At 56.8% G+C, this 68581-nt stretch overlaps 2 protein-coding genes across 3 annotated transcripts in view; one reads left to right on the top strand and one right to left on the bottom strand.

Moving 5' to 3' along the window:
- The first annotated feature begins 10760 nt into the window (after nucleotides 1-10760).
- TAF4 (TATA-box binding protein associated factor 4) lies at nucleotides 10761-41391 on the top strand. Of its 2 annotated transcripts, none has more exons than XM_032387679.1 (14): nucleotides 10761-11205; nucleotides 12384-12503; nucleotides 14943-15062; nucleotides 15794-15916; nucleotides 17741-17830; nucleotides 18408-18653; nucleotides 20686-20833; nucleotides 21185-21299; nucleotides 23851-24020; nucleotides 24316-24446; nucleotides 25173-25298; nucleotides 25755-25811; nucleotides 26289-26408; nucleotides 39913-41391. In XM_032387679.1, exons 1-14 carry the CDS (start codon nucleotides 11041-11043, stop codon nucleotides 40078-40080), a joined length of 1899 nt encoding a protein of 632 aa, XP_032243570.1. In that variant the 5' UTR covers nucleotides 10761-11040; the 3' UTR covers nucleotides 40081-41391. The 2 variants fall into 2 exon arrangements, with proteins under 2 accessions (XP_032243570.1, XP_032243571.1); XM_032387680.1 differs by having other exon boundaries at nucleotides 18408-18617.
- An 11636-nt stretch (nucleotides 41392-53027) lies between these two features.
- Nucleotides 53028-68581, bottom strand: part of CDH4 (cadherin 4) — a 541856-nt gene continuing 526302 nt past the window's right edge. The window contains exons 10-16 of the mRNA XM_032387709.1: nucleotides 63212-63465; nucleotides 62513-62655; nucleotides 59953-60186; nucleotides 58866-59099; nucleotides 58639-58778; nucleotides 58011-58175; nucleotides 53028-56828 (exon numbers count right to left, since the gene is read on the bottom strand). Of these exons, the coding sequence (XP_032243600.1) occupies nucleotides 56622-56828; nucleotides 58011-58175; nucleotides 58639-58778; nucleotides 58866-59099; nucleotides 59953-60186; nucleotides 62513-62655; nucleotides 63212-63465 (1377 nt within the window). The 3' untranslated portion in view covers nucleotides 53028-56621. The remainder of the gene's footprint in view (nucleotides 56829-58010; nucleotides 58176-58638; nucleotides 58779-58865; nucleotides 59100-59952; nucleotides 60187-62512; nucleotides 62656-63211; nucleotides 63466-68581) is intronic.

Consider the following 68581-nt stretch of genomic DNA (forward strand, 5'->3'; position numbering starts at 1 on the left):
TAACATCTTTCAGTCAAGTGTCATCTAGGTCTTGCACATGTTTTGTTAGATTCATTCCAGGGTGCTGTAAATAGTAGTTTTTAAGAAGTGCATTTTTAGGGCGCCTGGGTGGCTCAGTCGGTTGAACATCCGACTCTTGATCTCCTCTCAGGTCCCGATCTCAGGGTCGTGACTTCAAGCCCTGAGTGGGGCTCTGTGCTGGCACACTGGGCGTGGAGCCTGCTTAAAAAAAGCAAAAGAAGAGTTACATTTTCTAATTTTTGTTGATGATATGTTGAATTGTAGTTGAATTTTGGATGTTGATTGATGTCTAGCAATCTTATTAAATGCTTTCATTAAAAGACGTGTGTGTAATATATTTAGGTATTACACATGGAGAGTCCTATTCCATACAATTTTTTTTTTTAAAGATTTCATTTATTTATTTGACACACATAGCAAGAGAAGGAACACAAGCAGGGGGAGTGAGAGAGGGAGAAGCAGGCTTCCCGCTGAGCAGGGAGCCCGAGGCGGGGCTTGATCCCAGGACCCTGGGATCATGACCTGAGCAGAAGGCAGACGCCTAACGACTGAGCCACCCAGGCACCCCCTTTTCTGTACAATTAATGACAGGTTTATTTCATTCAAATTCTTATGCTCCTAACTCCCTGGCCTGTCCTCTGGGCTGTGGGCTTGCTGGGGTCTTGGGTAGAAGGGGTGATGACCGGAATCTGTGAATTATTCCTGATTTCAAAGGGAATGCTTCTAAAGATTTGCCATTGGAGATGATAGTTTGTAGATTCCCTTCATCAAGTTAAGGAAGCTCCTTCCCATTGCTAATTTTCCGAGGTTGTTTGCTTTTTTTGGCGGGGATATTTATTCTGTAGTCATGAGTGGATGTCGAGTTTATCAGAGGCTTTTTCTGCAAACTGGGATTTGCCTTCATGTTACTTAAAACTGAACAGTGTTGCTTCTCAGCACCTTCTCCCTCCCATCTGGGCTCTCCTTCCTTGTCCTCTGGCTTTTCCAGCCGTACCCCCACACTTCCTGGAGAGTACCGAAGCCATCAGCTGGGAGCCCCCAGCTTCTCCTTCCCAACTGCTCCTGGCCCCTGGCCCCTCCTGCCTGGGGCCTTGGGGCCTTACTCTCCTGCTCGTGGATCTCAGCCCTCTGGGTCCCCTTTCTGTGCTGTTCCCCACTGACCCCTCACTGTACCCTTGCCCATGTTGCTGGGACAGGTGCGTTCTCCCTCCCCCTCCTGGTGGCTAGGCCTCACTCCTTCCCGGGTTGCTACGGTGCTGCTTCCTCCGTGAAACCTGTTAGGCCCCTCAGATTAGGTCCAGAAGGTTCCCCAGGTTGTGTGCTCTTACAGTGCTGAGCAGCTCTCCTCCATAGCATCGACTGACCGTAGCATTGAGCAGATACGGTGGGGTTCTTGACTAATGCCTGCCTTCCCCACCATGAAGGAAGCTACAGGAGTGAGTCCCGTGGCTGTGTTTCTGGTGCATCCTGGCACATAGTGGGTCCTCAGTGGGTATTTGCTGGCTGACGGAGCGAATGGGTGTAGTTAGGCTGCTCAGAGCCCCTTGTTTGCTTCTTCCTCTTCAGAGGTCTAAGGTTGCCAGGGGGCTTGAGTTCTGGAGAGTTGAAGTTTTGCTGTAAATCATGTAAAGTGCATAGCATCTGCCTCCTGAGACCTCAGTTTCCTTGAAATTGTGCAGTGTTAGCACTGTCTACGGCTTTTTCACAACAAGCAGGGCGCTCTGAGTAGTTTAGCTGCTGCAGACCCAGGCCCTGGGTGGATCTCCAGCGTGGCCCCCCGAGCCTTGTTCTGTGGCGCGGACAGCTCTGTCTGGCCCAGCGAGCTGCTCGTCTCACCACACCTTTGACACTTCCTGATTAGCCCCTCTTCTCCAGCCTCTCTGGCTCCTGCCGGCTCACTAGCCATCCAAACACATGAGAGAGTACAGATGCTTGTCTCGGTGCGGATGGGCCTGTGGATTTGAGATTCCAGAAGATGATACTGACCGTCCGAGGAAGCAGACGTTGCTGAGTAGAATGCCATTGTGGATAACCCTGAAAGGGAGGGCTCGTTTCTCTTTGCTTACTGATCTTGACAAGGATCCAGAATGTTCTTCCAAAGTGTCCTGTGCATTCTCCGCCTTGGTGTTCGTGCAGAGCCGCCTGTCCTATTTGCAGAGCTCCGGGGAGAGAGGCGGGTTCTTCAGGCACCTGCCTCCCGGTAGCTCCGCTCTCCTGCTTTGTGACTGCATTCCTGAGGTTTTGCTGGGAGCATTTACTTGTTTATTCTTCATTTATTTACACATGTTTCACACTAGAAAGAACTTAGGGTGACTAACAAAAGTACCCCTACTAGGAGAAGAGAAGGTCAAGAGAGTGGCAGGGGCAGGGAAGTGAAGGAAAGGCAGGGTGCACTGGGGGTGAGGGCAGACATGACCCTGGGCTGCTGTGGGTGGGGTAGGGGGCACAGACTGGGAGCAGAGCCTCCTCCGGTCCGGCTGAAGGGCACGCAGTAGTGCCTGCACCTGCGGATGAGGGAGAGTGCAGGGACGCGCGTGCGGGGCAAGGTTCTCAGTCATTGCAGGGCCTTTAGGATTTCAGACTGAAGAAGAGGCGTTAAATGTGCTCAGTCTTGATCCTAAGAGTTTGGGAAGGTTGGGGGAGGTTTCCCTGGGCTCCCGGAGTGGGAATGCAGGGAAGGCCCCGAGGCCTCCGGATTTCAGGGGTTTTGAGGAAGTGGGAAGATGAGAAGGTGGCGCTGGCGGACTAGCGGGGGCAGAAGGGGCGCCACAAGGAAGGCCCGCTGGTGCTCACGACCCCTTTCCCGCCTGCTGCACTCTTGCGGGCAGGGATGAGGGTGTTAGGCGAAGCGTGCTGGGCAGATGTGAGCGTACCAGGAAGGATGGGGCCGCCGGCTCTGTGGGAGTGGGGAGAGCTGAGGCTGTGATGCTGGAGGCGCTCGGTTAGGGAGGCGGCGTCACCACCTGCCGTGTTTCTGGAGAGCCAGCTGTGTCTATTCTGGGGTCAGGGTTTTCCCTACACCTTCCAGAAGAGCAGTGACATGTGCGATGCGGCTAGAGCCCCAGGGCGGGGCCACTTAGACCCTTTGAGTCTTCGGTGTTCAGTAAGTGTCCATGAGGTGCAAGGCCCCGGCCATCCCAGGACACAAGAGGCAGAACGGAGTGTCCAGGACTTGGGGTGGGCAGATGTCTGCAGGAGAGGACGCCTTGGCTCAGAGGGTCTGTGATGGGGCCAGAGGGATGGGGACCGTGCGTGGGCCACGGGGCGGTGCTGGAAACCCTGTGTGGTGGACCTTGGGGAGGAGGGAGGTAGAGGTGGCCCCAGAGGGCTGAGGGGACCCCAACCCTCCTGGCAGCTGGTCACCCAGCACTTGTTGGCACTATTTTTCTGTTTTGTGGTTTTAAGTGACAGTGATTCTAATGCTGATGTGGAGAACTGTGGACAGTGGAGTGCTGGGGTGCATGTTGAGCAGTGTTTTCCTCATACGGACAGAGCTAAACACGCCCACGGGCGGTCCCAGAAGTCAGCCCCATGCGTTGCTCTGCAGTTGTCCCTTCATGCTGCGTATCAAGGACACGCATCCCCGCCAGCGCACAGTTGGAACGCATTCCTCTAGATGGTGCGTGGTGTCTCGGTGTGGACATGGCCAGTCGGCTGCACCTGTCCCCTCTGTCCCCTGCTGGGCGAGTGTCTCGCTGTGCAGAGACCCATGACTGCAGTCTGTGGGTCAGGGGACACGCGTTACAGTATTGGAAGGCCCGCCTCTACCGTCAGAAGAGACCCTCGCCCAGAATTGTATGCCCTGCACCCACCCTGCGCCATAATGGATGTAGGTGAAGAGAGTTATCTTGTAATTTGCCCATCTTTGCTTGTTAGTGAGGCTGAGCATCTTTGCTGTTTGGTCCTTTGTGTTCCTTTTGGGAATCACTTGATAAATTTTTTGGGCTGCTTTTTATTTATTAAAAAAAATTTTTTTTGAGATTTTATCATTAAGTAACCTCCACACCCAAGGTAGGCTTGAACTCATGACCCTAAGTCAAGAGCTGCATGCTCCACCGATGGAGCCAGCCAGGTGCCCCTTGGCCACTCTTTAAAGTAGATAAGATAAGTGTGGTTATAGGTAACTCAGTCAACTTTTTGGAAAAATTTTGTTCATTACAAAAGTTTAACCGGTATGGACGTGTTTGCTGTGGGGAGGACCCCGCGCCATCCCCCCTCCGTGGTCCCCTCCAGCGGCCCGGCCCAGGGCAGACAGCCGTGCGGGGCTGCACATGTGCACACGTGTGCGCATCTGGGTGGGGTCTGTAAACGCAGCATCGGGGGGCTCTGGGGGACACACCGCTTTAAACCGTTGCTGGCCTCAGCTTCATCAGCGCGACAGGGACACGTAAACGTGATGTGTCGTGGAGTCCTGACTGAGCCTCAGTCTGTGGTCCGCGTGGACCCCCGGTGGCCTGCCTGCCCTGGGGCTATTTTGTTTCTCTGCTTTCACACAGTCTGTCACGCTGTGCTCACCCCAGGTTTGGTTTTTTGTTTTAATCAAACGTTTCAGATATTTTCTCTAACCTTTAGTATTTGAAAGCATTGACAGCACAGAAAACCAGTTCTTTATGTGTGCGTCAACCAGAGAGAACACTAGCCACTGATTTTATTTTTCTTGGCCGACGGCCTTTACCCTGGCGAGGCTTGTTTGCAGCTGGCCTGTGGAGTGCGGCTGGAAGCCATTTTCTCCTCCCTGCCTCCTCGTGCAGACGTCGGAAGGCGGCCTGTGTGGGGTCGGTCCTGCCCCCAGGGAGCTTACACTGAGGGGACACAGCCTCTGGGAGCCACAGACACTGGGGCCGAGCCTGGGAGAGCTGGCTCGCCTGAGGAGGTCTGGGTGGGTTCTGAACATGCGGGCCTTGAGCTGACTCGAGAGGCAGCGGGGAAGAAGGAATGTTCTAGAAGGAGGACCTGTGGTAGGCAGGGGCTCTGTGGCTGGCGTCTTCGAGGTGAGGCTGCAGAGGGAGCCTGCCATGGGAGGGCCACCTTATCCCAAGAACTGTGGGAAGCCACCGAAAGCTGTTTGACAGGAGGGTTCTGAACCATCACTCAGCTGTGAGGGAGGCTGAGCTTGCTGCTGTGTATCGTAGCTCATCACTTGTTATCTGTACTTTTCCATTTTATGGATGAGCAAGAATTCCTTGTCCTTTTATCTGCCGGGATACTTTTGGGTTGTTCCCAGTGTTTGGCTCTTACGTATAAAGCTGCTGCGAACAACTGTGTGTAAGTCTCTGTAAGGGTGGCTCTTCCTTTTCTCGGGTGAACACCCTAAGGTGGAAGGGATGGGTCCTGTGGCAGGGTGTGTGGGACTTCGCGGGAGCTGCAGGGTGCACGCATCCACCCCAGCGGCGTCTGGGAACTCTGGGTGGGCTCCACACCCGCGTGGGCACGTGGGACGGTCAGTGTCCTGCTTCTGGCCGTGTGGTGGGTGTGTCGAGGCGTCACACTGGAGGGTCCACATTTTGCCTTCGGCGAAATGTCTCTTTGAGTCTGCTGCCCACTTTTTGGAGAATTCCATGTTGTGGATGCAAGCCTTTTCTTGGACGTGCGCCTCACAAGGACTTCCTCTCATCCTGTGGTCTTTCATTCTCTTAGTGTTTTCTCAAGGGCAGAAGAGTTTAATTTAGATAAAGTCCACTTTACCAATTTGTTCTTTTTATAGGTTGTGTTTCTGGTGTTGTATCCAGAATATCTTTGCCTAATTCAAGGTCATAAAGATTTTTTTTCCCTATGTTTTCTTCTAGAAATTTAGAGTTCTAGGGCTTTTTACATTTAGGTCTGGGATCTGTTTTGAGTCGCTCTCGAGAGATGGTGTGAGGCAGGGATCCAAGTCCATGCTTTTTGCATCTGGATGTTCACCTGTTTCCCATTTATCAAAAGACTGTCCTTTTCCCATTGAATTGCCTTTGTACCTTTGCCAAAAATAATCAGTTGTCCGAGTTTGTGAGGGCCTGTTTCTGGACTCCGTTCTGCTCCACTGAGCTGTTCCAGCTTTGCACCAGCACTGTCCTGCCTCGATCACTGCAGCTTTCTAGCACATCTTGGAAACGGGCCGTGTGAGCCTCAACTTCATTCTTTGTTGTGGTGGTTTGGTTACTGTAGGACCTTGTGTATGTATAGGAATTTTAGTATCAGCTTATCCGTTCCCACACAAAGAGCTGCTGGGATTTTGGTGGATTGCATTACATCTGCAGGTGTGTTTGGAAGAGTTGGCATCTTAACCGCTGGCTTCCCCAACCTGTGAGCAAGGCCTGGTAAAGCTCTTTGCTTTGCGTCTCCCTTCGCATTTCTCAGCCGTGCTTGTAGTCTTCAGTATTTGCTAGGATGAGTTGAAGTTCATGATAACAGCGTTTGTGTTGTGCAGACAGCTGCATGTGCTAGAACATGAATTGGGTCAGAAGCTTCATCTTTAGCTAACTGTTTAGAAATGCAATAATGTCACTGCCCCTCACCCTTGAGCAACAGCATTTCCTCCTGTGCTGTTCTTGCTTTGAGCCTTGAATTGCCCCCTGTACACATGAACGTGAAAACATTGAGCTTTACAACAGTAAACAGGTTTTGAAAGAACGATGCCCTGTGAGCACAGGTGGCCCCTTAAGGAGACAGGGTGAGCCTTCCAGGAGAGCGGAGCCCCTGATCCGAGGTCGTGCCCCAGCACGCTGGGGGGTCCTGCACCACTGTGGCACTGCAGGGGCCCAGGGGCAGTTTTCCAGAACTGATGGTCAGCTTTGTGCAGTTTGTGGACAAGTGCGGGGAGCAGAGCCGCCGAAGCGTGGTGAGGCTGTGACACTGAGTGGCTGCTCTTGAAGGACTGGCCCCTGGGACCACGTGTGGACCCTTTGGAGCCAGAACCCCCGCAGCACGGTTGGGTGCAGCTGGTGCGAGCTGTCCCCTCCACACGTAGACCGGGGAGGTGGGGTGCCGTGACAGCACACAGGGGCCCTGCCCCCGCACCCCCCCTTCTGGAGTCACAGTTCCCCCGTGGCTTTAAAAGGGAGAGAGCCACAAGAGGAAAAGGAACACTTGGGCCGTCATTCACATCAGCTTCACCGTGTCTCCATTAGCTGCGGTGTGGCTGGAGGGCCTGGTGCCGTTAACCCTGGGCTTCTGGGCCTCAGGGGACGTTCCTCCTCCTCTTCTGGCCACAGCCCGGGGCCGGCAGGTCCCTGGCCCTCCTCACCCTCTCCAGGCTCTTCCTTGTGGTTCCAGATTGCAATGTGGCGCGCAGCCCTCAGAAATGAAGTTTCCAGCTGTGTTTCAGACTGAGCTTTGTCCCCTTTCTCGGCTCCTGTCCTCGGATTCTGCTTTCGGGGGACAGTTTCATTTTGCACATGGTTAATTTTGGAGGGCTTTGCCTTTTGAGTCTTTGTGGACTCCCCTCATGGTCTGACAGGTGACTGCACTGGAGACCCTTGAGGCGGTGAGGGTGAGGGAAGAGGTCTGGTCCCCCTGACCTGGGCGACCATTCCCTGCTCTTGTCATCACAGCTCCGGCCATTGCCCCGAGGGAGGTGCCCTCCCAGGCCCATGTGTGGAGGGCTGTGCCTGCCAGGTTGGGGGGACAGCGTGGAGCCCACAGCTCCCAGTCCCCAGCTCCCGAAGGTTGTGCAGAGGAGCATTCCCCTGAAGTGATGTCTTCCAGGTGGAGGTTCCCAGGCGAGTCCAAAAATGCCTGTGTAATTTGTAGTGTAGCTTTGGCTGACCTACATTTTGGTTAAAAATACAGTAAAAAAGTGTTGGTATGAAAGGGATCATGGAAACTGTAACACTGGGTAAAAACCTTGAGTTTATCTTAAACTTTGTGCTTGAGGAAGGATAGGATTCATTCTGAAGAGCTGCGGTCTGCTTGGTGCTGAGTGGTGGGGACGGCGCGCGTGGGGTGCCCCGGCCTCCCACACCCGCGGTGCCAGGGTCTCGTGCGGCTGAGTGCGGGAGGCCCGGGGCTCTGCCGGACAGCGGCCTTTGGAACTGCCGGCAGGGCGTTCATGCTGCACATGGTAATTTTAAAATCTGAGCTTTCACAGCAACGAAACCCAGAAAATAGTCCAATAGCCTAAGCAATAAAGAAATTGTACATTTGTCTTGGATGAAGTATTATGTAGCTACTGAAAACTGTGCTTTTGAAGAATGTTCAATAACACGGAAATGACTCGCGATACAAGCAGTGAGAGGAAGGAAATGCCACGGCCTGTGTTCTCGTCACCGCTGTCCAAACACATGTCCTCCACGTGCACAGTGACTGGAGGGCACTTACTGGGCAAATTTCTGTTGTCCTTGGACGTCTCCGAATTTTCAAGTCTGCTACACAGACCCGCTATTCTCAGCAAGGTGTTACAATGATTAAGACAGAACAGCTGAGTTCTTTCCTGTCTGCTTGATCGGGGTGGTTAGGGTTAGGGTAACGGCCTCAGGCCCTCCTGCCACACTGCAGCCAAGGTGGACACTGGCGGCTTGTGCGGACAGGCAGGGTTTGGCTCCTGTGTGTCCTGAACAGAGGGGAGGCCCATCCGTGGCTCCTGACCCTGCCCGTGAACTGCCTTCGGGGATTGGCCACCTTGGCTGGACAGGTTCTGAAGGGTCGTTTGAAACGGAAGGCGTGTTTTTGGTGTCCGGGGTCTGACGAGGAAGCCTGCCATGTGCAGTCCTGCTCTTGGCTGCCGGGGTGTGTGTGTGCGGAGTGTGCTTTGGATGCGTCTATGAAGGAGGACACTGGTGTGTCAGGTGGCCCATCTGTAAGGGGGAGTGGGCCACACCCGTGGGAGCCCTTCCCTGAGCCCATCTTGCACCTGCAGAGGGCTGGGGAGGGGGTGGCCTCCCGGTGCCGACTTTGAGACGAAGTTCTGTTTCTTGGCCTTTGCAAGAAAAGACACTGCACAGCAGCTTCTGTGTGTGAAATGAGTGGTTATAATGGGAGTTTACAAGATCCGGGACTGTGATAATGTCATTAAATGTGGCGTTTGACGCCCTGTGATGCAGCTGTCAGTGTAGCGACTAGGGTCGGGCTGTCGTGCTTTCCGCCTGATCAGTGGCTGCAGCGCAGCGTAGCCGGGGAGACCGGGGAGCCCATCCCCACGCGCACACGGCCTTCCCTCGGCCTGCGGCGCTGCCCCCGGGCTCTCGGGCAGTGGGGGCGCGGCAGGTGGCTTTGCGGCCGTTCCAGAGCAGCTGCGTCCCTGTCTCCCCGTTGTGTCCGTCACTCTCACCTGTCCACTCACATGCCCACTCGGACATACGTTGAGTGCCGACCTGAAGTGAAGTTACCTGCTTGGGGTCTCAGGGTCACTTCCTTCTCAGATGTCGGTTGTCGCCGCGGGCACGCTGCACGGCGGGCGGCACGCAGCCTCAGCTTCATTCGCGTTAGCCATGCTGCTATTTCATGAGTGTTTATTTAAATCTTCCGTTAAGTTTCTGTGGAAGGAATGCTTTCAGCAGAAAAGCGCCTGACCGTTGAAGCACGTTCATCTGCTGCCGTATTAGCCAGCTTGAAGCTTGCTGTCCTCCTCGCTCCTCCGTGGCATCAGCGACTGGCTTCCCGGAGTCCTCACGGGGAAGGAGCGGGGTCTCCGTGTGGAAGGGTGCCTGGTGACGACGAGGGAGTGGTGGGCTTGAGAGATGGGCATCAGGAGGCGTTGGCCCGGTGTGCTCTTTTGGGGTCCTCAGTGTGCTCACAGGCTACCAGGTCTGGGAGATTTTAGCAGAGTGAGTTATTTGCAGCAGCTGGTTTTTGTTTTGTTTTGTTTTTAAATTTCAGCGTGGTTTATTGTAAAAGGGACGTTTTGGAGAGAAGCTTCCTTACTGGGCATAAATGTGGTTCCTTTGAATCAGGGCTTGTAGCTGTAAGCCCAGGGAGAGGCTGTTCTGTTCCCATGTCCTGCTGGCTGTTGAAGGAGCCAGGACCCTGAGGTTCAGGGGCTCCTCGTGGACTTCCTGGGGTGGCTCAAGCTCCTGTTTGGTCCAGGAGGGAAAACCCTGGTGCTGCTTTGGTGTGAGGCTCACGGGGGGTTCTCGGCCGGCCCTCCCTGCGTGGAGAGAACCGCCTTCAGTCCAGTCCGTGGGAGGCCGGTCCGCGCGGGGGAGAGGCCTCCTTTCCCACTGGAGCGTCGCAGCCCTGGGCTTCTGCTGGGGCCTTGCGTGAGCGTGAGCATGCTGTCTGTTACTCACTTTGTCCGGGGAAATGTGAGAGTTAGACACTAAAATAGATTATTTCTAGTGGAATCTACGATGTAATTGGTTGCCGGTTCTTCAAGCTAAAATTAATGCCAACTCTGACTGACTGGACTTACTTTCCAGCGATTTAGCCCCAGCACTGCGAGGTGTGGTGGGGGTCCCTGTGTCTGTGTAGTGGGTGTCCCAGGTTAGCCGCAGCACAGTGCTGCCCCCGCACCCGAGAGGGGACTCATGTTCCCAGGAGGGCTGCTGGCTTCGGGCTTCACAAGACTCCAGCCCGTAGGCACGCTGTGTCTCCCATGTCCCAGTCCAGCCCGCTGGGCAGGAGAAGAGGTGGGGTGGAGAGGCCAGGCTGCCCACCTCCAGGGACGAGGAGTGGGGCCGGGGGCCGAGTGACACCTGCCGCCCTAGGAACCTGGCCACGGCCGGGAGTGGTGGTGGGGACAGTGCCTGGCCGTGGGGCCCTGTGCCTGGCTTCCTCCCCGGAGGGGTGCGTGGCCCTCCCTGCAGGCCAGTGCAGGTGGCCGTGGGGCAGGTGCTGTGGCCTGCAGAAGCTCTGCTGCCCGGCTGACTTCTGAAAGGGAGACTCACCTGCTGCTTGAATCCCGTGGAGAAAACCTTGTGTGCTTTCCCGTCTTGGATGCCGTCTTCATTGGCAAGTGTGTTTCGAGTTCAGAGACTCAGCATGTCTTACAGCTTTTCCTTCCTTCTCAGACGTCAGGCTCCCCAGCGGTAGGCTCAGCGCCTTCACCGGCCGTGTGTGTGTGGGGGGGGCACGTCTCCTGATGCCAGGTCTCCTTTGTCCCCAGGTATGGTCCTCGTGCGGAGCGAGAACGGGCAGTTGTTAATGATTCCTCAGCAGGCCTTGGCCCAGATGCAGGCCCAGGCTCACGTGCAGACCCCGCCTCAGAGCACCATGGCGCCCCGCCCTGCAACCCCCACAAGTGCCCCTCCTGTCCACATCTCTGCCGTACAGGTGAGTGCACGCGTGCTGGGCAGTGGCGGCCCGTGGGTGTCCGGCAGGTGTCCTGTGAGGGCAGAGAGGGGCGGCCACGTGCCGCCCACCATCGGGAGGCTCTGGGGAGCTAGCTCTGCGTCCATGCTCAGCGAAGCTCTGGCTTGGTTGTCTGGACTCCGTCCTGTCTCTTCCCTCTTCTCCCATGACTCCACCTCCTGTGCCTCAGTCTCCTCTTCTGCAAAGTGGACCCTGCGTACATTAGCTGTTCCTGTTGGGGAGGCGCGTGGGAGCATCAGGAGATTGTGTGAACATGTGGTTAGGCCTTTGGGGCTTAGCTCAGGGATCTCTCCCCAGAGATCAGGGCGTGGGGACGGCCCCCTCGTGCTGGCGTGTCTTGTCCACATCCCAGCTTCTGCTACCCGCACCTCCTCTGTCTCCCGGTGCCTTTCTGCCTGGTGCCATAAGTCTGTTGTCCTGACTGGTTGGCCAGCTAGTCACTGAGGTGGAGACTGGCGGGGGCTTGACATTCCTGCGATGTCAACCGTGTCCCCTGTGGAGGCGAAGGGCCGCACTGTAGACAGAGGCCTTGGTTGGGCTAGGAGACCCACATGGCGCCCCCTTCTTGAATATCCGGGACAGCTCAGAGCAGTGTGCTCGAGGCCCGTGGGGCTGTGTGAAGTGAGGTGCGGACGGAAGACGACCTGTGGCGTCACTTGTACGTGTTCCGTCTGACCGCCAGCGCCACCGTGCTCGGGACTCGCGCCATCTTTCCATCGGCTTGAGGTGTCAGTGGGCCACCCGGCCACTCCTTTACTTCCTCTTCCGCAGCACTGTGACCCATCTCTGCACCCAGGGGACGCATGCTGCTTGATTTTTTTAGTGCTGGGAACAAGAGCACAAGAAATGCGCACAGGACTGATTCCCAGATACTCACGTTCTTTAAAGGCCTTGTTTGTAGACTTGGGTGAAGAAGCCTAGCGCTTGCTTTATTACAGTACATACGTATTTTGATCCTACACTTTTCTTCTGGTAGGAGGAGCTTAGAATTGGGGTGGCTTTGTTGACGACTGTAGCCTGAGGCCCGACGCGCTGGACGGAGGGTCGGGTCTGCACCAGGAGGTTGATTTGGCTGCGCGGGTGGCAGGGAGTTACTGTCACTTGTTGCTCCTTTTAGATGATGCTTGCTTATTTTTCAGGCACCTGGGACCCCTATTATTGCACGGCAGGTGACCCCAACGACCATAATCAAGCAAGTGTCTCAGGCCCAGACGACGGTGCAGCCCACCGCGGCACTGCAGCGCTCACCCGGAGTGCAGGTGAGGCGGGTGGGTGCGGCACCCTCCGCGTGCAGGCGGGCCCCGCGGGCTGCGGCGCTGGGTGCTACGCCAGGCTTCGGGAGGAAGGCGTCCTGAAGACAGTGTTTCTCTGACTGCCGACACAGGACAGGCTTCCCTTTCTTTAACGCCACGTGGATTTTCCTACCAGCAGCGTGTTTAAAAGCTTCCCGCTCTGCTGGAAGCGTAATTAGGAACGTCACCTTGTTGGTACTTGATTGAAAGGCGTCTGTGAAGCGGAGGGTGTGGCGCCCGTCGACCTGTCAGTGCTGGGACGAGGATGGGGGTCCCTTCTGAGAACGGGGCTCCCATTGGACCTGTCAGTGCTGGGACGAGGATGGGGGTCCCTTCTGAGAACGGGGCTCCCATTGCTCGTGTGCGCCGTTGGGTGGAATCCTCACACCCTCCTCCTGCGAGGCACAGACAAGTGAGCGGTCAGGGCTTCCGGAACTGGCCTCGGGCCTGCGTGCCGGCCACCTGGCTGCCCTGCCTCCCCCGCGGCCGGTGCCCTTTGCCAGGAACTAAGCCCAGGTGCAGAGACGTTCCCTGTCAGCCTGTTGGGGTTGGTGTGCGTGTTTGATCTTAAAACGGAGTCTTCAGCTGTGGGACGGAGAGTGCTCTGGAGCGGCCGTGCGCCCTCTCGGTGGGTGGTTTGGCTGGTGCGGACGGCTCAGCCTCTGGTCTGGAAAGCTGAGAAGAGCGGTCATGCACAGGCGCGGCTGGCCCCTTCTCTTAGAGGGGAGGGGACCCCTGGTCAGGGCAGCAGGTGGCCCTGGGCAGTGCGGTCGGAGCAGCTGGAAGGAACGGGTTCTGAGCTGTTCCGTTCTTCAGGTGTTTGTGCGTGCCTGTCACGAATGCACAGCCTTAGCCTCTGTGTGTTGGGCGTCTGCTGGGCGCCGGGAGGCGCTGCCCTCGGTGCTCATTGTTGTGCAGCCCCCACCGCAGTGCTGGGGGTAGGCTCTGTTGCAGTTACCTGGAGAGGAAGCGGAGGCTGAGGGTGGCACGGGGTGGTTGCGGGGGGCAGGAGCCGGCGCCGCCCCGGGGCTCCCATCCCTCTGGCGGCATCTTGTCTTCAGGGGCTGTTTACAGGTGTCTGCGTGGGTGACGCTGCTCTCCGAAGCACCTGGAGGAGCACACGGGAGCTAAGTGGCGGACCTGTGTGTGGCCGGAGCCCCCCGGGGACGCTTTCCTGGGACGCGGTGTGCGTCCTGGGCTCCGTGGGGTGGGCACGTCTGAGTTTCAGTCACAGTGAAAGGCCACTTCTCTGGCAGGGTCCGGAAGCTCACCGTCCGTTTTTGCGTCAAATTTAGTGGAGAGTGAATTTATCAAAATAGGCAGACACCGTCTCGGTGTCCTATAGGGAAACACGCATCTGTCGGACCGTCGGAAGGGAGCGCGAGGGGTATATCTTGAGGTAGAGGGAAACCCCGACAGGATCAGAAGTGCCCTGCTCTTTCTGGGCGTCCAGAAGCAGTCCCACTGTGTCCCGGCTGCCCGGAGACAGCTGCCCGGTGCGTCCTTCCACACTTTCTTCCTTGAAGCATGTGTGTGGCAGTTCTGGTTGCAGGGGTAGGGTGTGAGAACGCGCCGGGTGGGAGAGCACGTGGGCCGTGAGGAACGGCAGGCCAGTGTCCGAGCTGGGGGCCCCCGGGGGCCGCACTGGACTTTGGCGAGGGCAGGCGCCCTGGCGGAGCAGACGCGCTGCACGCGGCTGAGCTCGGGGATGCTGTCTCCGCGTGCAGAAGCCGCAAGAAAGTAACGTTGGGGCGGTCGGAGAGACGTTGAAGGCTACATTTATAAATTGGAAGCGTCTAGTGAGACAGACCAGTAAATATCGTGATGGTTCACGTGGAATGAAACCTCGGGGGCTCCCAGGGCGGCAGTTGGGGTCGCCAGAGATGTCCTTGGTGTCCAGCCGCCACTGGCCCCCATGAGTGTGTTCAGTGCGTACCCCTCCCTGCTCACACCCACGCCCCCTCGGGGCGCACGTCTGCTCTGAAGCCCCTTTCCGTGATGTTTCTTGATGAGACCGGCTCGTGGAGAGCAGAGTGGCCGGTCTGGTGGCGGAGGCGCAGCCTACACCCCCCGCCCCGGAGGTGACACTGGTGACAGCCTTCCCTGTCTCCAGCGTCTGCACAAGCCAGGTGACGCATTTTCAGTTGTAGTTTCTCTGTTTTGCTTTTAGTTTCTGGGAGAAGAGATAATTGACCCTGACCACCCCGACACAGGCTGGGCCCCGCGCTGGGCTTCCTGGCTCGCGCTCTTGGGCCAGCTGCGCCATCCACTTCCCTCGGCGCTCGGCCCGCGGCCCTGGGGGCTCTTGTCTGGGGCTCCACCTGTGTGGGGTCTTGTTGCCTTCTGGGGAACATGAGGGCCATCTCCGCAGAGCCTCTGGTCACCTTGCATTTTGGACTCTCATAGCCTCAGCTGGTTCTGGGTGGCGCTGCCCAGACAACTTCCCTCGGGACGGCGACGGCTGTTCAGACGGGGACACCTCAGCGAACGGTCCCAGGGGCCACGACCACCTCCACAGCTGCCACGGTGAGTTCCCCCCCCCCCCCCCCCGGGGGCGGGAGAGAGGCTCGTGGAGGCGCCCTGCTGCCCTCGCCCGCCCGCAGCCTCCCTTCCTCCAGGGCCTGGGGACCTCGGCCTCTCAGGTGGGGTGTGAGAGCAGCGGCCTCTGAGGGGCAGCGGGAAGGCCCTGTCCCCGGCTGGGCTTCCAGGCTGCACAGGAGTCCACGTGACAGGAGCCCAGACAGCGGCCTTTGAGGACGTGGCCCGTGTCTGTGGAGCAGAGCCACGTCCCCGTTATTCGCACCGTAGCTTCCTGTGCATCTCGCAGCCCCCGGGGTTGCACTTTGTTTGGACTCTCCTCTCCCGTCTTGTTGCTCAGGGCTTTCCCTCATCTTCAGTAGTAACATCATAATTTAATTCCTCTTCCTGTGCACTTAGATAGACGTGGGCTTTTCTCTATGATAAAGCAGCGTTATGCTGAACATCTTACGGGTTCCTCTCGGTTCCATTCGTGGCTGTTCACCCAGTGACGTTCCTGAGAGTCGAGCTGCTGGCCGGGTGAGGGGCGGACTTCGCGGCCCTCAGCCGGCGTGCTTACCCCATCAGCAGCCCGTGAGAGTTACTACGTTTTCTGGAAAGAACATTAGGGGATAAATACAGTCTTCTTACATACAAACGCGCATTTCACTTAACCCTGACGCTGTGATGGAAATCTGCCTTAACACTTTTTCACTTGTATCTTTTTAACTTGAATCCAGGAAACCATGGAAAACGTGAAGAAATGTAAAAATTTCCTGTCTACGTTAATAAAGCTGGCTTCATCCGGTAAACAGTCCACAGAGACAGCTGCTAATGTGAAAGAACTAGTACAGAGCCTACTGGTAAGAGCGCGGCCCTGAGCCCCTTGGCCTGAGAGCATCTGTGGGACACACGGGGGGCCGCTGAGCAGGGGAAGTCCTGTCACGGGTGTGCGTGGCCCAGCCGGGTGCTCAGCCTGGGCTGGCCTCCTGGGGACTTTGCAGAGAGGCCGCCGTGGGGGCCAGTGCCCCGTGCCCTGACCCTTCGTGGCCTCACCATTTGTCAGCCTGGCCTGCTTCCCAGGGCATCCACGTGAAGAGAGTGGGCCCCGTTCATGGCCACTGGAAAGCGTCCTATCGGCTTCAGGAGCATTTTTAAATACACCTGACAGAGGGCGTTTTACAAGCTTTCTTTCACGTCTCTGCTTTACCTTCTGTAATGGAGAGTTTCAAACCTGTCAGAAGTGGAAAGCAGAGTCTCGTGAAGCCCTGCGTCCTGTCTCTAGGCTTCCCCAGTGACCGAGTCACACCTGATCTCGTGGCTGCTGCACCGCCCCCCCCCCCATCCCATATATATTGTGGCACGGAAGGGCACTTGTTAAAGATCACCGCTGCATGTGATCAGCCCGCCAGCCTAGGGACCCAGGGGCTCTCAAGAGCCTGGCTGCCACGCATGGTCCCGGCGCCTCCCCTGCTGCTTACAGCTTGTTCCAGCCAGGGCTCAGTCAACTGCGGGCACTGCGGTCGACGCTTGGTCTCCTTTGGCCGGATGGTCCCTCCTTGCTCTTCTCTTTCCTTTTGATTTCTGTCTTGAGGAAACCTGGTGGTTTGATGTCTGGGCTTTTGGATGCTTTCTGTCTTTCTGCTGCTGGGGTTTTTTGGCTCAGGTTCTTGGCTCCTTGGGCCTGCCTTCCTGGTGCAGCCAGCTGGGAGTGGGTGGCAGAGGGGAGGCCCTCGGCCCTGGGGTGATGGCCTGAGGGACAGCCCTTCTCAGAGACGCCGCATCCTCCTCTGAGGGGCTGGCTCTGTGCCCCGCATGCAGCCCACGCTGGTTTTGGTCTAGAAGGAAAGAGGTTGTGCTCCCGCAAGCAAGGGATTGTTTCAGACCATATACTTAAATATTTTCAGGGAACTTAGAGATTGAGAAATGATCTTATTTCCCATGAGAAACACAAACTCCTGGCTTTTTGTTTGTTTTAATTGTAACAATTCTATCTTCTAATGAAAATTTCTAATGAAATAAATGTTTTTCTCTTTCATCCCCATGGTCCCTTGTCTGTGGTTCCCTGCCCGCCCCCAAGGAGCTGGCTGGCTCTCTCCATCCCTTGCTCCCCAGATGGTCCAGCACTGCACCCCATCTCCCCACTGTGCTCTTGTCAGGGTGCCAGGACCCCCGTTCCACCCTTCTCATGGGACCTCTTGGCTTTCTGGACCCTGCTGGCTGCTCCCTCTTTGAATTTAGCGTTAGTTAGCTCTGGGTTTGGCTGCTGGTGATATACTGATGCCAAGGCCACAGGTCAGGCAGAGGCTCATGTTCTCCTGTGGGGACCCCAGGTGTCGGCCTCATCTCGAGGATGGCCCTTGATGTCCCATCCCTACGTAGCCACCTCTCTTTGCCTCCTCCCCTCAGACCACACTTGCTTTGGTTTCCGGAACAGAGTCATGCCCCCTCTTGTCTGGGCACTTGCTTCCCTCCGTGCCCTGGGCTTCCTCCTGGAGGCTTGGTGTGGGTCTTTGTTGTAGGTCATTGTTTCTTCTGACTTCTGCTGTGCTGTCCCCTCTGTTCCACCCAAGACCTGGCAGAAAGAACCCTGACTGCCACACAGGGCACCAGCACATGCTGAACAGAGGGATGTGTGTGTTAACGTCTATTCACGGGAGAATTTCGTTGTGATTTTTGTTTTTAAGGATGGAAAAATCGAAGCAGAAGATTTCACTAGTAGATTATACCGAGAACTTAATTCTTCACCTCAACCTTACCTTGTGCCTTTCCTGAAGGTAACTGTGAACCCCCCCCGTGCAGCCCTGTGCGCTGGCAGGTTGCAGTAGGCCTGTCGGAGGGGAGGAGGGGCACGCGGGTGTCCCCGCCGGGCTTGAGGGCTGAAAGTGCCCTGTGATGCTCGTTAAGGTTCTCGTCAGGAGGCTCTTCTGTGCGATGTGAGGCCCCTGACCCTGCACCTGCGGAGGTGCGAGGAGGCCCGCACCGGCAGGAGGGCTGATGGGCGGGGCTCACCAGTGAGGAGCAGGGCTCAGGGGCATCAGGTCGGCCCTCTTGAGTAAGCTTTGCCGTCATGACATTCTTAAGAGCATTTCAGATCTACTGCTCTTTTCTCTTTCTCTTTTCTAAACAAATTTTATTTGGTTCTTACGGAGCATAATCCTGCTCGGTGATGTCAGGCTTGGGGCCCGTGAGTGCCAGATGCCAACACCAACATCAGGGTAGAGATGTCAAGGCTCTAAAACCGGCCTGGTTGAGCTTGAGGCTTGTTTCTCAAGAGTTGCAAGTTTCTGGGTTTGTGAGGAAGGAACCCAGTGCCCGAGCCGCCGCCGACCCCGTGTCTGTCTTTCCGCCCAGAGGAGCTTGCCCGCCTTGAGACAGCTGACCCCCGACTCCGCAGCCTTCATCCAGCAGAGCCAGCAGCAGCCGCCGCCCGCCTCGCAGGCCACCACCGCGCTCACGGCCGTGGTGCTGAGCAGCTCGGTCCAGCGCACGGCCGGGAAGACGGCGGCCACCGTGAGCAGCGCTCTCCAGCCCCCTGTCATCAGCCTCACGCAGCCCACACAGGTTGGCGTTGGCAAGCAGGGGCAGCCCACGCCGCTGGTATGAAGGCGAGAGCCTTGCCTGCCCCCCCCACCCCCGCCCGCCTCTTGAACACATTGGCCACGGCGCAGGGAAGCCTCCTCCCAGTAGGCAGGAAAGCTCCCGCCGGGGAAGTGTGGGTGCTACCTGAGTAGTTCAGGCATGAACTAGAGGCCGAGGCCCTGCAAGTTGGTGAGTGAGTTCTCAGGAAGATGAAATAAGCATGTTGGCTCTTAACCCACTGGCCTGTTACCCGTATCGTTTGCAGGTATTTGTGGTTTAAATGAACACGGTGTGTTTGTGGTGGATCTTTAGCGGGGTGTTACCTTTGATTAGGAGCAATGGCCCCAAGACAGGAAACAGTGTGTGCCTGGTGATGGTGCTTCAGGCAGAGAGTGCTGGGCCTTTTGTCTCACGGCCTCGAATCCAGCTCTGCAGCTGCTGTTTGGGCCTCAGTGAGATAAAGCTGCAGGTTACTGATGGGTGATTTACCGTGTGGGTCCAGTTTTCTGAGTTCTGCAGCTGGAAAAGGGAGGTCTTTCCTGGGAAGAGTTGCATTTCAAATGTGCTGGGCAGCTGGGCTCCCCAAACAGAAAGGCAATTGACTTTTTTTTTTTTTAACTTTCAAGGGGATTTAGTTCCTCTACAGTTAAAAAACCTGCACAGCTCAGGCTCCCTTGTCACTTGATAGCGGGCTGTAGAATGTATTTTATTGTAGCGGCCACTTAATAACCGAGTGAGCGACCAGAGTCCGTTAGGCTGTTTGCCCACCTGCTCGGGTGAAAGCCTCTGTCTTTGCGTTGACTGGTGGATGAGAGCATCTCACCCGTGGGGCTGGGAACTTCGGTGCGGGGGGTGGGGGGGCGAAGGTGTGCGTGAGAAGTCAGGGCTCCCTCACGTCTTTTTCACGCCGAGGGGAAGAGATTTGTGAGTACAGGACTGCCCTCACCACTGGGGCTAATTTACGTAAAAGATGCGGTCTCTCGGTGGGTAGTCGTCTTTCCTTGAAAGGTTTGAGTCTTAGTGCGTGGCTGTGAACGACCTGACCCATGTTTGTGGTTTACGGTCAGAGGCTGTCCTGACCAGCAGGGTCATTTCTCCATTCCGCTTCCCTGGTCCTGCCAGACATGCTGCGCCTGTGTGGGGGGACAGCGCTGTGATCAGGCCCGAGCCTGGCCCATTCCCTGCCTCGAAGCCTGTAGAGATGCAAACCTGAGGCTTTTCCCTGAGTTTATGGCAAAACCTGACGCGCATACCTTGAGGTGATAGCTGTCTTGACTCTCCTTTATGGTGTGAGTTTTCGTTGCCGAGATAGTTTGGTTATGCCCTCAGTGAGTGTCCCGTAGTCCAGGGCGTACGCAGCAGGTCCCTTTGTAACATTTAGAAACAATTGTTTCTCTTGCCCCAGAGGTTTTGGGCCAGGCGGTGTCTCCCCAGCTCGGGGAGCGCTGCTTGTGCAGGGCGCGGCGCTAGGCTGGTCACAGGGCCTTAGACGGCTGGCACCTTGAGCAGGGCAGAGGCGGGAGCGCGCTCCAGCTGACAGGGCTCCAGGCAGGGCGGTGCCGTGTTGCACAGGCCTGGGATAAGGGGTAGCAGGGACGTGGCTGGGGCTGGACTCTGCTCTGGGGGCGTCTCCCCGAGCTCAGCCTCGGGTGGTGAGTGCGGGCAGGTCCCCATGGAGAGGCGGTCGGAGAAGCTCTTCCTTGAATGTGGAATTCAGGGCAGGACTTGGGAAATCTGACCTCCCCCCGGTGTAAAAGGCAGCACACCTCTTAGAGACGGATGTGGAGAAAACGTGCCCTGCAGCCCCCAGCAATGTATCCCCTGCGCTGAGATTTGGGGGGGAAGGCATATTCCATGCTGGACCGCTGAGTCAGCCTGCCTCCTCCCTGCAATGACCTCAGGACCTCAGGCCCCACGTGCAGATCTGCCCCAAGAACTTGCCTCTCGGGTGGCGCCTGACGTGGGTGTCCCGGTCCTGGCGGGGCCCTGGCCGGGGACGGGTGCTGGCGGCCTGGGGGGTCGTGCTGACGGGCCCGCGGCTCTGCCTCAGGTGATCCAGCAGCCTCCCAAGCCCGGAGCGCTGATCCGCCCGCCCCAGGTGACGCTGACGCAGACGCCCATGGTCGCCCTCCGGCAGCCTCACAGCCGCATCGTGCTCACCGCGCCCCAGCAGATCCAGCTGAACCAGCTGCAGCCAGGTGAGGGCCCCCGTCTGGGGCCGTTACCTGCACGTGGAGCCCTGTGCGGCCATCGCCTCCTGGCCTCGGTCGGGCAGGGGGTCCAGAGTCAGACCCGGTTAGCGCTGCTGGTTTCTGTCCCAAGCCTCTCCTGCACTTGAACAAGTGCGATGAGTTTCAGGAGAGTAAGTGCTTGAGAGGCTACTCTGTGGCTAGGATTCCGGCATTTTTACCGGCTTCGTCGTGGCCGGAGAGCGGTGATACCCTCCCCTCCGGCCACCAGGGTCCGGAGCGGCGGCGGCGCCTCCCAGCAGAGCCTGCGGCGTGTGCCCAGCGTGTGGGTGGGTATACAGTCGGGGTCTTGTGTTGCAGTCCCCGTGGTGAAGCCCGCCGTGCTCCCTGGAACCAAAGCTCTCTCTGCCGTCTCGGCTCAAGCAGCTGCTGCGCAGAAAAACAAACTCAAGGAGCCCGGGGGAGGCTCGTTCCGGTAAGGAGGGGGCCTGCACGCGCCGAGCAGAGCGACCGCGGGCCGCGGGGCGGGGCGGGAGCCTGTGTCCCAGGGCCGGTCTTGCCTGCGTGGCGCCAGCCGCTCTCATTTCGATACCGTGTTCTTTCCACGCTTCATTTTTTTTTTTTTTTTTTTTTTAAAGATTTTATTTATTTATTTGAGACAGAGAGAATGAGAGAGAGAGAGAGCACATGAGAGGGGGGAGGGGCAGAGGGAGAAGCAGACCCCCTGCCAAGCAGGGAGCCCGATGCGGGACTCGATCCCGGGACTCCAGGATCATGACCTGAGCCGAAGGCAGTCGCTTAACCAACTGAGCCACCCAGGCGCCCTCCACGCTTCATTTTGACCTTGGTGTGCACGTTTTCCCACAAAGTTAGCGTGGGGAGGTTTGCCGCGGACACGTAGCAGGGAGTAAACCAGTGTTCTTTGGTGTACGAACTGGTAGAAAACCTGTCGCCGTGGTGCCGCGCCTCAGTATTCAATACCTCATGGCTGTAGAGCAGAATGCTTCACTTGCCCTTCTTTAACTTTAAAACTTCCAGAAGTGCTGTACTGGGGGCTCTTGACGAGCAGCCGGGCAAGGGGCTACGTGTCAGGGACACGCGGTGCACAGGCCGTAGAGCTGATGTGGATAACGGTGAAGCAGCAGGAAAGGGCGCGTGTCTCGGGGGCTTTCACGGGGCTGCCCCCTCCCAGATGGCACCCCTGAAGCTGTTGGCCGGTGGGGCAGGGTTGGCGTCAGCAGGGTGGGGAGGGCGTTGTGCCTGGGCGGCCTGGCACGGAGGGGGCACCCGGTGGGGCGGGGAGGGGGTCCACCTGCAGGTCAGAGAAGTAAGAGAGCAAAGGCCACTGGGAACCCTGCTGTCTTTCTGCGGGGGAAGGTAGTTGTTAGGACGGTCTCTGCGGTGCTGGGTTAGCTCGGGGTTCAGTGTCTGGACACACATCGGGGGAAGGAGACAAAGCTCCTTGCCCTGTGCACTGGAGGCGCTGGGTGGTGGTGAGCACACCCAGCGCTCAGACCGTGTCTTCTGAGAGCCGTTCTGCTCTCATGACCCAGACACCTTAGAAGGGCTGGTTCTGGGGTCTCTGCAGTGTGAGCTGGTGCATCTCGTTAGGTCAGGAAGCAGTGCTGGGGTGGATGGGCCCGCGGCAGAGCTGACAGAAGTTGCCCGGAAGGGCCTCCTTTCCCCCGCCTGTGTGTGTAGTGACAGCCTCTGCCACCGGCTGAGACGGGAGAGCACGAGCCCATGGGAATGAATAAACGGGAAGCTTAGGGGGAAGGGGGAAACCAGCAGGGACCCCCGAGGGCTGGAGCTCAGAGCATCAGGAAGGGACCAAGGAAACCCAGCCTCTGTGGGGCTGTGGGACATTCTTGTCGCGAGGGGAGGGGACATCAGTCAAATGGGGACACAGATGTGCTACAAGACACCTGGCCTGTGGCCTTGCATGTATCACGGGCACGAGAGCCAAGGAAAGGCTGAAGAACCTTCCAGGCTAAGGAGGCTGAAGAGCCACGCGGAGGGGCTGTGAGCGTGGCTGGCGGCCTGCTTGCAGAGGTCGCCCGGCTGCTCCATAGGGGACGCCCTTGGGCGCAGGGAGCACACGTGGGGTGTTCCGGGGTGGGGCGCGGGAAGTCAGGTTGGCAGCTTCCCCGCAGGTGATTCGGGAATAAAGAGTCCTTCACCCCGTGCTCCTGCTTTTCATAACTGCGATTGTTTTATGAATAAATTAATGCTCTTTGATTTTTTAAGAAAGGTTTCACTTGGGGGGCACCTGGGTCGCTCAGTCGTTAAGCGTCTGCCTTTGGCTCAGGTCATGATCCCAGGGTCCTGGGATCGAGCCCCGCATCGGGCTCCCTGCTCCGCGGGAAGCCTGCTTCTCCCTCTCCCACTCCCCCTGCTTGTGTTCCCTCTCTCGCTGTGTCTCTGTCAAATAAATAAATTAAAAAAAAGAAAGAAAGAAAGGTTTCACTTGGAACAAACTCCTAGAAGCTGTGAGGACAGTGTTGCTGGGTTTTGCTCCCTCAACTTAGCCGTGCCTGGGGAGCCCTCTGCACACATCCTCACGCCAGAACTCGTGCGACTTTAACCCCTGGTGGATCTTCCTTTAAAAGAACAGTTTCGGGGCGCCTGGGTGGCTCAGTCGTTAAGCGTCTGCCTTCGGCTCAGGTCATGATCCCGGGGTCCTGGGATCGAGCCCCGCATCGGGCTCCCTGCTCCGCGGGAAGCCTGCTTCTCCCTCTCCCACTCCCCCTGCTTGTGTTCCTGCTCTCGCTGTCTCTCTCTCTGTCAAATAAATAAATAAAATCTTTAAAAAAAAAAAAAAAAAAAAAAAATAAAAGAACAGTTTCACTTTCAGAGAAGATCGCTAGGCCTCCTTGTTCCGGTGACAGCGCAGTGCAGGCGGGAGCTGCTGGGACGCACGCCTGGAGGGGCATCCGCATGCTTTCTACACAGGGTCCCACTAGGTTATGCCCCCCGAGTACACCTCCTGACGTGCCCCTTGCTCAGCATTGTCTTCTTCTCTGAAGGGATGACGATGACATCAATGATGTGGCCTCGATGGCGGGAGTAAACCTGTCGGAAGAAAGTGCACGAATATTAGCCACGAACTCTGAATTAGTGGGCACCCTGACACGGTCCTGTAAGGACGAAACCTTCCTCTTACCAGCGCCTTTACAAAGAAGAATCTTAGAAATAGGTATGTGGGCGCGCTGCGGCCGTCCCCCGACCTCTGGTGTGCCCGCGTGGCTGTAGTCCTCCTGGAGCCGCCCTCTGCTGGTGGCTCCCTGGCGGGGCACGTAGGCCCCAGTGAACACGCCTGGTGCCTTGTCCCCCTTTGCCCGTGTCCGACGTGGTTGACGCCAGTGGCTCTCAGGTAGGGGCAGTGACGTAGACCACCCCTCCCACCCGGAGGGCCTGCCTGGGCTGCCCTCACGTGCTCGGAGCGGTGGACGAGAGAACAGCGACGTTTGTAAAGTGTTGCCTACCCCCAGGTAAAAAACACGGCATCACAGAGTTGCATCCAGACGTAGTGAGTTACGTATCCCACGCCACCCAGCAGAGGCTACAGAACCTTGTAGAAAAAATATCAGAAACGGCTCAGCAGAAGAACTTCTCTTACAAGGTAACACACTGTTCTCCCGAAGAGGCCACGCTTGCCGTGGACTCGAAGTCAGCGCTGCTGGGAAGCCTCTTCCCGCACCAGGCGTGGGGGGCGGCACAGGAATGTTTCTTGGAGCTACGTTTTGGGGGAGATGCCGCCTCTCTTAGCCCACGGTGGTCTCGGGCGCTGTGTGCCCCGGCTGGGGAAGGAAGCCTGGCCTGCATGAGGATGCACGGCAGGGGTCTAGCCTGGGTTGGGGCTGGGGCGGAGGTGGCTTGCCCGGCCCTGGAGGTCGCGGAGCCTCTGCCGGTTCCACCCTGTGCCCCTGCGGCCTCGAGCTAGCCCTGCAGACCGAGTGGCTCTGGCTCACACCTGCTCCTGTGACTCGGAACACTGCCCTGTTGTGTGGAGGGTCCAGGGGGCCGGCTGCAGGGCCGGGTCTGCCTTCCTCTTCCCTCCCTCACACGAGTACTAGTCACAGGGGCCCAACTGAGTGAGGCCGGTGCCGTCAGAGTGTCAGTTAAAATAAAGAATCAAATGATACCGAAGTGTGTAAGGTGGAAACCCCCCTGAGCCCTAGCACAGCTCTCCTGACACTCGCTTGTCTGCGTGTTAACACGCAGGCCGTCTGGGGACGAGGGGCGGGTGCGTGAGGTTCTGTAGGACTTGCTCTGGGAGGCGGGCTGGTGTGCAGCCTGCCCAGCCCAGTTCTCAAATTTATGACCGTGTTTTTTTACCTTTTTGTAGGATGATGACAGATACGAGCAGGCAAGTGACGTCCGGGCTCAGCTCAAATTTTTTGAGCAGCTCGACCAAATTGAAAAACAGAGGAAAGATGAGCAGGAGAGAGAAATCCTTATGCGAGCGGCCAAGGCAAGTACCTGCACCTCACTCGGCAGGGCCGCTCCCTGCCCTGGGCACCCACGCACACTCGGGGCTCCGGGAGGCCAGCGCGGTGTTGGGGGGCCGGCCCTGCAGAAAATGTGATGTGTGTGATTGAGGAGGGGGCCGTGGGTGGGAGGTGGACCTGAGTCCAGAGCCCCGCGGGCCGTCCTGGCACACCGTCTGTCAGGTTCCTGTGCCCGGTGGGCATGGTGATGACCGCCTCTGAGCTCTTATCCAGTGGGATTGATTTTCTTAAGAATAATGGTTGTTTTTTCCCATGATGTGCAGGTTAAATTTTCATCTTCTGGCTGTAAATAAGCATTTAAAAATGTAGTATACGTTCTGTCGTATGATCTGGATATTATATCGTGAATAAGATAGCACATTTGTTAGATGATAGACATTTAGATCATAATTTATTTTTGTTTTTACTTTAAAAAATAGTCTCGATCCAGACAAGAAGATCCAGAACAATTAAGGTTGAAACAGAAGGCAAAAGAGGTAAGGTCTTTTAGTCAAAAATCTTTATCATATGCTTGGAAATAGATTCTTTTTTTTTTTTTTTTAAAGATTTTATTTATTTATTTGACAGAGAGAGAGACAGTGAGAGAGGGAATAGGTTCTTACGTAACCTAATCGTCCAGCCAAAGAAAGGGGAGGAAAGGTGGCATTTCTGTGACGAAGCGCTAGGAGATGTTTGCAGAGGTGCGGACTCTGTGCCCTCCTCAGGGTGACAGTAATTCTCATTGCGTGCCTTCAGCCTTTACACGTACACAGTTTGTTGTATTTTCTGAGCTGCTCAAGATGAGCATCTGTTTTGGTTTATGATTTTTCTGATTGTAGGATAAGCTTAACCATTATAGTCAAAACAGTAAAGAAATTTTAATTTAGACAATTTCCAAAGATCCTTTGCTGTTACTTTTGTAGTAAAAGGTAACGTGCATGAAATGATAGTCTCGTTTCTCTTTCAAAACGAAGATGCAGCAACAAGAGCTGGCTCAGATGCGGCAGCGTGACGCCAACCTCACTGCCCTCGCCGCCATCGGGCCCAGGAAAAAGAGGAAAGTGGACTCCCCAGGACCGGGCTCGGGGACAGAGGTACGCAGCGCAGCAGTGCTCGAGGGCGCGTGGGGCCCGGGAGCACCTCTTGGCTCAGCTCTCCAGGTGGGCAGACACACCCGAGGACCGGCCTTCTTGCATTTACGTGCAGCGCTTCCTTGGAGTATTTGTATGACATTCACGTCGGCTTGTCGTGGAGACGCCGTGAGCTGGCGGTTCTGTCCGCGAGGAGGTTTGCTGGCCGGGGTCGGGTGCCGCGAGGTTGGACCGCCGGCGGAGGGAGCGCGGGCAGACTCTGTTGGAAGGGCGGCCTGGAGCAGCATGTGTGACGCAGGCCTGGAGGAAGGAAAGGGGCCCTTGCGCATTTCTGTTTGTCCGATTTTGTTAGTTTCTTGTTTTGTTCGTTGTGATATCTTTACGTAGTTACAAGCCCAACCTCAGAGTGTTGTTACTTTTGCTTAGATCGTCACTAGTTTTTTAAGTAAATTTCGAGAAGAAAGCACACGTGGCCTTGCTCGCTGACACGAGGTCACGGCTTCCGGTGGTGCGGTGCTGGTCCGGGCTTGCACTAGCAGCGTTTCCCTCGGCCTGAAGGGCAGCACCCAGCGTTTCTTGTGTGGTACGCTGATGATGGGTTCTCTCGGCTTCTGTTTACTCGAAAGGGCCAGTGTTTCTCCTTCAATTTCGAATATTTTCCCTGAATATAAAATTCTGGGTTGACAGTGTTTTTCTCATTTAAGATTTATTTTCTTCTACATTGTTGGATAAGCTGAGCATATCCAGATAGATGTCATTTAATTTTCGGGAAGGACACAGTAAGGATACGTGTGCCCAAGGACCAGGCACCCTTCATGCTCTGCGCTTTCTCGCCTGTTCCCTGGGCCCCTCTGTCTTACTGCTGACGTCTTTCACGCCTCCAAGGACACTCCCACTTGAATGCTGGGCTGTCTTGTTCCAGATCACAAAAAAGGTGGGAGCGTGTTTCCCAAAATTGCAAAACTCTTATTCTTAAACCTGAGAAACAGCTGTAATATCCATTTGACCTTCGTTCTCCTGTGAAAGGGGCAGCTCTGTTGTCTTCCTGGCCCTGCCGAGGTTTACGCTTGTGCCTTGCACCTGCTGCTTCTCCCTTCTCTGGCTGCTTTGAGATTATCTTCTCAATTTCTAGAAGTTTGTCTGGGTTGTGTTTGGACTGGGTTCTGTTGACATTTAGCCTGCTCGGGGTTCTTTAATGTGTAGGTCAGTGTTTTTCCTCAAATTTGGGACATTACGGCCTTTATTTCTTTAAAATTTTTTTCTGCTCCAGTCTGTTTTTTCCGAGTGGGGTTTCCAATTACATGTATGTTGGACCTGATGATGTTGCCCGTGGGTCTCTGACACTGTTCAGTTTTCTTTCTTCTTTCTTCTCTGTGTCCTCACAGGGACAGTCTCTCCTGGTTTAAGTCTTCAGACCCCACGGGGTTGTGTCATTGACAGAGTGAAGCCCACCCAGTGAAGCTCTCACTTGCTGGTGTTTGGGCCTCTGGGGTGTCTAGTCAGTCTCTCTCAGGGTTTCTGACTCTTTGCTAAGATTCCCTGTCTGCTCACGTATTGAGAGCGCATCTCCCGGGCCATCATGCCTTTGGCCTGTGTATAAAAGCTGATTTAGTGCATTTTCGAGGCCAGCGTCTGGGCTGCCTCAGCGTCAGTCTCTGGTCCCTGCTTTTCTCCCCAGCGGTGGGTCTCGTGTTCCTGTTTATTTGCATGTCTAGTGATTGTTGCTCGATGCTGGGTATTGTGGAGGACAGGATGAGAGACCAGCTTTGTCTTCTTCTCAAGAGTGCTGGTTTTTGTTTCAGCAGGCGGTATCTGGACTTGGATGCTTTGTTTTTCATTTTGGTGCCGGTACCCCTGGGACCTAGTGGGAATCCCCTGCACACTCCGCCTTCCCTGTCCAGGTTTGGTCTTAGGCTTTGTCGGGGTGGCTCTTATTCTCGGGAGAAAGCTTTCCTCCCAGGGAAAGGCCTTTTGACGTCTCGGCTGGGTGGGCTGGGTGCCAGGGTGGGAGCAAGGACTTCCTGCTCGGGTGGGCTGGGCTGTGACGTGGCCTGTCATAGCCTGCACACGATCTTCACTCACGGCTGAAGTCGTGCGTGGTCTCGCTGTCCCGTCTTTGCCTCTGTCCCATTCACCCTCCCTCGGCGTTCGTTCCTTGAGTGACTGTGTGTTTAGCACTGGTGGTGTCCGTGCGGTCCTTTTGGTTTTCTGAGTCTCATTCTCTGCCACAGTCTTTGGGATGGTTTGTGGGAACAACATCCCCAAGTTCTTACACGTGGATGACAGTTTGTGTCCTGTGTACCTAAAGATCTGTGTTGATAGCCTTCGAATCCTTGGCTCCATTTTCTTTCCTTGAGAACCGTAACCGTAACCGTGTTACCTTGCATATTTATTCCCGGCATAAAGTGTTGCTCTTCAAGCCTGATGATGGTCTAATTTTATTTTTCTTGTATATCATGTGTTCTTTTTGCCCAAAGGATTCTTTTTTTTTTTTTAAGAGTCTTTAATTTTACTTGGAATTGGTTATTCTGGGTTGAGTCCCTCCAGCAGCAGTTTCAGGTGTGCTTTTATTTGGGAACACCTTCTCTCCTGTTGGGTTTACTCGGCTTCCTCTTTGGGGCTCCCAGCTGTGGGACGTTGTGTCGACTTTGCTGTCGGCATTCATGCTTCCCTCCAAGCCACTCCTGCCTCAGGGCCTCTGTCGGGCTCGAGGCTCTGCTCTTGTGGTTTGGCCGTCGTTCCTCAGTTTCCTTTCTAATTTTTCCTGACTCTAGCACCTCCTGAGTTCTGCGGATTCCAGCTTATGTTGTTCTCTCATGACTGCTACCATTTTCTTAATATCTTTTAAGTTGTTTTACGGTAGAACATTACAGTTTCGGTCTGTTTTGTTAATATGCATTCATGGTGTTTTCTGTTGTCTGTTGAGATGTCATTCATCCTCCTTACCTTCTTTTTCCTAGTACTGACTCGTGTGGGATTTGGCCTTAGTGCTCTCCTGTTCTCCTTTCATGTGAATTTAGTTTTCTTGAACTTTTAAGAGGAGGAGGTGTCTGAGGTCGTCTGTGAACTGCTCAGAGCCCCTCTGACGTGGTCTTTGTATGGTGATGGAGGCGTGGCTGCTTGTCTCTCAGGCCCACGGCACTGCTCCCCTCCCCTCCGTGCTCCCAGACCGCCCTCGGTCTCCACTGCCCCTGTCCCGCTCGGCTTCGATATCCCACCTCACGGTCTTATCTGCGTGAGGCCCTCAGCCGCTGCCTGCCTTTCCGAAGACCTGCTGGCTCCTGGGGTTTCCAGGCCTGGTGGTGCCCGTTTATGTTTCTCTAGCTTGTCCTGCACAGTTTTGTGGTACCATTCAGGCTTGTGGTTGCCTGAGGGTTATCTCCGCTGACTTTGCTCTAAATACCGTCTGCTCGTTTTAGGTTTTGCCATCTGGTTGCATAAGTCTTACGTGGGCCTTTGGGAAGATCAAGAAACTGCTGCCCCTGTTGCTGCCTTCCCAGAATGTAGTGATTTACTTTAAAAAATACAGCTTCATTTAATTGAAAATAGTTTCAACCTGCAGAAAAGTTGGAGGAGTAGCACACAGAGCTCCATTAGTTTAGGTTCTTGGTTCTGAACGTTGCATCCCATGCACCTCATCACGTGTCTCACGTGTACGTGTGTGTGAGTGTGTGTACTACATGTATGTACCGTATGTAGTCTTCCTGTGGTGGGATATCCTGCACCCCCGAAGGCCGGCGCTGTAAGGCACTGTCTGGCATGATGCCGCACAGCCTCCCAGGCGGGAAGTCCTCCTGTCCTCCCACCTGCTCCCACCTCGCCCGCGGCCCGGCAGCATCTTCGGCTCCCAGCAGGGACGTGTGGGGCGTCCGGCTGGCACGCCACATGATTCTGTCCGAATGTCCCCGTTCTGGACAGTGCTGAAGAGGACGGGATTGCGTGTGTAGGTGACCCTCCGGCCGGGTCCGGTGACTGGCAGAGACGCCTCCGTCTCGATGGGCACTCTGTTGTTGAGTCCGTCACATCAGGAGGCCTGCGTGTGGGGACCTTCCTGCTGGCTGCACCGTGGTCACGGGTTCACTCGGCTCAGCCACGTTCCCCAGGGTCTCCTCCGTGGTTCCGCCAGCGTTTGTGGGCACTGAGTAAGGAGACGTTCCAGGATTATGCAGATGCTGCCCCTCCTCCAGCCTCAGTGTCCACTGCTGACGCCCGCCAGGCTCCGTGGCCACCATCAGAGGTGCCAGTGTGCCTTCTGCGTTTGCCAGTTGTCTTCTGCGTACGAAGAGCTCTGCCTCCTCCGCCCATCCGTCCATCCGTTTGTCGGCTCACCACAGTGGCAGGGACCGTGGACACCTGTTGTGTTCAGTGGGTTGTAATCAATACTCTCGTTATTTCTAGATATGGGCAGTGGAAGCTCCTTCAAGCTGGTTTCTATATCCTTTTGAAGTGTCTCCCTCGTTGTTGAAGCATCCTGGTCTGACTGGCCTGAGTGGCGTCCTGGAGCCTCTGGGGCTTCCCCGCCCCTCCAGCGGTTCGCCAGGAACCTGTTTCCCTTCGGGGAGGGGGGATGGCGTATGGAGGCCGGGCTCTGAGCTCTGTGTGTGCTGGATGCTGCGGGGCTCCCTGTTTCCAGGCCCGGGGGCGCTCGTGCAAGTACAGGTGCGCACGTGTGCGTTACCACCCTTCCTGCGTCTGAAACAGCCCTCTGCGCTCCTACCAATACCCTGATGGTAGCCTGCACGCGGGGCTGCTTCCCAGCCTCCCCCTCTCCTTGCTCATGAGTCCTTCGGGAGAGCTCGGGTTCCCGTTATTCCCAGTGGGTCTGGCCTTCTGCTCCACGGGACCAGCTCCCTAGCCGCTTTGGCTGCTGGGGTCTTGGTGCCAGGAGGGGTGGGAGGCAGATAGGACGAGCCTGTTGACTGACTTTGACTCGGTGTTAAGATGTGTCCAGAGCGTGTGCTACAGAGTAGGAAAGGCGTGTGCTTCCAGGCCCGCAGGGAGAGCCGGCGCGAGGCAGCAGCTGGCGAAAGCGCGGGCATCCTGCGCAGCACAGTGGAGGGAAGCAGTCGCCAAAGACCGTCCCCGGGGGTTCTTTCATACGTTGTTGCTTTTGCCTGTTTTTGGACTTTAGGGGCATGCTTGTGCCTTTCTTCACCAGAGGTGGTGCTCAGTTCCTTAGTTCCTTTTTTTTAGTTTAGGAGTATTTCTTTGGGATATGTCTTTTTTAAAAAACTGTTTATTTTGAACTAATTTTAGACCCACGGAAAAGTTAGGGAAATATTAGAGTGCTTCTGTGTACCCCTCACTGCACTCCACCAATATGAGTCATCCGTGTGATAGACTGTTAACAAGACCTTATCTGATTCTGTTTTTCAGATTTTAATTTTTTAAAATTATAATGAACTTTATGTTTTAGAGCAGTTTTAGGTTCACAGCAAAACTGAGTGAAAGTACAGAGGTTTCCCGTGTGCCCGCTGCCCCCACACACGCACGGCCTCCCCGTCGTCCACATCACTCACCGGAATGGTGTATGTCGCACAAGGATGAGCCTACACGGACACGCTGTCGTCACCCAAAGTCCGTGGCTCACCCTCGGGTCACCCTGGGTGCCGTGCGCTCTGCGGGCGTGGACAGACGCATCGTGACGTGCGTCCAGCTTTAGAGTGTCATACAGAGTAGTCTCCCTGCCCTGAAACCCCCACTGCCCTCACCCCACCTCCCGCCACCCCAACGACCACTGGTCTCTTTACGTCTCCGTCCTTGTGCCTTTTCCGGAAGATCACAGGGTTGGATTCCCACGGCGTGTGGCCTTCTCAGATGGGCTTCCTTCACCGAGTGACATGCGTCTGGCTTCCTCCCTGTCTTCTCAGGGCTTGAGAGCTCATGTCTTGTCCGCCCTGGATCCTCTCCCACCGTCTGGATGGACCACGGTGTATTTGTCCATCGCCTGCTAAAGGACGCCTTGGTCTCTTCCAAGTTTTATCAACTGTGAATAAAGCGGCTTTAAACACCCGTGTGCAGGTTTTGTGTGGACGTGAGCTTTCAACTCTTCTAGATAAATACCACGGCGCATGATTGCTGGATCGTACGGTGAGAGTATTTTAGTTTTGCAAACATTGCCTTCCAAACTGCCTTCCGAAGAGGCTGCGCCATGTTGCCTTCCCGCCGGCAACGCACGAGAACCCCTGCTGCCCCACGTCCTGGCCCGTGTTCGGTGTCGTCGGCGTTGTGGGTTTGGGTCCTTCTGATGGGCGTGCAGACGTCTCACTGCCATTGTCATGGGCATTTCGCTGATGACACAGGACGAGGAGCGTGTGTTCGGGTGCTCGTCTGCGTGTCTTCTGTGGCGAGGGGCCCGTTCGGGTGTTGGGCCCATTTTTATTCAGTTTGTTTACTCTTGTTGAGTTTTGTGAGTTCTTTGCATAGTTTGGGTGATAGCCCATGACCAGATACTTCTTTTGTAAATATTTTCTCCATGCTTGATTGTCACCATTTTCCCATGGGTGACCTTTTCCTGTCATGGGATCTCACCCAGGACCTGTGGTTCCTCAGTTCTTCCCTGTCTTTCCTGATCTTGATGCTTGTGAAGTGTGTGGGTCACTTATTTGGTACAAAGTCCCTTAATTTGGGTTCATCCTGTGTTTCTTCATGATTAAATCCAGCCTCCATAATTTTGGCTAGAATGTTGCAAAACTGATCTGGTTCCCGTGCGTCACGTTGTCCGATAACTTTGACCACTTGGCTCAAGTGGCATCCGCCAGGTGGAGGTGCCGTGGGCCCATGCCGTCCCCGTCCCGCTGTCTCTGTAGCGGTGGCCATACTGTCTGCCTGGGGCGGGTTTTCTTTTTCCTCCCCCCACGCGTGGCAACTGCCCTTCTGCTGTAGAGGGAGCTGTCCCTCTGCCCTCTTCCCCCTCCTGCTTGCTCACTCAGTGACTTACGTGTGTGAGCATGTGTGCTTGCTTCTTCCGTGGGGGATCCTCTGTCACCACTGTCCACATTTGGTTGCCCACGTGGCCCCAGCTTCGGCGGCGGCGAGCTCCTATGTCCTCTCATGAACCCTCATTTTTTGAAGACTTCTTTCTCTCTCACGTTACAGAATGTTCCAGACTTCGCTTATGGTTTTCCTGCTGTAACTGTGGAATCAGCGCTGGTTCCTTCTGTTGGCTGTGCTCCTGGGTGTCCTGTCCCCAGGCCCCCTCGAGGGCCACACGCACACACGCTCGCCCGTGCTTGCTGTGTTTCTGTTCCTCTGTCTCTGCACTGAAAAGAGCGGCTTGTACATGGACCCCAGGTTCTCTTCTGCCGCCACAGGCCTCCTGCGGGCCGTGCCTTGCTGCTTATGTGAGAAACCTGGTTTTCGTGGTCCTCAGGTACTTACTTGTTCGATCCTAATTTACAGGTAAAGAAGTTTCAGAGTTGCTAAGCCCTGTGAGAAAGAGCCATACTAATTATTTAGAATATTTCTGTACCGTTCTTTTTATACCTACAACATCCAGTCAAAATTCTGCATTTCAAAGTTACTTAGATGGGTTTTCTTGCTATGGTTCTAATTGTTAATTTGCAGTACAGTTTAGTCGTTTTAGGTTCGTTAATTTTTAGTACAGTTTAGTCATTTTAGGTTCTTTTGTTGCTGTTTGTATTTCGTGTTGGATTCCCCCACATCTTGGTTGATTTGAATTGTTTGATTTAGGGGGTGGAGCATTGCCGGGGTTCTAGGGATCAGAGCTGTGGAAGCCCTGCAGACACAGAGTGCTATCCTCGCCCCCCCACCCCCCGTTCCCATCCCTCCTCTGCAGTCCGTCACCACTCAGTGCACCCGCGTGCATTTTCTTATATCCCCCCTTACCTTCCTTGAAGGGCCGTGTGCAGGCACCCTTTGCATGTGCTGTTCTCACTAATATATTCCGGAATTGATTTCTTTTCAGAAAGACCCTCCTCATTCTGTTCTGTAGCAGAACTGAGCGTACTGCGGCTGGTCGGCCTTGTCTCCCTCGTGCACAGGCCGCGCGGTGTCCGGTCACTGTGCGCCCGAGCAGCTTGGCACTGCTGAGGGCGTACCGTTGCGGGTGAAGTGAAGTGCACGGGTAGTCTTGTTAGGAGGCGCCGGGCTCCAGGCTCCCCTCCGGAAGATCCTGCTGCTGTGTTCCCCCAGCCGGGTAGCGGGGTCCTCCCCTCGCCTCCCCTGCACTGTGCGTGGTCCTGGTTTTAGATTTTGCCAGGCTGACGGGGGATATGGGTAATCCGTTTCATGGATGTGCTTGAACAGGCACGTTCTCATGATAGGGTGGAGAGCTTGGTATCCATAACATGTACCTTGCTGATTATGCTGACCAGTTTTCGGAATCCTTGCTTATTTTTGTCCATTTGATGTGTTTTGTCCTAAGTGTGGTGACCTAAAGTCTCTGTTATTAGTGCGTTTCTGTTTTTATCTCCTGTGTCTCCTGTGGTTTTTGCTTTGCGGCATTGGGGGGGCTGTGTGCACCGTTATCTGGTACCTAACTGTTTGAAGCTTTTCTTTTAATAGATGAATGAATTAAGCCCATTCACCTTTATTGATAATGACCAACATGCTTGGTCTTTTCTCTTTCATGATATTTTTATAATTATGTGTATTTTTTATGTTTGCTGTGATTATTCTCCTCTAAAGGGTATATTCTTTGCTCTTTAAAATTTTTTGTTTGTATTGAGGAAGGTTTATAATTATATTTGGGTGGTTATTTTTGCATGCAAACCTTATTAAATATCTTCTGTCCCTTGGTTTTTACTTAACTGTTCAGCTTCTTGGTTCCTGTTGGTTCTGAGCTCCAGTCGCTGCCCCCCAGCCGCCAGTGAGCCTGTCCACACCGTATTGTCTGTTCCCTGGCTCTCCGCTTCCTTGTTACAATACACGACCTTCCACCTTACCCCCCCACCTCCGCATTAGTATAAGGTACACGTTTCTGTGTAAGTGCTTATGCCCATCTCATTGTCGTGGTTCCCCCACCTACCTCGTGCTTGGATGGCGGCAGAGCCCCTGGGCAGGCCTTGGTGCAGCGTCCCCTGACGTTTGTATGTGGAAAACGGTTCTTTTGTGGCTTTGATAGGGAGGACAGTTTGGCTGGATATAAAATCCTTGGTTTACACTTTCTTTCAGTAATTTTGTGTATGCTCATCCATGGTCACCTCACTTTGTAAGTTGGTTTTGAAAAGCCTGATGCCAGGTCGATTTTCTTACCTTTGTAATTTATTTTCTCTTTTTACCTGGAGGCCTCATCTGTTTCTTTGAAAAGTAATAGTTTTGTGAGGATACATCAGAGTTGATAGAATGCAGATTTTGGTCTCTGTTTTCCCAGAATGTTCTCTTGGATTCTGGTTTCAGTGTCTCTTGTGCTCCGTTGTCTGTTTTCCTTCTTCAGAGGCTCTGATAACGCAGTACTGGCCTTTGCTGGCCTGCTGACCCGCCTTCCCTGGGCCTGTCATTGTGTGTGCCCCTCGCTGGCCCGCCTTTCTTCACGGTTTCCCTCCTTGGCACCTTGTAGTTAACTTTACTCATTTCTGACGTATTGTTTCCTTTTCATTTTTTTCTTGCATTTAGTCAACGCTTATTTCTTTCTGTTTTTAAGATATTTGTTTTAGAGAGAGAGAGAGAGTGTGCGTACGAGTGGGGGAGGGAGAGAGAGCATCCTAAGCAGACTCCACACTGAGCGTGGAGCGGCCCTGAGATCCCAACGTGAGCCGAAACCAAGATTTGGATGCTCAACTGACTGCACTACCCAGGCACCCCTCTGTTTTTTCATCTACTTCTTTGTTACTATTTCCGGTTTTGATTCAGAGCAATTTTCATGTCCTCAAATGCTCAAGTACGTTTTTTGTTGTTGAAAGGTCTGTCTTACAGTGTTCTTGTTTTTCCAGACAGAATTGGTCTCTGATGTGTGTGGAATTCCATTTTCTGACTTTTTGCAGTGGTTCTTTATGGATTTGCTAATCTTCCTCCTGTTCATTTTTGTGGTAGTTGGGGGTCTCGCAAGACTCGCGGTCTGATGGTGCCCTCTTCTGCCAGTGCTGGAATGTTGGGTAGCGTAGCCGGTTTTTGGTTTGTGTTGGTTGTAGGGGGGTCATGTGTCCTTTGATGGTGAGGTTCCTGTCTTGTGGGACCCTCAGTGTCCCTTTACTTCCTTCCCTTTCAGCACCTGGTTTTCAGATGGCCCTTGTCAGAGGCTCTGTTTTCCGAGGACTCTGCCCACGCCTGTCCCTGTGTCTGTGCTCTGGGCGCTCAGACTGGGGTGGACCAGCAGCCATTCTGGGCTGGCTTTTGCTGGACCATGGCCCCTTGCGGTCTCCCTCATCTGTCTTTTTTTTTTTTTTTTTAAAGATTTTATTTATTTATTTGAGAGAGAGAATGAGAGACAGAGAGCATGAGAGGGAGGAGGGTCAGAGGGAGAAGCAGACCCGCCGCTGAGCAGGGAGCCCGATGCGGGACTCGATCCCGGGACTCCAGGATCATGACCTGAGCCGAAGGCAGTCGCTTAACCAACTGAGCCACCCAGGCGCCCTCCCTCATCTGTCTTTGCTCTGTGGGTGCAGTGGGGCCCTGCTGAGGATGGGCCAGTTCTGCTCATTTGGGGTCCTTTTGGAGCAGGGTGCTCCCCGTCTTCACATTATGCTGATGGAGTGATATCTGTATAGACTGGTGTTTCCCTTCTTGTTCTGAGTTTTTTGGGGAGAGAGAGGGGAGCTGCTGGGGTGACTCGATGGCAGCGCGCTGTCTCCCCCTCCCGTGAGTGGTGTGCATCCCCCTAGGGTGAGTGCCTGAGTATCTTTACCGCGGCTGCGTCTGCGCAGGTGTATCTGCGTTCTGGACGGTGAGGGCGCAGAGATGGGTGTAACCGGGTTTGGGAGCCGCGCCATCGCGAGGGCGAGCAGAGGAGCCGTTTGTCCAGCTGCAGCCGGGGGCGTGGGAGCAGCCTTGAGAGTCACCTCGCCTGGGAGCCACCTTGCTGTGCTTCCGGGCCACCGGGAATCCCCTGAGGTGGAAATTTCGCTGAGGCAGTTCCCGAGGGGCCCAGGGCTGGGGGCGCCTGTTCTCGGAGTCGTGGGAAGCTCAGAGCCGTGCCAGGGTCCCCTCCCCCAGTGGGTTATGCGCCGCCTCTGCACAGCTCTGGGCTCCCAAGTGAGGCTGACCCCGCAAGCCAGGTGGGATGTGGACGGAAGGTGTTTTTTCTTTCCATTTGGTTTTGCATCAAGTGTTTGTTGGCTGTCAGATTGATTGTGGCATTTTGACCATGGAAAGGTTGCCTTCAAAAGAAGTAGCTTCCTTTTGTCAGTCTTTCCAGTGGTCCTGTGACAGGGAGGCTCCACTTGCCGAGGAGAAAGCACCGGAGCCTACGTGCTGCGGCCCAGGTCGTTTTTTTTGTTTCTAGCCCCAGGGCCTGCAAAAACAAAGCAAACTAAACAGCCCTTGATGGGGTGTGAATGTTGAAGTTGGTCCTGCGCACCACTGCGTCCCAGGCCCGACATTGGCCCTTGCCTGGCAGAGTTTTCTGTTACTCTCCGTCCGCAGGGGAGGCGGGTGGCTCAGGGCCCCTCCCTCAGGCTCTGCCCGCCCTGCCCGCCCTGCCCGGCTGGCCCCACGACCCTGGAGGGAAGACGGTGAAGACGTGTCCTTCCATTTTGGTGTGAAATGGAAGAAACAGTGCTTATCCCATGTAATTAGAAGTACTTTGACTATCAAGTAGGATATCTTTGAACATAGGCTTTTTGTAAAAGTCCCTAGAACCACGAGAAGTTACAGTTTCTCACTGACCTTTAGAGCGTGCGCGCTGCCTGGGCCTGCGGGAAGCGCGCGGCCAGCCGTCCTGGGCCGTGCTGACACGTGCCCATCAGAATGCTTTGACACCAGTTTTGATTTCTAAGATATATTGCACTAAAGCATTATTCATCTCGGTTTCTGACATTTAGCACCTGTTAATTGGCACCTGAAGTGGGTACCTCACCCTTGTTCCACCCGTTTGGGCTGTTGAGCTATTTGGAAAGTAGGAACATCACATGTGGTCCAGAATGGGTCACGAGTGTTGCAGAGGTATTTCAGTCCGTCGTGTAAGGTAGGGCCTTTGCTCTCCGCGTGGCCTCACCTGTCCCCGTGAACCTCGAGGTCAGGAGTGGTGTCTGCAGGGGAGGGGGGGAGGGAAGGCTGCTGTCGGCGGGCAGCTTTCTTCCCAGAAACTGGCCTCTGCTTGGGCCTGCTGGGCTCTCCCTGTGGTGTGCGGGGTCCAGAGTAGCGGGCCCGGATGGCCGCCATGCTTGCGTTCCTCCTGTTCCTGCAGACTTTGTTTTCATCACACGCCTTTGCAGGGGCGCTCTTTGTGTCTTGCACGAAACGCTTTAGGGCTGTTGCCTAGACTCAGGGAAACGCCGAGAAAACCTGAATCGTTCTTCGAAACAAGGAAAAGTAGCCACCACAGGGACTAGCCTGGAGGAGGGATCTTGGCGGGTAAGGGTGTCTGAAGGGGGTGTGAAGTAGTGTAATTGAGGTTGAAGGTGCGTGCGCACAAGGACACGAGCAGCCGTGCCCCAGCCTGGTGGAAGGGGACTCAGGTGGCGATGGACCAGGTGCCCAGAGCGCGGTGTGCTGGGTGCTGTGGTCCTCGCCTGCCACCTGCTGGCCGGCTCCCAGAACTGTGGCCTGGTCTGGGCAGGGCTCTTCCGCTGTCGGGGAATTCTTTCCTCCCACCTCCTTAAACTTGAGAACAAGCTGTAAAAATATCCTTGTCATGTTTGCACCTGAAACATACCTGAGTGACTTTAACCATCAGAATACAGACTTAGTTTCCATTCCGAATGGAAAAACGAGTGCTAATTGGGAGTTGTGTGGTTTGAGGCCCCGGAGCATCGGATGGAGACACAGTGCTGGAACCACAGGACGTGGAGGCTGGGTGGCCATGATGCCTCCAGGAAAACGGCCCCGGTGACTCTGTGTCCGTGAGCAGGCGTCAGAGACTCGCAGAAACTCGGCCTTTCCTCCAGCGGTGCAGGCCCTGCGCTGAAGCGCTGCTGTCAGCTCGGGGAACAGGGCAGTCCCCTCTTGGCCTCGGATGACCATGGTCGCCAGAGTACTGTGCCCCAACAAGCTAACCGGCTGACCACCAGCCTGCCCAGTCCAGGAGTTTAGACTTTGTGGCATTGGGAATGTGCCTTTGTCAGCAAAGTGGGGATGACACAGTTGGGCCCAGGTGTGACATCAGTCCCGCCTGACCTCCTGGACACGTGCCCCTCTGCTCACACCCTCTCCCCATTAGGGACTCGTAAAGCACTTCGGCTCAAGGAGCAGGCCTGCAGGAAGGAGCCTGTCCCCAGCCTGGCTTCCTCCAGCATCAGGGTTCCTTAAGACCCCTGTAGGGAAGTGTGAGTGGCCCCAGGCATGCAGTCCGGGGGCCAGCACCTGGCTCTGCCCCTTCCTTCCAGCGCTGTGGGTCCTGCCCACCTGTGCGCACCACTAACTCGGCTGTCTTCTCCTTTCTCGTCACCAGGGCTCGGGCCCAGGCTCGGCGGTCCCAGGCAGCTCCGGTGTTGGAACCCCCAGACAGTTCACGCGACAAAGGATCACGCGGGTCAACCTCAGGGACCTCATATTTTGTTTAGAGAATGAGCGTGAGACAAGCCATTCACTGCTGCTCTACAAAGCATTCCTTAAGTAGCACAGGGCGGGCGCGGCAGCGCGGAGGGAGACGCCTGGGACGTTTTTATATATTTGCAGATTACGCCTTTTGTAACAAGCAAATGGGATATTGTTTAAAAAACAGCCACCTCTTTACAATGGAACAGTTTTTTATTCCTGTTTCTAAGTCAACTCTTCAGTATGGAAGAAAACACGTTTCTGTAACAGAGAACACAGAGGCCCGTGGGCACTCTGAACGGACAATTAACTCTTAACTCATCTTTGATTGAGTGGCCTTCTTGCCAAACAAGCCATATATAAAAACTGATGGAATCGTTTAGCAAATAATTAGCTGCCCTCTGTCACCTCGTAGCGGTTTCTACATTATTTGTGCATTTTGGTTTATTCAACCCAACTTATTGCGTAGGTGTGTGTCTACAGCGATGACCTCATTTCATTTATTTTATTTTTGTATTAGTCAGTTGGCAAAGCAAACTGATTTTTTAGACTATTTATGTCCCCGTCCCCTCCCTCGCCAGAGTCTCCGAGGAGCACGGAGCTCACTGCGCGCTCGCCCGGAGTGTGGTCACCTTTCTGCTCAGGAGAGGCTGCGCGGCGGCTCCTTCCGAACGTGTGCTCGGCATCTGTACAGACGCGTTTTATTTGCTAGAGTTTGTAAAGCTGTAAAGTTAAAAGAAATGAAAACCTTTTCAGCATAAATATATTTTACTTGCACTGTGTTTTTTAGCTAAAAGTGGAAACTTAGATGAAATAAAAATCAAAGTTGAGAAGAATCATCAAAAGACTGTTTCTCAGTGTGAATCAAGTGTTGAAAAATGGTTGGTGTATTTTGTCAGTAATTGTACATAATTTTTGGCACATAACATGAAAATGGCTATGTAAACTATAATTATTTTGCTAAGAGACTGTAAGCAAGCTGTGGGCCAACTTTACAGATGTCCAGAGCAAAGCCCCTTCTTTGTACCTATTTTTTTATTACAAATATACTAATTGGTTCTTTATATTTTCAGAGGTTATTGTATTAAATTGTCTATTGATAGTACTTTTATGACTGTAAATACTTTGGCTTTTTCCGTGTGAATCCTCACGTCAGACTTTACTTCGCGCGAGTGTGAACCGAATGCTGATCAGTATTTTTATCAATACCTGAAAACTGTTACACCTTTTATTTTGTCTTTTAGGAAATCCCTGTCTTTCCATTTTTTCATGTAAATTTTGCACAGTTACTTGTTCATATGTAAATATTTTACTTTCAAAAATGAAGTTTTTAATTGCTATTGTTTTATATAGGATTGAAAGAAAATTAACTCCTTTATTAAAAACAAATTTATCTGTATCTGTTTTGCCTATTTTTCCCGGTTTTCCAGGTTTAGATTCTCCTACCAGAGACTCAGCCCTGGTTCCCGCGAGGTGTTCATTTATGAGCTACTTGTTAGAATCAGTATCTAAACCCCAGCGACTCTAGTAGAAATAACCTCGCCTCCAAGGACAGGACCTCCGTGCTGCAGGGTCAGGCCCAGTGTGAGTGGCGTCCGAGGGCCCGAAGCTGAGCTTACTTCCTGCACGCTCGGGCCACCTGGGCCACCCTGCCTGCGTTCCGTTGCTGGGGCACCTGCCCACGCAGCTGGGGCACCCTGGGGAGAGGCAAGGTAAGGCCCCAGGGGGTCCGCGCACAGGCACGTGCCCTGGTGAGCCTGGCAGGGCGACGTGATGGCCCCAGCCCCGGGGTGGACCCACAGTGACGGAGACAGACGGGGTCTCCAGGAGGCCCCACCTCCTCCCTGCCGCCTCCTGTTGCAGGCTGGCCAGCACCCTGCCTCTCGAGCGCTGCAGGTAGCCAGTCGTTGGCGTGCTTGGGGTTGCTGTCCAGTTTTCACATTGATTTTAACTAGCTGGATGATAACCAGCAATATGTGGCCTTCCTTACAAGTTACACTGGAAAATACCGCTCTCATTAGGGAGCCTTCCAGTATCTCCAGGGGCTCCCTGATACACCACAGACTGGGGGGCTTCAGCAGTAGAGGCCTGTGTCCCCATTCCGGAGGCCAGAAGTCTGCGGTCGGGGCTTGGCAGGGTCCGTGCCCTCCGAGACCATGAGGGGGTCTGTTCCGGGCCTCTTCCTCCAGCTGGTGGTGGCTGGCATCTTGGACGTTCCCTCCACGTTTTCGTGGTGTTTTCTCTCTGCATGTCTGTCTTTGTGTCTGAATTTCCCCTTGCGAGCTCCAGGACACTGGTCACACCGGAGTAGGGCACCAGCAATGACCTCATTTTAACTTGACTTCCGTAAAGACCCTGTCTCCAAGTAAGGTCGCGTTCTGAGGTTCCGGGGGGTAGCACTGCACAGATCTTTTTTGGGGGGGCGGGAATCACACTCACCTGTAACTCCTGTGATGGCGGGGGACGGAGCCTCTGGAAGGAAGCACTCGCACCGTTTCGAGTCTCCCGTCCACCTGAAAGGCCCGGGATAATTTAGTGATTAGGTCACACTTGTACTTTCTAACCACGACTACTTTGTTTTTGCGAAGTTCTTGGTAGTTGGTAGAGGACAGTTGTACTTGGATTTCTGTAGGTGTGGCTGATTTAATGTCAGTTTCTCTGCATGTCCTCCTGGGTCCCGTCGCTCCGCCAAGGACAGTCGCAGCCAAGGCAAAGCCCCTGACACCAGCAGGAGACCCCGTGCGGCAGAAGCTTTGCCAGCAGACCCGAGACACATGTTTGTCCGTTGTTTTCCCCTCGTGAGACTGTTAACTGCTGCTCAGTGTCACCCCACAACACGTTATTAGTTGTGTGACGTCAGGTTTGGGAACTTGGGTGGGCTTGGAGGTCGAGGGCAGGATGGTGTGGTCCGGGACGTCTGCTCTCTCCACTCCGTTCCCCAGAGCACTGTGCTTCCAGTCGAGCAAGAAGGCAAGAACAAGAAATAAGGCATGAAGTTTCATGAAGTTTGGAAAGGAAGAAGGCGAAGAAAGAAATCACAGATGACGCCATTGTGCCCGGAAAGTCCGGAAGAATCCACACGTATGTTACTGAAGCAGAGATCTGAATTTCATGAAATTGTAGGGAACAGGGTTGGTAGCCAGAATGAAATGTGATTCTGTATTCCGGCAACCAGCAGCCAGAAAGTGAAAACGGGTCATGAACGATAGGACCAAGAACGCTGGGATACCTAGGAATACGTCCGGGGAGCGACACAGAAGACCCTCCCGCTGAAATTAGAGAAACGAGAGAAAGTCTGCGTGGAGCATGCGCCGTGTTTGCGGAGTGGACTCGGATTGCTGTCCTGATTGATCCCATGCCGCCCCACTCACATCCCAGCAGGGCTTCCGCTGACACTGATTCCAGAGACTCTTCGGACAGCTCCGACGGTCTAGAGCAGACGTGGAGCATTCACACTCCCAGATTTTAAGACTTCCTGTAAGGCTGCGGTCATTGAGTCGGTGTGGCATTGGCATGAGGGCAGACGTGACCAGTGAATGCCAGAGTCCAGAGGCGGATCCGGATGTTACGGCCACTAGACTTTAGACAAAGACAGCAAAGTGGCGAAGGCAGGACAGCTGCTGGTGCAGCTGGGTGGCCTGGGGGCGGAGAGTGAGAGTTGCCCCTGTGTTCACACACACGCAGATTAATTGGAGATGGATCATAGGCCTGAAAGTGGGAGCTGAGAGTCCAAAGCTTCTAGAAGAAAATGTCAGAGAAGATGTTCACGACCTTGGCGTGGGCAGGCACAAGCCATAAAGATAAAAATGGCGAAGTGCACTTGAAATTTGCGCTCGACCGAAGATACCCGGGGAGGGTGGAAGGGAGGCCGCGGACCGGGAGGGTGCGTGTGAGGTGCATAAACCCGACAGAACCCGCATGGGAAGTATAGCAAGAATTACCTCGATAAAAATGTATAAAAGACCTACAAGTGGCCAGTAAGCAAATGAGAAGGTTGCCCATCAGGACTGGTCATCAGAGAAATGGAAATTGAAGCCGTGGTGTGAGCCCGCCACATGCCTGCCGTAGGGGCCCAGACGGGGAGGTATCAGGGCCCCCACGCCGCCGGCGGGCCAGTCCCGCCACTCTGGGCAGCTGTTGCACTTTGGAGAAAGCAAAGCGTGTATCTACCCTGTGACCTCGCAGTTCCCGCTTGCGTATCTCCTCGAGAGAAACGATTGCCTTTGTCCACCAGAGACCGGACGGGAGTGTTCGCAGTGCCGCTTGTCCCCGATGGACCGAAGTGGGAGCGGCGGATACACACCGTAGTGTATTTGTCAATGGAATACGACCCGGGAATAAAAAGGAATAAGCTGCTGACCACTCAGTAATGTCGATGAATCTCTAAAGAATGCTGAAGGGAGAAGCCAGACGCAGAAGACCCCACACCCCCTGGGTCCATATGTAGGAAGCTTGCACAGGAGAACTCCCAGAGGTGATGGGAGTCCGCATGGTTCGCCCTGGTGCCTGGCGGGAGGGGCACCAGGACCTCTTTGGGCTGATGGGAATGTTCTGTCTCCATCTGGGTGGTGCTCACATGGGTGTGCATGAGTGTAAACGGGCCGACAGGTAAGGTCTGTGCATTTTAGCATATATAAAATGTACTGCAGGGGGCGCCTGGGGGGCTCAGTCGGTTAAACGTCTGCCTTCGGCTCAGGTCATGATCCCAGAGTCCCGGGATCAAGCCCCATATCGGGTTCCGTGCTCAGCGGGGAGCCTGCTTCTCCCTCTCCTTCTCCCTGCCTGTTTGCCTACTTGTGATCTCTCTGTCAAAATAAAATCTTAAAACAAAAACAAAAACAAAAACGTATCGCAATAAAACCTGGGGAAAGACTCTGGCTTCGGGCCCCCCTGGGTGGGACCTCAGCTCCACGTACGCAGGTCACCTGGCCCCACGTGATCCGGTGCCACATGAGAGGAGGTGTGTGGGTGTCTCAGGATAGGTGGCAACTCGTGATCTTCTTGTGATTATCCGTGGTCACTGGTTAACTAGTTGAGTGTTAACTAGTTTTTACTTCTATCAGACTGTGGTCTCCAAATGTAAGTTTTGACTTAAAAAAAAAAATAAAGTTCTACCTAGTCTTCCTCCATCCCCGCATCGGGGCCCGGCTTGCCCCAAGCCCGACCCTGCCCAGCGTGAACAGCCGAGGCTGCAAAGCATCTGTTCTGGTCTCATGCTCTGTCCGAGCAGCTGTGGGGACCCATCTGGAGCCTCCGGATCCTCCGTGTTATGCGTGCTCTCATGGAGGAGGCCATGCAGTTAGACCACAGTCCGCAGGTAGCCTTTCCAGCGACGGGCTGCCAGCCCATCCCCTCCTCTGGGCCGTTCTGGGTCACACCGGGGCCACGTGTGCCCAGGGAAGACTAGCCCAAGGAACTTACCCTTCTCCTTAAGAGACAAATCACACCTGTTTTCCAAGAATCTAATTGCTCGTTCAGGCTGCTTCCTAAGGCTTTGTCCTAGCTGCCAGAATTTCTATATTTTTGAGGAGAATGGGCATGCCCTGATCTTTTTTCCTAAAATGTATGTATTCAGCAAGTGTCAACGAGCACCTCTCACACGCAGGGTGCCTTCCCAGGGGCTGGCGGGTGTGGCCAAGGCACAGTCCCTGGAGGAGGCCAGACAGGGCTCGGGCTGGGAGAAGTGGCCGGGGTGGAGTGCACCTGGAAGGACGGGCTGTCTCCTCTGGGCGCATCGGGAGAGGAAGGTGGGAGCAGCTTCGCGCGTGCTTCTTTGGAAATCAGGGTCACAGTAAGAGACCAGCACGCACCGCTAGCTCGGGCGCACCCGGAGCCCTGCGGGGCTGGAGGCCATGCAGCCCGGGCCAGTTTCTGGAGAAGTGTGGCGTGCGTCAGCCTGTCCACCGCCTTGCCCATCCGTGCGCTCCTGGACACTTCTCCCCCAGAATCTTCCAGACTCGTCCCCACATAGATGTGTACAGTCATGTTCATAGCAGCTTTATTTGAAATGGCGAAGATCTGGAAGTGCCCTAACCGAGTGCAGGTGAACGGCTAAACTGGTCTGCGCGCGGTGCCACCCATGCAGCGAGGGGCACCTGCTCAGTCGCAGTGTGAGTGCGAGAAGCCCGAGGACAGCAGCGCCCTGCGGGGGGTCCGGAAGTGCAGCGTCCCCCACAGCCTGGAAGCCGGCAGGGGTCGCTTGAGGCCTGGGGGGCCTGCAGAGGGGGCGAGGAGACTCAGGGTTACCCTGATCGTGGTGACGGTTTCACGGGCGCACACGAACGTCAGGACTCAGCACGTGGGACGCGGTGAACATGTGCTGTTACCAAACATCAGAAATATCTCCAAGATGCAAAAACGAGTGACTAAGAGTAAAAAGTAAAGCACCTGTTCTCCTCTGGATGCAGATGACCTCCTCACCCTCTGAGCCTGTTACTCGGGTCTGACACGGGGACAGTAGCAGCAAGCCCCACCCCCCACCCCAAACCCCACGGTGGCCTACAGGTTAACCGAAGAGCCCTGACTTCTCTTCCCTGGGCCAAGCCCCTCCTGGAGTGATCAGAGAGGCTGATTCACTGTTGGGGGGCACACAGCCCAGGGGCCCAGGCGCGGGTCCCTGGTCTGGTGGGTCTGGTGGGCTGGTGCCAGGTCTCCAGTGTTCGGGAGTCAGGGATGGGTAGGGGCAGCGGTGCGTGTCAGTGGGGGCACTGGGGTGACGGCAGGGTTCGGGTGCATTACTCACATCCTTGGCAGATGGGACACCTCACGGTCCCCCACTGCGTCTCATTCTTGCCGACCCCGATCCAGTCCCCCTGACGCGAGTGTGGGGTCGGTCCACACCTCCTGAAGGGTGGGAACCGGGCAGGCGCCGTGGGTTTGCAGCCTGGAGCCAGCCAGTCACCTGAGCTGATGCGCGGTGGGGCAGCCTGCGGGCCCGGGCTGGGCAGGCACCGGGGGGAGTGGGGGAGGTGTCCCTGCACCAGGAGCACCCACAGGCAGCGACAGGAACATCGTTAGGGCGCGTGAGTGTGCAGTGGTATTCCTGGAGCTTTCCTGACACCAACAAGCACCCGGCAGACCAAAGCTGTGAAGGAAGGACCCCAGGACTCCGCGAAGGTTCCTCCTTTGGAGCAGGGAAGCAAGAGGTATGGACTCCCGCGTGGAGAGGCCTCAGCTGGCCTTGGCTGAGAGAAGTGTGTCTGGCCCGTCCTCAGGCCTCAGGGACGTGTCCATCCCTTGGACCCAGCAGCTGTCTGGGGTCACCAGGGACCCCCTTCCTGCTTCCAGGGGATCACATGGGCTAAGAGTCGGCACCCTGCTCGTCTCCAGGCAAGCTTGGGCCTGCCGTGTCTGTGAGGACACGTGCCCGCTGGGGCACAGAGAACCGTCGGCTTCCCACGGGGGTGGCCACTGCCCCTGCCCTCTTGGGTCCCTCTCTGCATCTCCAGGCATGTCATAGCCCTGATCGCTGGCCCAGAGGCCAGCCAGGACCTGCAGTTTCCCAAGGGAGCCCTAAACTCACTTTTCTTTTTGATGGTGCTGGAGAGTGGGGAGGGATTTTAATTTCTTGGCTTTTCAATGTTGACCATTGTGGTTGGCTGAAAATGGCCCCCAAAAGACCAGGTCCTAATTCCCAGACCCTGTCACTGTGACCTTATTTGGAAAAAGGATCATTGTAGAGGTCATCAAGGATCCCGAGATGAGACTGTCCTGGCTTACCTGGTGGGTCCTTAATCTAGTGATGTGTCCTTATAAGAGGGGGTCCTTGTTAGAGGGGGTTAGACAGAGAAGCCACGTGAAGATGGAGGCAGAGGTGGATCGACGTGGCCACGAGCCCAGGATGCCTGGGCCAGCAGGAGCTGAAAGGGGCAAGAAGGATCCTGCCCAGAGCCTCCGGAGGGAGCCTGGCCCTGCCCGCAGCTGGATTTCAGCCCGGAGGTACCAGCCTCGGACTTCTGGCCTCCAGATCTGTGAGAAGATAAATCGGATGTTGTGAATGATCCGGTCTGTGGCTTTCTCATAGCAGCCGCGGGGCCCTAGGGCAACAGTGAGCTCAGCGTTTCCGGTCAGACCACGACTGCGGCTGGGCCAACCCGGCTGTCAGGTGCTGACCCTCCAAAGGGTGGCTCGGGGGTCCCCAGCCCTGCCCAGAGCCCCTCTGCCCCAGCCAGTGCTTCCGTCGTCGGCTTCATCTCTGACCAAGTCCCTCCCTCGCAGTGACCTTGGCCACACGGACTTCTTGGCCACCAAGGGACAGGGCTTTGTGTGGCTGGTCACGGCAGAGGGCAGGGTGCCAAGGAGGATCTCCACCGGTCTGTGACTGTCCTCCCCACTGACCTGTGCCCCCTGCCCGTGCCTCTGCCCCGCCTCCGGGGCTGCTCCTGACCACCAGCCTCTTAGTTTCCATGACAACCATCCCAGAAATTTAAAAGGGAGGAAAAAGCAAGGTGGTGGCAGGGTGCTCCTGGCTCCAGATGCAGCGAGCTCGCCCCTCCCTGCCTGGTCATTCCCTGCCGGAGCCCTTCCTCGGGGGTCAGCCCTGGCCCTCCAGGTGGACCTGTGACCCTAGCAGCCACGTGAGGGTCTCTGTGGCTGGGGCAGCTGTGGGCCCGTGACGCCGCAGGGCCCGTCAACCTTGTGCGGCGGGTGGGGGAGACAAGGTCACTCTCTGTGGAATGCAGGTCTAGGGGCCGCTGTGGGTGCCTCGGTGGCCATGTGAAGAGGGAGGGACAGTTTGGGTGGGTGTGGAGCCAGCTGGGCTCGACGCTGGCCAGAAGTCAACACCAGCCTGCAGTCTACTGAGCCAACAAGTCCGTTACCATCCCAGCCCGCTGATGCGGCTTTCCTGAAAACGCTGGGACGGATGCCCCCATCAGCCACGGTTTCTGCACCTGGAGAGCAGGGATGATGCCTCCTTCCCGGTGGTGGGCGGAGGTCTCAGCAGATGAGACCAGCCCTTTGCAGCTGCCTCCCCGGCCCCAGGAGCGACCTGCCCACTGGCTGCCTGGGTGGGGGGTGGAGGGGGACGGTGTGCGCTCTGTGCACACACACCTAACGCACGCATGCACTCTCATTTGGGAACGGCAGCTCACGGCCTGGAGGCCTGGCCAGGCAGCTAGGTCCCCCAGGCCCACCTACTCCCTGGACCGTCCCCAAGTGCTCTGGGGCACTTGGCCTCTGCCTCATCTCACTTCGTCTTCCCACCTGCTCACACCGCAGCTGGTGTTGGCCTGGAGACCTTCGGGGGACTTGCCCAAGGTCACGAGCTTCAAGAGGAGCAAAGCTGGACTAAACCCCGGGTCTTAACCAGCCAGTCTCTGGCCACACTCGTGCTGCTGCCCCTGGGGAGGCCTGGGGCCTGGCTAGTGGGCTTCTCAGCTGGGACGGGGGCTCCTCCCAGTCACACCCTGACAGGTGCTTGGAGCACCGGGGACAGCCAGGGAGGTCGCTGCCCTGCCGAGATGGGGAGACAGACCACCAGAAGGCTGGAGTTAGAGCATGTGAACATTAAATCACTAAGTTGTTCTAAAGAATCACACACAGACCATGAGGAGAGACTGGGAGGGCTCAGGAGGGTCCTGCACGGGAAAGCTCTTCCCACAGGAAGTCTGAACAGAGTCAGGACCACATGGGCCTTCCGGGAGGCAGAGCAGATGGAGCCCCTGGGAGTCTGCTGCCCGGCTCAGCAGGGTCCCCGTGGCTGGAGCTCAGCGGGGCCAGACCTCCCCCCTCCCTGTCCCCACTGTGATCTCTGAGGTAAATTTCCAGGGAGACTGTTCATCCTAAACAGGCAGAGTTCCTTGTGGGCATTTCCTGAAGCCACAAGGAGCCGCGCCAGGCTGTGGGACGGTCAGCACCGCGGACAGCGACAGCGCAGCCTGAGGACCCCGCGCCTCCAGGTGGGGGTGAGTGCCTGGGGCCCCGGTGGGGTGAGCTGCTGGGCGTTTGGGGGTGTGTGATGGAGCGTGTGTGTTGGGAGGGTGGAGGGAGAAGCCAGCGACTCAGGCCTCTCGAATGACCCCTGCCGCCTGGCCACAGACCACTCCCTCTGCCCTTCGGTGGGCATCTGGGGTCCAGGCTCCCCGTCAATCCTGAGGACCTATTTTTGGTGGGGTCTAATGCTGTCCTAATGACTTAATTCTTATGTGGTCATCAGTCCCCAAAGTGCTGCCCCATTCTGATAAGACCCCTGAGGCCTGAGTCAAGACATGGTCACTGCCACCCAGGCACCGGGAGTCCACTGGCCAGGGAGGTAGGTGCGGGCGTGGACACTGTGGGACGGGCCCTCAGTGGGAGCCTCTGGCCGGGGTCCCACTTGTGGAGGGGGCTGGCTCCCCCCCTGCCCCCTGCCCGTGGACCCAGCGACTGAGACCCCTTCCCTCTCCTGTGAGGTTCCTGGAAGCCAGAGACTGGAGGGTCTTGAGTGACCACTGCATGTGCCCGAGCACCGGCCCTGGGTCTGAGGTGCCACCGAGCTGTGGGCAGAGAGGGGCCCTGGACGCTGTGGGGCCGGGTCCAGGTCAGCTGGCCAGCACTCCTGCTCATGGGGAGGGGCCCGAGAAGGCAGTTGACTGAGGCTTGGTGGCATGTGAGAGGAGGCTCCCCTTCATGCCCTCGGGGCTGTCGTGGGGGCACGTTGCGCCATGGACTCAGTGCTCTGCACGTTCTGAATGGGAAAAAGACCAAGATGGTCTCAGAAAGTCAGCCGTTGTTGTCCTCCGTACAGTTGGGAGTCAGAGCGTGTCCTGCGCATCTCACCGTGAGACTCTGCATCGAGGCATCCCGCGCGTGGCGGATCTGCGGTCACCCCCGCGCCTTCCTCCCAGCCCCACCCCTGCCCCAGCCTGGCCTTGCGCTGTTGGGGCGCAGGGCGGCTCTGGGGGACACGCAGCCTGAGCAGCATCAGGTGGGGGGAGAGAAGGGGGGTCTTTTCTCAGGGCACTGAGGAGGTGGGGACACGCGCTCCGGCCCCCACGAGGCAGTGCGCAGTCTGTGTCCATCTGTTAAAATGACGTTCAGAGTAGAAGTCTGCTCTTCTCCATGTGGACATTCCGGGACTGAGGTAAGGGCGCCCCTGCCCGTCCGTCAGGAGTGTGGTCGCTGGAAGGGGGGCCATGGCTCATGGCACCTTGACCCGAAACGTGGGAGTTTCTCGCTGGTCCTGCATCTCACGTGCTCGCCCTTCTCCCTTAGAACACGCTCCCAGTGTCCACTCCTAGCCATGCCCTGATTACACCCAAATCCACCCCTCCTGGCCTCGTCTTGAGCTCTAGACTGTCTGGGTGGACGTCTACATGGGGGTGTCCACAGGCATGGCCAGCAACACGGCCAGAGCCCAGCGGAAGTCCTCCCCACTTCCTGGGGCAGGGCTGGGACAGGCCCCCCTCCTCTGCACAACTGCTTCGTCTTCCCTCTGCTCCTGCCTTCTGTCCATCCTCGAGCCCGGCTCTTTCTAATCTGATCAAGGGATCCTTCTCAGGGCTGCTGGCCTCCCCTAGGCCCCAGCAAGGCTGGCCTTGACCCCTTGCCAGGGGGCTGGGCTTTGGATTGGTGGCTGAACTGACCATGTGGCCCTGGCATCGTGAGGTGTCCTGGGGTCTCACACGCGTCTGGGCAGCTGTCTGTGTCCCCTGTGTCAGTCCCAGGGCACCCTGGCTGGCAGGACCCAGCCTCCTGGGTCCTGAGGGTGGGTTTTCACCTAGGGGAGGAGCCAAGGCCTGGGGGGGCTGTACCACTGCACCCCCGCGAACTGACGGGTCTGAAGGCCCCTCCTGGGCCTGTGGTCCCCCACGGAAGGCAGGGATGGCAGCCTCCGTCTGGTGAAATGACCCACGAGAAGGCTGCTGGGTCTCCAGGGAAGGGGCCTCCTGGCTTCCCCGAGGCCCCCAGCTGCATTCGTGGTTGCATTCCGCTGTGGGACGGCCAGTCCTCGGCCGTGGATCTGGGTGGGGGAGGGGGTCCTTAAGCAGAGCCTCACCCTGGGGGGTCTGATTATAGGAGTTTGTGCCCTCTCACCCCCCACTGCCGGTCTCAGGCCTGAAGCAGTTGCCTAATTATGCCTGTAATTAGCTGCTTGGCACCCTCAAAATTAGCAAGCGGCTAATTGTGCCTGTAATTATCAACTGCACCCGTAATTAACCGTGTGAGTGACTTTTTGTTACGCATGTTATTGTGGATGCAAATTTGCACCTAAGTAAAGCCAGGGTCGTCGTGGGGAGAGGAAGTCGGAAACCCCAACCCTACCACCGGGCTGGGGTGCAGGGAAAGCCTGGCTTGCGGCTCAGGCCTGACCGTGACACTTAGTAGCTGGGCCAGACGGCAGCCACGCGGCCTTTCTGAACTGCGTTGACTGAAGGAGGGCAGGGCCCTGCGGGTCCAGCCGGGCCGGACATAGAGGCCCCGCCGTGCGGCCTAAGGACCGGGAAGGTGTGACCCACCCCCCCTCCGGGCTCCTCCATCTCACACTCAGGCCAGCGTCCGGGGCACTAGGTCATGTGACCAGGCCGGGCCCATCAGAGCTTCCGAGGATGGCCAAGCCTGGCTGGGTGGACCTCTTGTTTCTGGGGCCATGGCCAGGGGGGCAGGGGAGGGGCTGCAACTCTGGTTTCCCACCAGACGGAAGAGCCACTGCATGGGGAGGGACCAGGCCCCGGAGACAATGGAGGGCGGGCAGGAGGGCTCCCAAGTGGACCCAGGCCTTCCCTGGCATTACGAAGGGAGGCGGAGAGCCTTGCGTTCTAACTTCCAAGAACTTGGAACCGTTTACGCCATGGCATGCGGGCCCTCATTGCTCGGTCCCCTGGGCCTCCCACACGTCACAAGCCGGCCTGCTTTTGCTCATGTCTGTGCTCCCAGAGCCCAGAACCGTGTCTGCGACAGAGCAGGGCTCCGGAGATGTCGGCTGGACCAACAGGCCCCACTCTCAACACCGAGCCCCTGTGCGTCCATCTGCCGTCTGTGAGCCCCAGGGGCTTTGTGGATGCACGAGAGACACAAGCCAGGGTGAGGCCGACTATTTAAAAGGGGGACTTTATTGACTCCCGTGGAGCAGTGAGCCAGTGCGTGGCTCCGCTCCAGCACACGACACCCCGCAGAGCTGCCACTCAGTCCGAACCAAGACCGCCTGGCACTAAAAACACAGAAAACATCGACGCGCTTCCCTTTTTTTTCTTTCTTTCTTTTTTTTTTTTTTTTGGTACAAAATGATACAAACAACAATACAAAATAGTTGTGCTGTTGACGATTACAAAAAAAGTCGGGACGTTTGCCTAACTGCACGATGCTCAGAGTTGCAGTGTGAATACATCATACTCCAGTATCTTTCCCCAAAACAACCACAGTCATGCGGGGGCTGTTACACATTTTGTCCATTTTCAAAAAGAAACATGCAAAAAAAAAATCAGAATGGAAAAAGGAGAGGAAAGGAAAAGAAACGCGTTCCAATTATACATGGAGGTGGCCCCCCGCTGGGCGTGCGCGCCGAGCAGGACCTGTCTCCTGGGCACCGCGCTGTGCGAGCGAGTTCACAGGGTGCTCTGTGCATGGGAGACTGCGGGTGTTTTTGGTGCTTTTGTAGCACTGACAAAAATTGAGACTCCCCTTCTCTAACCTTTTCCCTTGGAGAGAACAGAGCTGCCCCCTCAAAGGACCAGGTGTGTCGGCCAGTGCTCACCCTAGGGAAACTGAGGCATCTCGGGGACCTGACGTGTGGCCGTTACTCTGACACTTTGGTGGTGGGGGGCCCAGCACTCGGATGTGCTGAGAGACACGGGAAAGGGAAGCAGCGGGCTGTGAGGCCCAGACAGACACGGGGGTCCTCGGCTGGCGTGCCCCTGACCACGGTCACGTCCATGCCGCTGCACCCCACAGCGCGGGTTTCTCCTGTTCACAGAACAAAACTCCCTACAGAAACTAGGCTGTGCCCTAGCACTTTGCCAGCGAGGAGGCTGGGCCCCCGCGGCCTGACCAGGGGCACGTCGTGTCTCTAAGCTACGTGAGAGGCATTGACACTGTGCGCTTAGGTGACGCTAACTGGACCTCAGAGCGGAGTTCCGAGGGGGGTGTGGGGGGGCGTGGGAACCCCGTCTTTCTCTGGCCCCCAGGGACTGCTGGGGCAAGTGAGAGGGGCGGCTGTCCAGCCGTTCAGAGGCAGGGACGGGCACGAGAAGTCCCCCATCAGTGTCCCCCCAGCCTCAGCCTGCACGATTTAGGCAAAATGCACCACGGGCCCGGCAGTGGTGCGGGGCAGGGGTGTGGGGTGGGGAGCCAGAGGGAGGCAGGGGAGACGGGCACCTGTGCCGGGGTCTGAGGGATCGGTGTGCAGCAGGCTGGGTCCTGGGCCGGGCACCTCTGTCCCTAGGAAGGCCCAGGGCCCTGGGGACCCAGGGGGGTCTTGAGATTTCAGAGGAGAGTCCACAGCTGCCTCAGCTCCCAGACCATGGTCACACTTAGAAGTTCAACAGGAGGATGAACTTTCCAAACACAAACAAAACACAGAAGATTCCAGCTCGCATCCCACCAGCCCTCACCCTGCCAGTAGTCCCTGGAATGGCCAGGCCCCCAGACGCGGGGACAGCTCTCCGTGCCTGGCCCTGAGCCATCTGCATAACACGGCTTTGGACAGGGGTCCCGGCCTCTTCCCCTTGGCGGGCCACCCTCCCCCTGACTGGAGGTGGCTGTCTGCATGGAGGGGCACCCAGCATGGGACACGGGGACCTCTTCATCCCTCCCGTCCTCCCCCGGCAGTCGGGATGGGGTCAGGGACAGAGCCCACTACAGGCCCGCCATCAGGCCACAGGCCCGGCTCAGCTCTGGGAGAGCAGTGGGGTCAGTGAGGAGTTTGGTCTGGGGAGGAACCCTGACACCCAGTGGGGACACAGCCGTGCCTACTGCACGCACATACCCTCACGTATGCTCTTGGGCCAAAGCTGTTTGGAAAACAGGATCACCTTAGCCTTGGGGACAGGCCCTAGGCTGAGGATTGCATCAAAGACCCTCAGGCCGAGAACATGAAGAGCAAGCTGAGCCCCCGCCCTCTCCACCTCCCCAGGTTCTCGAGGCTTTTCCTGACCCAGGGCTCTGGGACGGGGCTCTAAGCTGCTTCCCCAAGGGCAGTCCAATGCCAAGTCCCACCCAGGGCCAGGGTACCCCTCAACCCCTTTCTTGGGGAGCCCGTGAACAGACCAGGGTGCTCCCACGCAGCAGGGTCTCCCTGGAGGGTCCCTGGGACACAGTGAGCGCCGTTCACTGTCCTGGGCACAGACGGGCGTCTGGCTTGCGCGTCAGACTGTCCAAGCAAAGGGCAGCTCCGTTCTGAGAGTCCGAGCAGCGGCTCGGTGCTGGCCTGGGTCCCGAGGAGAGGAGACTGGTTGTTGTTTCAGGTGGGTGCAGTCCAGACGCATCCGAGGGACCGATGGCACAACAATGACAGGCTGTCCCGGCCACTTGGAGCAGATCTTTGCTGTCCCCGTCGGTTCACGAGCATGAGAGACTCTGGTCCAGGCGGCAGGGCCGGGGAGAGAGGCTGCTAGCGGCTGGTGATGGTGGTGCACGTTCCCAGCTCTCTCTGCCGTCCGCACAGCCCTCAGGGTGGCTGGAAGCGTCTGGTTGTCAGGGGCTGGGCCTTTGACGAGGTCCTCCAGGGATCCGACTGTGAGGAGTGGGGGGCTCGCGCCAGGGTTTCGGGGATGCTGGCTGGTTTGGGCTGTGGCTTCTGGGGACGCTGTACTCTTCTGGACCAAAGGCAATGGGACCTGCGTGGCATCTGGGGTAACAGTTGTCTCCGGGGGAGGCCTAATGGTTGACTGGGGGGGCCCCGGGGGACAGCCAAGGGCAGAGATGGTGATCATCAGGAAAGCCCCCTTGGCACCCCACCCGCCCCAGCTACATGCAGCATCAGGAGTCAGGGGGCAGCCCCAAGACTCGGTGAAAGCCAAGTGCGCACCGCGGTGCCTTTAGTAAACGGGTTGGGCCCGCCTCCGGGGAGCCTTCTGCGGCTGGTCTCTGGCCTCCCTCCAGCCTCGGGGCCGCCCGAGGGCCCAGGAGACCCCGACAGTGTACAGCAAAGGTCGAGGACTCAGAAGGGCTGTTGGGATTTGGACCCCAACATTTTTCTTTGTAAATTTTGTTAAACAAATCACCCACTTTTTTTCTTAATAAAAGACCAAAAAAAAAAAAAAAAAGACACATTCTCCCCGATTCCTTAATTGGTGTCTTCAGAGCTGGGACTAGCTGGGGCTGGGGGTGCTCAGGACTGGGGTTGGGGGGATGTACGTGGTCTGTCTGCTTGCTTTTCGTCACTCCTGAGTTTGAGGGAATCTGATACATGTACCAAAAGGCACTTTCTTTTTCTTTTTTTTTTTTTTTTTTTAAAAACAGTGCTTCTGTTCTAAGAAATTCAAGTTAAGACAGAGTGCCTCTCGCTGTCCTTCAGTGCTAGTCAGCTCCTGTGGTGGGGGGCGCGCTGCGGGGCGAGAAGTGTTCATGCCAGACAGCTCACTGTTGGGGGGGCTGGGGCGGGGAGGGACCCCCTAACACACCACTAAATGACACGTCCGCAGGGAGTCGGGAAGCCCGGCGCCTCCCACGGTCCCGCTCCGCCGGCATCCGGGGAGGAGACGCTGCTCAGTCCTCCTCGCCCCCTCCGTACATATCTGCCAGCTTCTTGAACCTGGGCCCCCAGTCGTTCAGGTAATCGTAGTCTTGGTCCCCGGAGCTGGACGAGTTCAGGGAGCTGACGGAGCCCGCCGTGGAGCCGCTCCCTTCGTAGTCGAAGACCAGCAGGGAGTCGTAGGGGGGTGCTGTGGGGTCATTGTCGGCGGCGCGGAGTCCCTGGGGTCACAGAGACACGGGCTTAGGGTGGAGGACGTGCTGTCCGGCCCTGGGGGCCTGATGGAATGGGGCTTGGGGGGCGCCCCGGAGAGGAGTTGGGGAAGCAGGCCAGGAAGGTGAAGTTAGTGGGCCTTGCATACAGGAGGTGGTCAATAAGTGCTCCCTGTGTTTAACTGAGGGGCCTCTCAGAGAACGAGTAGGGGTGGGGTTTATGAAAAGGGCAGTGCGTTGGAGGTGGCCACACCAGTAACATGAGGCACGAGGCCTGGGTGGGGGCCTGTGGCCAGGAGCAGCCCCTCCTGAGGGGCCAGAAGTGTCTTGAGCCCCTGTCACCGCGACACGGAATATGCACCTGAGGTGGGCAGAAGTCAGAAATCTCAAGTTGTTACGTTCACTATCCCTCTGAACAAAATTGGGGACGTGGCAGGTGTTGCTGGAGGCCCCCCGTGCGTGGCCTCGCCCTTGCTCCTTCCGCCCGCACCTGCCCAAGGAGGGGTCCTGCGGCCTCCCACACGCCTGCGCGTGTGGCCCAGCACGGTCCCCTGTGACAGTGGCGGACCCCGTGGGGTGGCCTGGGCGCCCCCGGCGGTCTCCGGCTGCAGGACGCACCTCATTGCCAAGCCTGCCCTGGGAAGGGGCACCCTCACCGCCCCTCCATAGCAATGGTTTGTAGTTTCCGTGCTTACTTTCCTTTAAGAATCATTTAAAATAGGCTTTAAATTCTAGGTTGGGGAAGACATACTTCTTGGGGTTTTAAAACTTTATTACATCCTGGGGAGTGAGTGCTTTTGGGCAGTTGTAGAACTTTGATCTGCGGCCCCGGACAGGATGTGTTTCAGGGAATGTTCTAAGTCTCTCTGTGTCTCTCCTGAACCGCTCCCTGGGCTCTATTCTGCTTAAGTAAGTTAAAGTTAGATTCCCACATAGCAGGGATATGTTGCCAACCCCTCTTAGAAACGCGTCAGCGTTAGAGAGCAGGCGGTAAAACATACAGGACGCCATGGTTACGGGGCCAGGGCCGGCGGTGTCCCTGGGCGCGTGGCCACACCGCATCGGCCCCCAGCCCCGGTCTGGCTGGGCCTCCTCACCGCAGCCTGGCCGCCCCAGCGTGGGGTGGCAACGGGACGTTATTCTCCGCGGAGGGGCCCTGCTCAGGGGCCTCGCCCGTGCCCGAGCACCCACCTCGTTGATGAAGTCCCCGATGTCTCCCGGGTGGGGCACCACAGGCCTGACGGGGTACTGGGGCTCGGCGCCCACGGGCCGCTCGTCCACCCGCCGCACGCCGGGGGCCTTGCTCAGCACGTGCTCCATGGCCTCTGGCTGCTGCAGTTGGCTGAGGTCGTAGTCCTGGGGAGGGGCCGGGGGAGGAGGGAGGCAGGCGCGTCCTGTTGCGGCCGAGCACGCCCGCCCTCCCCATAGTGCCCCGCTCCCCTAATCTGTCCCCGTCTGTGCCCCCCAGGCTGCCCTCGCCAGGCTGATGCTCCCTGGGGCCCCCCCTGCAGCTCCCGTGCCTCGTGTATTCCTGGGAGCAGCCTGGGGCAACAGCTGGGGCTCCTGTTACCATGCTTTAAGGGGGCACCAAGCCTTAGTGGGGCGGGGAGCTGCCCTGAGTGCCCTGACGGCCAGCGCAGACCCGGCATCCAGCCAGGCAGCTCCCTGGATTCCCCTTCCCGGGCGCCCCGTGCACGGCCTCCTGGCCACCTGACAGCCCCCGTATGGGCGCAGGCACCGGGCTGGGGTCCTGGGCCGACGGGAGAGAGCGGGTGGGAGGGGGGTCCCACGCCCCGGAAGCTGGTGCAGAGGGCCTCACCTGGTCCTCCTCACCGCCCCCTTCCTCGTCGTACTTGAGGATGTTGTCACGCACGTCATCCTCGGGGTCGATGAGCAGCTGCTTGGTGTGGCGCTCCTTCTCCCTGCGCTTCATCCACACGACGAAGAGCAGGACCATGGCTGTGGGGGCAGGGGGCCGCGCCGTGAGCAGGGCGCGCTCGCGCGTGTGGGGGCCCGGGCGTGCGTGCGTGGCTCCACCATACTCACTGAGCAGGATGACGATGCAGATGAGGATGGCCACGATGGCGCTGGTGCCCAGACCGGCCGCGGCCACTGCGCCGATGGTGGTGCAGTCCCCATTCTCGTCGCACGGGCACACCTTGACCTTGATGATGGACGTGTTGGACAGTGGGGGGTTCCCGGAGTCGGTGACGATGATGGGGACATCGTACACGCCAGCCTCCAGGTACAGGATGCGCAGGCTCAGCTGGGCATAGTCACCTGGCACAGAGTGACAGGACAGGCTTCGTTCAGTCCACAGCCAGCCCTGCGTCACAGCAAGACTTCGGAGGGAGGACGGAGTCTAGAGCACGACAGTCTGAAACACCCTCTTGGTTTGCGCACACCCACACGCGCGTCCACGCTAGATCACTCCACAGAGTGAAAACACATTGGCAATTCAAGAAAAGAGCAATTGCAACTTGTTGGATGAAGAAATCACTTCCTTAATATATAAAGAATTCTACCAAACCAATTAGAAAAAAACCTCAAAGAAAAATAGGCAAGGATATTGAATAGACAATTCGTGGGAGAAACAGCAAATGGCCATTAAATAAATGAAAAAAGTGCGTGGTAGTTAAGAGATGCAAATGGAAACAATGATTTTGGCTAAAACCTTGGGAAAATGCTTTTTAAAACAATGATATTTGGTGTTGGTGAGGGCTTGGGTAACAGGTGCTCTTTTGTAGGTCTTGGCATGACCTTTCCAGGCGCATCCTCAGAGTGCTAGAAAACTTCAGGACTTGGATGCCCTTTTATACAACAAGTGCACATCTAGGGAAGTACCCCGAGGAAATAGATTGATCAGGGTCCCATCCATCCGTGGTCCCATCAATAGAAGCAGTCAGAGATGTGAGCAGCTGGGGCTGTAGGATGTTGACAGCTGTGCTCGTTATAACAGCGGGACTGGGACTGCCCCCTCTGGGGATGGACTGGGGCACGGCCAGGGGCCCCAGCCTCAGGGGGTCCCCATGGGGGGAAGAGCCCCATCCCCACTGCTCACTCTTCCATGGGCCCCCTTGAGGTGCAGCACCCCAGACGTGTCCGATTCTCCTGGAGCCTGAGGAGGGCTCACCGTTTAAGCGGGTGATGGTCCAGTTCTTCCGCACAGCGGCCGGGACGAAGGGCAGCTCGAAGACGTAGGGGCCGATGTTGGGGTCAACGTCGGCATCGGCCGCTGTGATGTTGATGGCGTTCAGGCTGGGCTTCTCGCAGATCTGTGCCTCCTTGGGCAGCAGCTCGGGGGCGTTGTCGTTGATGTCGATTAGATAGATCTGGAGGGTCCCGGTGCCGCTGGCCGGGGGGATCCCTGCGGGACAGACACAGGGTGACCCCACAGGGCTGCTCCACCATGACCTCAGGCACACGATGATGCACATGGGACCCACCCCCAGCCCCACCGTCCTGCCCAGGGACAGCCCCAGACCCACACAGGACGGACGACGAGTCCGGGCAGGACAGACCCACAGCCCCGACCATGGCCCCCACGTGCGCCAAGCCCCACTGTACGACATATGCAGCAGCTCAACTGTCCCCGCGTGGACAGAGCACAGGACCACACAGACACGCAGCCTCCCCCAGCCCCACAGCCGCGAGTGCGCGTGCGTGCACACACACACGCACACTCACAGTCTGGCGGGTGGTTACCCGGCTTTCACTTGCTATCGAGTGAGCCTTTGTGCAAGGGCTCCTCTAGCTCCTGGAGCCTGAGCTGCACTGCTGTCCGAGAACCCACCATACAGACCACCGGGGGTCTACCTCAGGGCCTTTGCACATGCTGCTTCCTAACTCTGGGACTCCTCTGCTGCCCCTTCTTCCCCTGGCTTGTTCCTTCTGGTCCCACAGTCGGCGCCTCACGGCCAGGAGCACAGCTACAAGCCCTGGCCCCTCCCTCCCATGCCCTGTTGTGTTTTCTTCCAGAACATACTCCCTGAAGTTATCTGGTTGACTTGTTTCTCATTCATCTCACTGGGGCAAGAGACTGCTGAGTTGTCCCTCAATATCCATTTCCCCTTTTGTCCTTAATAGAAGAACCGGAGCCCCAGATTTTATCTGGGGTCATCACTGCCCAGCTGTTAGACTACATTTCTCAACATCCCTCGCAGTGAAATGTGGCTTCATGGCTAAGTTCTGGCCTTCGTGAGCTGGGGGTGGAAGTTCTTAGAAGGGCAGGAATGTGTCCCTGCCTTCCTTGCTCTTCCTCCCGTTTGCCAGAATGTGGTCACGATGACTGGAGCACCAGCAGACATTCCGGACCATGCCGTAGCTCATGACCAGAGTGAGCCTGGTTTCTCAAACCTGACCCCAGACCCCCAGGGCTGCCTGCCTCCAGTCTTCTTTTATGTGGGAGAAAAGAAACCTCAGTCGTGTTGAAATTTCTATCGCCATTACACGGCTGAACCTGGTTTTAGCTGACACACAGACCTTGGGCACGTCAGCCTTGCAAGGGAAGGACTTTGGTCTGGTCTGTCTGCTGCTGAGTAGCACCCAGTGTGGGGCAGGAGCCCCGGGGTGATGAGAGCGGTGGCAGCGTGCCGGCTCGGGCCAGACCCCCTCCCTGTGCGTTCGAGGACACTGGCTGACTTAATCCTCACAGCTCCGGGGAGGGGGTAGGGCTGTCCCCACGCTACAGAGGAGGAAGCCGAGGCACGGAGCAGTCAGGTCTCTTCCCACCACTAAGTGGTGCTGGGACTGATCCCTGGTTCTAAGTCTTCTCCCTCATTCCCTCTGCCCTCCTGTGCAGGGTTGGCTGGGTACCTGGGGCTGTGGGCCTCGCCAGCTCCTGGGTGCCCTGGGTCCAGGGAGGGGTGACCTCGGGGCCTGGAGTCCCAGCCCCCAACTCTGGAGATGCTATCCACATCCCTTGGAAGGCCCCAGTGCTCATGAACCTTCTTCCTGCCCCATGTGGGCCCCTCTGCTGCCGCCTCTGCCCAGCACCCCCTCACCCCTGCCCGGTTCACCTTCACCCCCGCTACCCCAAGGTCCTCGGGGCTCCTCATTCTGGCTCGGAAGCCTCACCGTCACCCCCTCAGAGCTCCCAGGGCTCGTGCTGCTGGTGTGTGGCCTCTCACGGTGCTTGCCCTGTCTCTGAGGCCCCTCCCCACGGCACCCCTGCTCTGACGGAGGGCTGCAGGGGTCCGGATCACAGGTGGTCAGAGCCACAGGGGCCGGCATCCCGGGGCTGCTTAGGGGGAGCCCCCCCCACTCTCGTGCGTGGTCAGCATGATGGGGCTGCTCGGCTTACACGTGGATGGAGTTCAGCCACCCTCAGTTCACCAGGTGGGGAGCTGAGAAGCTGCTCGGGTCACGTTCAGCCGAGACAGGACAGGACAAACCTCGGCCCGCCTCGGCCATCCTGGCTCCCCTGGTGTCCACGAGGGAGCGCCATGCATGAGCGAAGGGGCACGAGTTTGCGCAGACCCGTGAGCCGGGTGGTCAGGCTGCGGCCCTTGCTCCGAATGCGTGCAGAGAGGGGGCTGCCTGGGGACGCTGAGGGACCCCCAAGGCTCTGCACAGGACACCTGGCACCGCCCCTGCCTCCCCGCTTCCCTCCTCCGGCTTCTCCGGCTGGGGCCTCCCTCCGTCTCCCCGCCACAGAGCCCCCGGCACGGGCCGGCCCCCGGAGCCGGGCGCACCGTTGTCAGCCGCCAGGAAGGTGGCCTCATAGACATTGTTTCTGATGTAGAGGGACTCGCGGTCGAGGACGGCGGCCGTGGTGATCTGACCGTTGGTGGCGTTAATGTGCAGCCAGTTCGCTGGGTCCGACAGCTTGGAGTACCTGAGGAGGGGGGAGGTGAGGCGGTGAAGGGGAGAGCGGCCCCGAGCCCCCCAGCCCCACCCTCTGCGGGGTGCCCGCCCGACACGAGGGAGCTGTCCCTGCAGCCCGCACGCTCTGCCCTCGGCGCGCCTCACGGTCGCCACGGCGGCCGCGTTCCCGATCCTCACGAGGACCCCGGGAGGCAGGTGCTCTCCTCGCCCCCTCTTTCCAGACGGGGAGACTGAGGAACAGAGAGGGGTAAGTGACAAGCCAGCTCAGAACCAGCCTGACTCGGGAGAGCGCCGCGGGTGCTGGAAGGCCTGCCGCCCTGGGGGGGCCACGGCGACGCGCGCGGTTTGCTGAGCTCCTGTGGTGTCACACTGACCGCCTGGATCTCGCGGGTCGACTGGGCCCCGCTGTCCCCCGGCGGCTCCTGTGGCGCCCTGCCTGGAGGGACAACACAGGCCGGGGACTTTCTGGGGTGCAGGTTTACTGGGCATGATGGCACTCCGCTGTACTGGAAAGCAAGGGAGCCCACGGGTGGGATCCCTTTTCTGAGGCCCGAGGGCGGACCCACCTCACGGCCTGCTGCATGAACCGGTCGGGGTCCACTGCCGAAAACGTGGTCAGCGCGGTGCCGGTGGGCACACCTTCCTCCAGGCGGATCAGCTTGTGGTTCGAGGGGAAGTAGGGCGCCTCGTTGATGTCCATGACGGAGATGGTCACCCCTGCCGTGGACTGGAAGGACATCTGGATCCCGCTGGCCAGGGGCGCCTGGTTGGAGACCATCACAGTCAGCATGAACGCCCTGTTCAGCTCGTAGTCGACTGCCTGGAATGAGAGAGTCCCGCGGGGGTGAGCTGAGGCAGGGGCCTGCGGGCTGGCTCGGAGGCGGGAGGCCCGGTGGGTCCGCACCTGTTCCTCCTGCCCGGCTTTGTGCCCAGGACGCTGGTCCCAAGGGAAGCTGTCTCCAGACTCCCTTGTCTCTGGCTCTCCAGGGGTTTGACAATGGGAGGAGAGAGTTTGGGGTAAAGGACCCCCACTGGGCCTTCCCACCACGCCCTGGTGTGGCAGTAGCTGGGCCCTGGGGCTCCAGCTGCCCGGCAGCAGCACCCCTCCCCGGCGCCAGCTCTCAGCAGGTGCTGCTCCCTCCAGGCTGGCGAGGTCAAGGCCCCCACTGCTGTTTGTCTGGGGCCCCTTGCTGGGTGCAGCGGGTGGTCTCTTCTGTTGTTCTAATCCCTCCAGTTTTTGGTAATTTTTACAGCAGCTCCAGGATGCTCACACACCAGCTCTGTGGGTTCTCTACCCTCTGCACGGGGTTCCTGCATGAGCGTGGTTCCCGGTTACACCCTTTGGGGCCCCAGGACCCCACCTGACAAATGCTTTCAGAAGGGTTCTATGGTCTGGGGAGCTCCCCACATTTTGGGGAGGGAGGGAAGTTGCAAGGAGGCACTTGGGGCCGAGACGTGTAACACACGTAGCGACTCCAGGAGCAGGCCGGGACAGTCTCGGGGAAACCACCCAACGCAACACTCTGCAACAGCATTTACACACGTCCACCCAGACAGGTGCAAGGTGACGTATGCACAGGACGGCTCCCGGCGGGTCTCTGTGTCCTCACAGAGGACGCACCCTGGAGGCCGTGGGCTGGTGGCGGGATGGGGAGGTCTGCAGCCGTAAGCAGGAGCGAGGAGATCGGACGGAGAGCAGAAGTAGATACACAGCGGGCTGCCTTCCGTGTAAAGGAGGGAGAGGAATTTGAATTTGTATTTGTTCATATTTGCCGGAAGGAAGACCGCAAGAGTGAACCGGAAAACGCATAAAGATGGTGGCCTGTAAGCAGAGGGGTGAGCGGGGCGGAGGGAAGGGCTGGGGCTCGAGGTTGTGCGAGCTTACCGTCATGGAGCTCAGTCTTCTACTGTCACGCTTTAGTCGTTATACAGGAAATTAAATATGTAAAGCGATCTCTGAAAATTGCAAGCAAACCGAAGTAAAGGGAGACTATATATCAACGGGTAACATGACTCTCAAGAAAAGAATGAGTTCAGGTGACCAGGGCAATATTTAGATGGTAGTTCTTGGTGGGATTTATTTTAAGGACAATAATCATTGCAAAGAAATCTTAAGCTCACTTGGTCTTCTCCCTGTTGGTAGTGATCTGGGGTTTGTTATTTTTTAAAGCTTTTTATGTATATCTCAGGGTAAAGTAAATAAACACGTGTAATAATGTGGTTAGGAAATAAGATTTTTGGTGTAAGAGAAACGAGATACAAGTATGAAGTCAGCAAAGTGAAGTAGAAATCCTCCGGTGTTAAATCTGAATAAAACGACCCTTTGGATCGGTGAAAGAAATGGAGTTGGGGTGGGCACGTGCGTTGAAGCGTGGCGTCCTTGCTCTGCCCCCGGGCCCCCAGGAGTGAGAGCAGCGAGCAGGAGCGAGCCCTCCGGCGCCTGGATGCTGGTTTCCAAGTACCAGCCCTCACTGGAGAGATGGCCGACCTGAGGGGAGGCAGGCAGCCCACGAGATGAACTGCTTGGGCCACGATACACGGAAACGGCTCGCGGCGGAAGGACCCAGAAACCAGCCAGAGGAGGCTCCTGCTCACCGGAGGCCAAAACCAGTCAAGACTGCAGCTGACCAAAGCACACGAGTACACACAAATGCGTGCGTCTTACCAGCCATGAGAAAATGCAAACACAAACACACACGATTCTGCTTATGGCTGTGGTGGGATGATTAATGGCCTCCAAAGACATCCAGGTCCAAAGGTCTGCAATCTGTGACTGTGTCGCCCTCCACGGCACAGGGACTTTGTGGGCTGATGAAGTTAGGGGTCTTGCAATGGGAGCTGGCCCGGGATTACCCAGGTGGCCCGAAATAGCATCCGAGGGTGTTTAGAAGGGGAGGCGGGGGGACCTTTGGCACGGCAGCAGGCAGCGTAGGGGCTGAGGCAAGGACGGCCCTGGCTCTGAGGACGGAGGAGGGCCGCGGAGTCGGGCTGTGGCCTGCCAACCTGGAAAGAGCCAGCAAATGGAGCCACCAGAGCCCCTGGGGGGAGCACAGCCTTCCCGGCTCTTCGGTTTCGGCCTGTTGAAACGGATTTTGGACTTCTGACTTTCAGAAGTGTGAGAGGACCGTGTGTCGTGTGGACACCCAGCTCGATGCGAGTTGTAACAGCCGCTGCCGTAAATAGAGAGAGACCTCGGACAGCTGCTGGTCTGGATGATAAAAGGCAGCGAACGAAGCTTTCATCTGCTTTTTCTGTTGGACTCTGTATTAGTTTCCTGTTCCGATTTAGTGGCTTAGAGCAACACAAATTTGTCGTCTTACAGTTCTGGAGGTCAGAGGTCAAAAATCAGTGTCCCTGGGCTGCAGTCAGGGTGTGGTCGGGGCTGGGTCCCCCTGGAGCCTTGCCCCTTGCAGCTCTGAGAGGCCACGTCCTCCACCTACAGAGCAGCCACGTGGCCCTTTGCAGTCCCTCTGGGACCTCTGCTTCTTCCCCAGGGCGCCTGGGACTCTGACCTCCTGCCTCCCTCTCCCAATCACGCTGTGAGCCCAGAGGCTCCCTGGATCTCCTGGGGTAACCTCTTATCTCAGAACGCTTAACTGACTCACATTTGCCCAGCATGTGCCGCACATGCGTGGGTCCCAGGCCCAGGGCCTGGGCACGTCTGGGGGGCCGCGGTGCTGACCACTGCAGACCCACATTTCCATGTCCTGTGGAGCTCTTGTTGGTGAGGGGAAGCTCATTCGTACTGAATAATTCCAGCCAAGGAATGACAGAACTTTAAAAGCACCATTCTGTACTCACTAATGAAGACATTTCCGTGAACAAGGATCATGAGTAGATGATAAAACCAGCCGATGGAGACTGACGGAGGAGTGCATATTTGCAGGTGCGAAGCATCACGCGCGGACCACTGGCTGGTCATAAGGGGGGAGAAGTCAACTCTGCAGTGACGGGAACGGGCTGTCACCACCTGAGCCCACCGGTCAGGCCTAGATGACTGGAGTGGGACAGCCGGGCACCACGGGCCTCCTGATGTGACTCAGCCCCAGGCACAAGGCCCTTTCCCATGGACGGCCCCTGCAGGCCTAATCCCAGGTTACCGGAAACGTGGGAGAGTGAGGAACAAGACTCGCCATGAGGAAGTGATTGGACAGTCCGGCACATGCGACCTCCCACAGGCCAACTGACCCGGTGTCTGTGACAGGTCAAAGGTGGGTGGGATGTTCTAGATTATGAGAGAGTCAAGAGATGTTGCAACCAACTGCATGCAGGGACCCTATCCAGACCCAGATCTGAAAAACCACAGCAAAGAGACACTTGAGGAAAATTAAGGGACACCGAGCACCGACTCACACCGGCGGATACGAAGGGCAGACGGCTGCTTTTGTCAGGGGTGTGACCGGTGATGCCACGTGCGTACGGAGGCAAACGTATTTCTGAGGGTGACGCATCCTGACTTACATAGAGATGGACGGTCATGAGGTCTGGGAGTTAAAAACCTCTTGCAGCAAGAAACAGAGATGAGACGGTCTGGAATAAGCTACCACGTCAGACTGCAGTGCGGACGAGACCACTGCCGTCTGTCTTCTGGGCGCCCGGAGATGTTCACGATGCACAGAACAGCGCGTGTTTCTGCTTAGAGAGGAGCTGGTCTGCTGGGTCAGGAAGCTGTACCCGCGGCCGGCGGTGCTTCTCCCGACCGACCCGAACCCCAGCCCCCGCTGGGCCCCCCAGCACCTCAGTGTTTGACTTGGGTGAGCATTAAAAATCTTACAGCTGGTGCATCGAACCCTTGCCTTCTCAGCTACGGCTACAGATGTGGCATTAAGTATGAAAAGAAGGACTTTAAAAACTAAGTAAATAATAGCAGGGGGATAGGCCCGGGGGTTCACGGAAGCCCAAAGCCAGCCTGACAGGAGGCTCTGGAGGCCGATGCCCTCCAGAGATCGGGGTTCTGGGCTGACCCCCATCGTCCTCTTCAGGCGTGATCTCCTTGTCCGCCCAAGGAAGGGGTGGTTCCTGCAGGCCCCATGGAGCCCGGCCGTGAGATGCCATGTCCCTCTGCGGCTCACGCCTTGTCATGGCTGATGTCTTCCTCCGCCCCTGACGGCCCCTTGTATCTTAGCGCGGTGTGGGTAGGGGTCAGCCTGGGCGAGGATGGGGATGGTGCGACGGCTCCCTTGTCCACCCCCATTGCCCATCACCTCGCATGAGGCTGGGTGCTGCTCAGGTACGTGTGTGTGGGAGGGCCTTGTGCCCACAGATGCCGCCCAGGCAGGCCGCCAGTCTGATGAGGTGCCCAGTGCAGAATAACTTGGCAGCCCTTGTCTGAAAAATACTGCCCAGGACTTCAGGCCACAGACCGGTGAGCCCTCCGGCAGGTGCATCCTGGACTCTGGATGCCCCCACAGCAGCCCCTGCACCCACGCTATGTCCAGGTCCCCTCAAAACCAAGCCAATGCCTCCAGACCCTCCCCCCGGACCCTCAGAGAGTCGTCTGGGGACGGGGCTCCTCCATTTAAATGGACAGTTTAATAAAATTGTGGTGGTTTTGTCTCTGAACAAACCACCAAAAGGAAGTAATCTTTCTCCCCATTTATTGGTTCATGTCCCCCGGGGGACATGGAATAACGCCGCATGTTGTACATTAAGATTGTGTCACCTGTCTGAGGGAGAATGCCTTCCAGAAAGACTATTATGGCCAATAAACGTCCATAGGAGGGTGAAATAAAACATTTTTGTAATGGAGGAATCGATAGGTAATTTGGCCCACCAGTTTCAATTAGAGCGGCCGGGTACACTGCCGGGGCTCGGCCCAGCTGCCTCCCCAGACGGGGCAAGGACCCTCCGCTAAAAGGCGAGGGGCAGGGTCTGCGGCCTCAGGAGAAGCCACCCGGCATGGGTGCAGGTGGTGCGGGGCAGGGCTGGGGGCCCCC

The sequence above is a fragment of the Phoca vitulina genome, unplaced genomic scaffold, assembly GCF_004348235.1.
Source record: "Phoca vitulina isolate PV1807 unplaced genomic scaffold, GSC_HSeal_1.0 scaffold50, whole genome shotgun sequence".
In the NCBI taxonomy this organism is placed as follows: Eukaryota; Metazoa; Chordata; class Mammalia; order Carnivora; family Phocidae; genus Phoca; species Phoca vitulina.

What these genes read in the sequence shown, in the direction of transcription:
- TAF4 (XM_032387679.1), top strand. Translation starts at nt 11,041, where the DNA reads ATGGTCCTCGTGCGGAGCGAGAACGGGCAGTTGTTAATGATTCCTCAG. An exon ending in TCCACATCTCTGCCGTACAG is followed by an intron (nt 11,206 to 12,383) that starts GTGAGTGCACGC and finishes CTTATTTTTCAG; the next exon opens with GCACCTGGGACCCCTATTAT. An exon ending in ACCTTGTGCCTTTCCTGAAG is followed by an intron (nt 17,831 to 18,407) that starts GTAACTGTGAAC and finishes CTTTCCGCCCAG; the next exon opens with AGGAGCTTGCCCGCCTTGAG.